This window comes from Aulostomus chinensis, chromosome 1 (genome assembly GCF_037954235.1).
Source record: "Aulostomus chinensis isolate RoL2024-O1b breed Wild chromosome 1, RoL_Achi_v1.0, whole genome shotgun sequence".
In the NCBI taxonomy this organism is placed as follows: domain Eukaryota; kingdom Metazoa; phylum Chordata; class Actinopteri; order Syngnathiformes; family Aulostomidae; genus Aulostomus; species Aulostomus chinensis.
This window is the reverse complement of record NC_141320.1, coordinates 33,626,377-33,698,465: the sequence shown is the minus strand read 5'-3', so window position 1 is coordinate 33,698,465 and position 72,089 is coordinate 33,626,377.

Genomic DNA, 72,089 nt, shown 5'->3' with positions numbered 1-72,089 from the left:
CAAAATGATGCAACAGTGATGTAATGAGGGTTGCTATTTACCTAAGAAATGATGCTACAGTGATGTGGTGAGAGTTGCTACGAACCTCAAAATGATGCTACAGTGATGTAATGAGGGTTGCTATTTACCTAAGAAATGATGCCACAGTGATGTGGTGAGAGTTGCTCCGAACCTCAAAATGATGCTACAGTGATGTTATGAGAGTTGCTACGAATCTCAAAACGATGCTAAAGTAATGTCGTGAGAGTTGCTACTATCCTCAAAATGATGCTAAAGTGATGTAATGAGAGTTGCTACAAACCTAAGAAGTGATGCTACAGTGATGTGGTGAGAGTTGCTACGAACCTCAAAATGATGCGACAGTAATGTCGTGAGAGTTGCTACGAATCTCAAAATGATGCTAAAGTGATGTAATGAGAGTTGCTAAAAACCTAAGAAGTGATGCTACAGTGATGTGGTGAGAGTTGATAGTAATTTCAAAATGATGCTACAGTGATGTGGTGAGAGTTGCTACGAATCTCAAAATGATGCCACAGTGTTGTAGTGAGAGTTGCTACGAACCTCAAAATGATGCGACAGTGATGTTGTGAGAGTTGCTACGAATCTCAAAATGATGCGACAGTGATGTAGTGAGAGTTGCTACGAACCTAAGAAGTGATGCTACAGTGATGTAATGAGAGTTGCTACTAATCTCAAAATCATGCTACAGTAATGTCGTGAGAGTTGCTACGAATCTCAAAATGATGCTAAAGTGATGTAATGAGAGTTGCTACAAACCGAAGAAGTGATGCTACAGTGATGTGGTGAGAGTTGATAGTAATTTCAAAATAATGCTAAAGCAGTGGAATGAGAGTTGCTACTTCCCTAAGAAATGATGCCACAGTGATGTCGTGAGCGTTGCTACGAACCTCAAAATGATGCTACAGTGATGTAATGAGGGTTGCTATTTACCTAAGAAATGATGCTACAGTGATGTGGTGAGAGTTGCTACGAACCTCAAAATGATGCTACAGTGATGTAATGAGAGTTGCTACGAATCTCAAAATGATGCTAAAGTAAGGTCGTGAGAGTTGCTACTATCCTCAAAATGATGCAACAGTGATGTGGTGAGAGTTGCTACGATCTTCAAAATGATGCTACAGTGATGTAGTGAGAGTTGCTACGAACCGCAAAATGATGCTACAGTGATGTGGTGAGAGTTGCTACGAACCTCAAAATGATGCAACAGTGATGTAATGAGGGTTGCTATTTACCTAAGAAATGATGCTACAGTGATGTGGTGAGAGTTGCTACGAATCTCAAAATGATGCGACAGTGATGTCGTGAGAGTTGCTACGATCCTCAAAATGATGCTAAAGTGATGTAATGAGAGTTGCGACAAACCTAAGAAGTGATGCTACAGTGATGTAGTGAGAGTTGATAGTAATTTCAAAATAATGCTAAAGCGGTGTATTGAGAGTTGCTACTTCCCTAAGAAATGATGCGACAGTGATGTGGTGAGAGTTGCTCTAACCTCAAAATAATGGTACAGTGATGTCATGAGGGTTGCTATTTATCTCAGAAATGATGCCACAGTGATGTGGTGAGAGTTGCTACGAACCTCAAAATGATGCTACAGTGATGTGGTGAGAGTTGCTACGAATCTCAAAATGATGCTACAGTGATGTAATGAGGGTTGCTATTTACCTAAGAAATGATGCTACAGTGATGTGGTGAGAGTTGCTACGAACCTCAAAATGATGCTACAGTGATGTAATGAGGGTTGCTATTTACCTAAGAAATGATGCCACAGTGATGTGGTGAGAGTTGCTCCGAACCTCAAAATGATGCTACAGTGATGTTATGAGAGTTGCTACGAATCTCAAAACGATGCTAAAGTAATGTCGTGAGAGTTGCTACTATCCTCAAAATGATGCTAAAGTGATGTAATGAGAGTTGCTACAAACCTAAGAAGTGATGCTACAGTGATGTGGTGAGAGTTGCTACGAACCTCAAAATGATGCGACAGTAATGTCGTGAGAGTTGCTACGAATCTCAAAATGATGCTAAAGTGATGTAATGAGAATTGCTAAAAACCTAAGAAGTGATGCTACAGTGATGTGGTGAGAGTTGATAGTAATTTCAAAATAATGCTAAAGCAGTGTAATGAGAGTTGCTACTAATCTCAAAATCATGGTACAGTAATGTCGTGAGAGTTGCTACTAACCTCGAAATGATTCTAAAGTGATGTAATGAGAGTTGCTACAAACCTAAGAAGTGATGCTACAGTGATGTGGTGAGAGTTGATAGTAATTTCAAAATAATGCTAAAGCGGTGTCATGAGAGTTGCTACTTCCCTAAGAAATGATGCTACAGTGATGTGGTGAGAGTTGCTACGAACCTCAAAATGATGCTACAGTGATGTAATGAGGGTTGCTATTTACCTAAGAAATGATGCTACAGTGATGTGGTGAGAGTTGTTACGAATCTCAAAATGATGCTACAGTGATGTGGTGAGAGTTGCTACGAACCACAAAATGATGCTCCAGTGATGTAATGAGGGTTGCTATTTACCTAAGAAATGATGCCACAGTGATGTGGTGAGAGTTGCTACGAATCTCAAAATGATGCGACAGTGATGTCGTGAGAGTTGCTACGATCCTCAAAATGATGCTAAAGTGATGTAATGAGAGTTGCGACAAACCTAAGAAGTGATGCTACAGTGATGTAGTGAGAGTTGATAGTAATTTCAAAATAATGCTAAAGCGGTGTAATGAGAGTTGCTACTTCCCTAAGAAATGATGCGACAGTGATGTGGTGAGAGTTGCTCGAACCTCAAAATGATGGTACAGTGATGTAATGAGGGTTGCTATTTATCTAAGAAATGATGCCACAGTGATGTGGTGAGAGTTGCTACGAACCTCAAAATGATGCTACAGTGATGTGGTGAGAGTTGCTACGAATCTCAAAATGATGCTACAGTGATGTAATGAGGGTTGCTATTTACCTAAGAAATGATGCTACAGTGATGTGGTGAGAGTTGCTACGAACCTCAAAATGATGCTACAGTGATGTAGTGAGAGTTGCTACTATCCTCAAAATGATGCAACAGTGATGTAGTGAGAGTTGCTACGATCTTCAAAATGATGCTAAAGTGATGTGGTGAGAGTTGCGACAAACCTAAGAAGTGATGCTACAGTGATATAGTGAGAGTTGCTACGAACCGCAAAATGATGCTCCAGTGATATAATGAGGGTTGCTATTTACCTAAGAAATGATGCGACAGTGATGTGGTGAGAGTTGCTTCGAATTTCAAAATGATGCTACAGTGATATAATGAGAGTTGCTACAAACCTAAGAAATGATGCGACAGTGATGTGGTGAGAGTTGCTACGAACCTCAAAATGATGCTACAGTGATCTGGTGAGAGTTGCTACGAATCTCAAAATGATGCCACAGTGTTGTAGTGAGAGTTGCTACGAACCTCAAAATGATGCTACAGTGATGTGGTGAGAGTTGCTACGAACCTCAAAATGATGCTACAGTGATGTAATGAGGGTTGCTATTTACCTAAGAAATGATGCCACAGTGATGTGGTGAGAGTTGCTACGAATCTCAAAATGATGCGACAGTGATGTCGTGAGAGTTGCTACGATCCTCAAAATGATGCTAAAGTGATGTAATGAGAGTTGCGACAAACCTAAGAAGTGATGCTACAGTGATGTAGTGAGAGTTGATAGTAATTTCAAAATAATGCTAAAGCGGTGTAATGAGAGTTGCTACTTCCCTAAGAAATGATGCGACAGTGATGTGGTGAGAGTTGCTCTAACCTCAAAATGATGGTACAGTGATGTAATGAGGGTTGCTATTTATCTAAGAAATGATGCCACAGTGATGTGGTGAGAGTTGCTACGAACCTCAAAATGATGCTACAGTGATGTGGTGAGAGTTGCTACGAATCTCAAAATGATGCTACAGTGATGTAATGAGGGTTGCTATTTACCTAAGAAATGATGCTACAGTGATGTGGTGAGAGTTGCTACGATCTTCAAAATGATGCTAAAGTGATATAATGAGGGTTGCTATTTACCTAAGAAATGATGCTACAGTGATGTGGTGAGAGTTGCTACGAACCTCAAAATGATGCTACAGTGATGTAATGAGAGTTGCTACGAATCTCAAAATGATGCTAAAGTAATGTCGTGAGAGTTGCTACTATCCTCGAAATGATGCAACAGTGATGTAGTGAGAGTTGCTACGATTCTCAAAATGATGCTAAAGTGATGTAATGAGAGTTGCTAAAAAACCTAAAAAGTGATGCTACAGTGATGTGGTGAGAGTTGATAGTAATTTCAAAATAATGCGAAAGCGGTGTAATGAGAGTTGCTACTTCCCTAAGAAATGATGCGACAGTGATGTGGTGACAGTTGCTACGAACCTCAAAATGATTCTACAGTGATGTAATGAGGGTTGCTATTTACCTAAGAAATGATGCCACAGTGATGTGGTGAGAGTTGCTACGAACCTCAAAATGATGCTACAGTGATGTAGTGAGAGTTGCTACGAATCTCAAAATGATGCTACAGTGATGTAATGAGAGTTGCTACGAACCTAAGAAGTGATGCTACATTGATGTGGTGAGAGTTGATAGTAATTTCAAAATAATGCTAAAGCAGTGTAATGAGAGTTGCTACTAATCTCAAAATCATGGTACAGTAATGTCGTGAGAGTTGCTACTAACCTCGAAATGATTCTAAAGTGATGTAATGAGAGTTGCTACAAACCTAAGAAGTGATGCTACAGTGATGTGGTGAGAGTTGATAGTAATTTCAAAATAATGCTAAAGCGGTGTCATGAGAGTTGCTACTTCCCTAAGAAATGATGCTACAGTGATGTGGTGAGAGTTGCTACGAACCTCAAAATGATGCTACAGTGATGTAATGAGGGTTGCTATTTACCTAAGAAATTATGCTACAGTGATGTGGTGAGAGTTGCTACGAACCTCAAAATGATGCTACAGTGATGTGGTGAGAGTTGTTACGAACCGCAAAATGATACTACAGTGATATAATGAGGGTTGCTATTTACCAAAGAAATGATGCTACAGTGATGTGGTGAGAGTTGCTACGAAACTCAAAATGATGCTACAGTGATGTAATGAGGGTTGCTATTTACCTAAGAAATGATGCTACAGTGATGTGGTGAGAGTTGTTACGAATCTCAAAATGATGCTACAGTGATGTGGTGAGAGTTGCTACGAACCACAAAATGATGCTACAGTGATGTAATGAGGGTTGCTATTTACCTAAGAAATGATGCTACAGTGATGTGGTGAGAGTTGCTACGAACCTCAAAATGATGCTACAGTGATGAAATGAGGGTTGCTATTTACCTAAGAAATGATGCCACAGTGATGTGGTGAGAGTTGCTACGAACCTCAAAATGATGCTACAGTGATGTGGTGAGAGTTGCTACGAATCTCAAAATGATGCGACAGTGATGTCGTGAGAGTTGCTACGATCCTCAAAATGATGCTAAAGTGATGTAATGAAAGTTGCGACAAACCTAAGAAGTGATGCTACAGTGATGTAGTGAGAGTTGATAGTAATTTCAAAATAATGCTAAAGCGGTGTAATGAGAGTTGCTACTTCCCTAAGAAATGATGCGACAGTGATGTGGTGAGAGTTGCTCTAACCTCAAAATGATGGTACAGTGATGTAATGAGGGTTGCTATTTATCTAAGAAATGATGCCACAGTGATGTGGTGAGAGTTGCTACGAACCTCAAAATGATGCTACAGTGATGTGGTGAGAGTTGCTACGAATCTCAAAATGATGCTACAGTGATGTAATGAGGGTTGCTATTTACCTAAGAAATGATGCTACAGTGATGTGGTGAGAGTTGCTACGAACCTCAAAATGATGCTACAGTGATGTAGTGAGAGTTGCTACTATCCTCAAAATGATGCAACAGTGATGTAGTGAGAGTTGCTACGATCTTCAAAATGATGCTAAAGTGATGTAATGAGAGTTGCGACAAACCTAAGAAGTGATGCTACAGTGATATAGTGAGAGTTGCTACGAACCGCAAAATGATGCTCCAGTGATATAATGAGGGTTGCTATTTACCTAAGAAATGATGCTGCAGTGATGTGGTGAGAGTTGTTTCGAATTTCAAAATGATGCTCCAGTGATATAATGAGAGTTGCTACAAACCTAAGAAATGATGCGACAGTGATGTGGTGAGAGTTGCTACGAACCTCAAAATGATGCTACAGTGATGTGGTGAGAGTTGCTACGAATCTCAAAATGATGCCACAGTGTTGTAGTGAGAGTTGCTACGAACCTCAAAATGATGCGACAGTGATGTGGTGAGAGTTGCTACGAATCTCAAAATGATGCGACAGTGATGTAGTGAGAGTTGCTACGAACCTAAGAAGTGATGCTACAGTGATGTAATGAGAGTTGCTACTAATCTCAAAATCATGCTACAGTAATGTCCTGAGAGTTGCTACGAATCTCAAAATGATGCTAAAGTGATGTAATGAGAGTTGCTACAAACCGAAGAAGTGATGCTACAGTGATGTGGTGAGAGTTGATAGTAATTTCAATATAATGCTAAAGCAGTGGAATGAGAGTTGCTACTTCCCTAAGAAATGATGCCACAGTGATGTCGTGAGCGTTGCTACGAACCTCAAAATGATGCTACAGTGATGTAATGAGGGTTGCTATTTACCTAAGAAATGATGCTACAGTGATGTGGTGAGAGTTGCTACGAACCTCAAAATGATGCTACAGTGATGTAATGAGAGTTGCTACGAATCTCAAAATGATGCTAAAGTAAGGTCGTGAGAGTTGCTACTATCCTCAAAATGATGCAACAGTGATGTGGTGAGAGTTGCTACGATCTTCAAAATGATGCTACAGTGATGTAGTGAGAGTTGCTACGAACCGCAAAATGATGCTACAGTGATGTGGTGAGAGTTGCTACGAACCTCAAAATGATGCAACAGTGATGTAATGAGGGTTGCTATTTACCTAAGAAATGATGCTACAGTGATGTGGTGAGAGTTGCTACGAATCTCAAAATGATGCGACAGTGATGTCGTGAGAGTTGCTACGATCCTCAAAATGATGCTAAAGTGATGTAATGAGAGTTGCGACAAACCTAAGAAGTGATGCTACAGTGATGTAGTGAGAGTTGATAGTAATTTCAAAATAATGCTAAAGCGGTGTATTGAGAGTTGCTACTTCCCTAAGAAATGATGCGACAGTGATGTGGTGAGAGTTGCTCTAACCTCAAAATAATGGTACAGTGATGTAATGAGGGTTGCTATTTATCTCAGAAATGATGCCACAGTGATGTGGTGAGAGTTGCTACGAACCTCAAAATGATGCTACAGTGATGTGGTGAGAGTTGCTACGAATCTCAAAATGATGCTACAGTGATGTAATGAGGGTTGCTATTTACCTAAGAAATGATGCTACAGTGATGTGGTGAGAGTTGCTACGAACCTCAAAATGATGCTACAGTGATGTAATGAGGGTTGCTATTTACCTAAGAAATGATGCCACAGTGATGTGGTGAGAGTTGCTCCGAACCTCAAAATGATGCTTCAGTGATGTTATGAGAGTTGCTACGAATCTCAAAACGATGCTAAAGTAATGTCGTGAGAGTTGCTACTATCCTCAAAATGATGCTAAAGTGATGTAATGAGAGTTGCTACAAACCTAAGAAGTGATGCTACAGTGATGTGGTGAGAGTTGCTACGAACCTCAAAATGATGCGACAGTAATGTCGTGAGAGTTGCTACGAATCTCAAAATGATGCTAAAGTGATGTAATGAGAGTTGCTAAAAACCTAAGAAGTGATGCTACAGTGATGTGGTGAGAGTTGATAGTAATTTCAAAATAATGCTAAAGCAGTGTAATGAGAGTTGCTACTAATCTCAAAATCATGGTACAGTAATGTCGTGAGAGTTGCTACTAACCTCGAAATGATTCTAAAGTGATGTAATGAGAGTTGCTACAAACCTAAGAAGTGATGCTACAGTGATGTGGTGAGAGTTGATAGTAATTTCAAAATAATGCTAAAGCGGTGTCATGAGAGTTGCTACTTCCCTAAGAAATGATGCTACAGTGATGTGGTGAGAGTTGCTACGAACCTCAAAATGATGCTACAGTGATGTAATGAGGGTTGCTATTTACCTAAGAAATGATGCCACAGTGATGTGGTGAGAGTTGCTACGAATCTCAAAATGATGCGACAGTGATGTCGTGAGAGTTGCTACGATCCTCAAAATGATGCTAAAGTGATGTAATGAGAGTTGCGACAAACCTAAGAAGTGATGCTACAGTGATGTAGTGAGAGTTGATAGTAATTTCAAAATAATGCTAAAGCGGTGTAATGAGAGTTGCTACTTCCCTAAGAAATGATGCGACAGTGATGTGGTGAGAGTTGCTCTAACCTCAAAATGATGGTACAGTGATGTAATGAGGGTTGCTATTTATCTAAGAAATGATGCCACAGTGATGTGGTGAGAGTTGCTACGAACCTCAAAATGATGCTACAGTGATGTGGTGAGAGTTGCTACGAATCTCAAAATGATGCTACAGTGATGTAATGAGGGTTGCTATTTACCTAAGAAATGATGCTACAGTGATGTGGTGAGAGTTGCTACGAACCTCAAAATGATGCTACAGTGATGTAGTGAGAGTTGCTACTATCCTCAAAATGATGCAACAGTGATGTAGTGAGAGTTGCTACGATCTTCAAAATGATGCTAAAGTGATGTGGTGAGAGTTGCGACAAACCTAAGAAGTGATGCTACAGTGATATAGTGAGAGTTGCTACGAACCGCAAAATGATGCTCCAGTGATATAATGAGGGTTGCTATTTACCTAAGAAATGATGCGACAGTGATGTGGTGAGAGTTGCTTCGAATTTCAAAATGATGCTACAGTGATATAATGAGAGTTGCTACAAACCTAAGAAATGATGCGACAGTGATGTGGTGAGAGTTGCTACGAACCTCAAAATGATGCTACAGTGATGTGGTGAGAGTTGCTACGAATCTCAAAATGATGCCACAGTGTTGTAGTGAGAGTTGCTACGAACCTCAAAATGATGCGACAGTGATGTGGTGAGAGTTGCTACGAATCTCAAAATGATGCGACAGTGATGTAGTGAGAGTTGCTACGAACCTAAGAAGTGATGCTACAGTGATGTAATGAGAGTTGCTACTAATCTCAAAATCATGCTACAGTAATGTCCTGAGAGTTGCTACGAATCTCAAAATGATGCTAAAGTGATGTAATGAGAGTTGCTACAAACCGAAGAAGTGATGCTACAGTGATGTGGTGAGAGTTGATAGTAATTTCAAAATAATGCTAAAGCAGTGGAATGAGAGTTGCTACTTCCCTAAGAAATGATGCGACAGTGATGTCGTGAGCGTTGCTACGAACCTCAAAATGATGCGACAGTGATGTAATGAGGGTTGCTATTTACCTAAGAAATGATGCTACAGTGATGTGGTGAGAGTTGCTACGAACCTCAAAATGATGCTACAGTGATGTAATGAGAGTTGCTACGAATCTCAAAATGATGCTAAAGTAAGGTCGTGAGAGTTGCTACTATCCTCAAAATGATGCAACAGTGATGTGGTGAGAGTTGCTACGATCTTCAAAATGATGCTACAGTGATGTAGTGAGAGTTGCTACGAACCGCAAAATGATACTACAGTGATATAATGAGGGTTGCTATTTACCGAAGAAATGATGCGACAGTGATGTGGTGAGAGTTGCTACGAACCGCAAAATGATGCTACAGTGATATAATGAGGGTTGCTATTTACCTAAGAAATGATGCTACAGTGATGTGGTGAGAGTTGCTACGAACCTCAAAATGATGCTACAGTGATGTAATGAGAGTTGCTACGAATCTCAAAATGATGCTAAAGTAATGTCGTGAGAGTTGCTACTATCCTCGAAATGATGCAACAGTGATGTAGTGAGAGTTGCTACGATTCTCAAAATGATGCTAAAGTGATGTAATGAGAGTTGCTAAAAAACCTAAAAAGTGATGCTACAGTGATGTGGTGAGAGTTGATAGTAATTTCAAAATAATGCGAAAGCGGTGTAATGAGAGTTGCTACTTCCCTAAGAAATGATGCGACAGTGATGTGGTGACAGTTGCTACGAACCTCAAAATGATTCTACAGTGATGTAATGAGGGTTGCTATTTACCTAAGAAATGATGCCACAGTGATGTGGTGAGAGTTGCTACGAACCTCAAAATGATGCTACAGTGATGTAGTGAGAGTTGCTACGAACCTAAGAAGTGATGCTACATTGATGTAATGAGAGTTGCTACTAATCTAAAAAACCATGGTACAGTAATGTCGTGAGAGTTGCTACGAACCTCGAAATGATTCTAAAGTGATGTAATGAGAGTTGCTACAAACCTAAGAAGTGATGCTACAGTGATGTGGTGAGAGTTGATAGTAATTTCAAAATAATGCTAAAGCAGTGTAATGAGAGTTGCTACTAATCTCAAAAACATGGTACAGTAATGTCGTGAGAGTTGCTACTAACCTCGAAATGATTCTAAAGTGATGTAATGAGAGTTGCTACAAACCTAAGAAGTGATGCTACAGTGATGTGGTGAGAGTTGATGGTAATTTCAAAATAATGCTACAGTTGCAACTTCCTTAAGAAATGATGCTACAGTGATGTTATGAGAGTTGCTACTAATCTCAAAATCATGCTACAGTAATGTCGTGAGAGTTGCTACGAATCTCAAAATGATGCTAAAGTGATGTCATGAGAGTTGCTACAAACCTAAGAAGTGATGCTACAGTGATGTGGTGAGAGTTGATAGTAATTTCAAAATAATGCTAAAGCGGTGTAATGAGAGTTGCTACTTCCCTAAGAAATGATGCTACAATGATGTAGTGAGAGTTGCTACGAACCTCAAAATGATGCAACAGTGATGTAATGAGGGTTGCTATTTACCTAAGAAATGATGCTACAGTGATGTGGTGAGAGTTGCTACGAATCTCAAAATGATGCGACAGTGATGTCGTGAGAGTTGCTACGATCCTCAAAATGATGCTAAAGTGATGTAATGAGAGTTGCGACAAACCTAAGAAGTGATGCTACAGTGATGTAGTGAGAGTTGATAGTAATTTCAAAATAATGCTAAAGCGGTGTAATGAGAGTTGCTACTTCCCTAAGAAATGATGCCACAGTGATGTGGTGAGAGTTGCTACGAACCTCAAAATGATGCTACAGTGATGTGGTGAGAGTTGCTACGAATCTCAAAATGATGCTACAGTGATGTAATGAGGGTTGCTATTTACCTAAGAAATGATGCTACAGTGATGTGGTGAGAGTTGCTACGAACCTCAAAATGATGCTACAGTGATGTAATGAGGGTTGCTATTTACCTAAGAAATGATGCCACAGTGATGTGGTGAGAGTTGCTCCGAACCTCAAAATGATGCTACAGTGATGTTATGAGAGTTGCTACGAATCTCAAAACGATGCTAAAGTAATGTCGTGAGAGTTGCTACTATCCTCAAAATGATGCTAAAGTGATGTAATGAGAGTTGCTACAAACCTAAGAAGTGATGCTACAGTGATGTGGTGAGAGTTGCTACGAACCTCAAAATGATGCGACAGTAATGTCGTGAGAGTTGCTACGAATCTCAAAATGATGCTAAAGTGATGTAATGAGAGTTGCTAAAAACCTAAGAAGTGATGCTACAGTGATGTGGTGAGAGTTGATAGTAATTTCAAAATAATGCTAAAGCAGTGTAATGAGAGTTGCTACTAATCTCAAAAACATGGTACAGTAATGTCGTGAGAGTTGCTACTAACCTCGAAATGATTCTAAAGTGATGTAATGAGAGTTGCTACAAACCTAAGAAGTGATGCTACAGTGATGTGGTGAGAGTTGATAGTAATTTCAAAATAATGCTAAAGCGGTGTAATGAGAGTTGCTACTTCCCTAAGAAATGATGCTACAGTGATGTGGTGAGAGTTGCTACGAACCTCAAAATGATGCTACAGTGATGTAATGAGGGTTGCTATTTACCTAAGAAATTATGCTACAGTGATGTGGTGAGAGTTGCTACGAACCTCAAAATGATGCTACAGTGATGTGGTGAGAGTTGCTACGAATCTCAAAATGATGCTACAGTGATGTAATGAGGGTTGCTATTTACCTAAGAAATGATGCTACAGTGATGTGGTGAGAGTTGCTACGAACCTCAAAATGATGCTACAGTGATGTAATGAGGGTTGCTATTTACCTAAGAAATGATGCCACAGTGATGTGGTGAGAGTTGCTCCGAACCTCAAAATGATGCTACAGTGATGTTATGAGAGTTGCTACGAATCTCAAAACGATGCTAAAGTAATGTCGTGAGAGTTGCTACTATCCTCAAAATGATGCTAAAGTGATGTAATGAGAGTTGCTACAAACCTAAGAAGTGATGCTACAGTGATGTGGTGAGAGTTGCTACGAACCTCAAAATGATGCGACAGTAATGTCGTGAGAGTTGCTACGAATCTCAAAATGATGCTAAAGTGATGTAATGAGAGTTGCTAAAAACCTAAGAAGTGATGCTACAGTGATGTGGTGAGAGTTGATAGTAATTTCAAAATAATGCTAAAGCAGTGTAATGAGAGTTGCTACTAATCTCAAAAACATGGTACAGTAATGTCGTGAGAGTTGCTACTAACCTCGAAATGATTCTAAAGTGATGTAATGAGAGTTGCTACAAACCTAAGAAGTGATGCTACAGTGATGTGGTGAGAGTTGATAGTAATTTCAAAATAATGCTAAAGCGGTGTAATGAGAGTTGCTACTTCCCTAAGAAATGATGCTACAGTGATGTGGTGAGAGTTGCTACGAACCTCAAAATGATGCTACAGTGATGTGGTGAGAGTTGTTACGAACCTCAAAATGATGCTACAGTGATGTAATGAGAGTTGCTACGAATCTCAAAATGATGCTACAGTGATGTAATGAGAGTTGCTACGAATCTCAAAATGATGCTAAAGTAAGGTCGTGAGAGTTGCTACTATCCTCAAAATGATGCAACAGTGATGTGGTGAGAGTTGCTACGATCTTCAAAATGATGCTCAAGTGATGTAATGAGAGTTGCGACAAACCTAAGAAGTGATGCTACAGTGATGTAGTGAGAGTTGCTACGAACCGCAAAATGATGCTACAGTGATGTAATGAGGGTTGCTATTTACCTAAGAAATGATGCTACAGTGATGTGGTGAGAGTTGCTACGAACCTCAAAATGATGCTACAGTGATGTAATGAGGGTTGCTATTTACCTAAGAAATGATGCCACAGTGATGTGGTGAGAGTTGCTCCGAACCTCAAAATGATGCTACAGTGATGTAATGAGAGTTGCTACGAATCTCAAAACGATGCTAAAGTAATGTCGTGAGAGTTGCTACTATCCTCAAAATGATGCAAAAGTGATGTAATGAGAGTTGCTACAAACCTAAGAAGTGATGCTACAGTGATGTGGTGAGAGTTGCTACGAACCTCAAAATGATGCGACAGTGATGTGGTGAGAGTTGCTACGAATCTCAAAATGATGCGACAGTGATGTAGTGAGAGTTTCTACGAACCTAAGAAGTGATGCTACAGTGATGTTATGAGAGTTGCTACTAATCTCAAAATCATGCTACAGTAATGTCGTGAGAGTTGCTACGAATCTCAAAATGATGCTAAAGTGATGTAATGAGAGTTGCTACAAACCTAAGAAGTGATGCTACAGTGATGTAGTGAGAGTTGCTACGATCTTCAAAATGATGCTAAAGTGATGTAATGAGAGTTGCGACAAACCTAAGAAGTGATGCTACAGTGATATAGTGAGAGTTGCTACGAACCGCAAAATGATGCTCCAGTGATATAATGAGGGTTGCTATTTACCTAAGAAATGATGCTGCAGTGATGTGGTGAGAGTTGCTACGAATTTCAAAATGATGCTACAGTGATATAATGAGAGTTGCTACAAACCTAAGAAATGATGCGACAATGATGTGGTGAGAGTTGCTACGAACCTCAAAATGATGCTACAGTGATGTGGTGAGAGTTGCTACGAATCTCAAAATGATGCCACAGTGTTGTAGTGAGAGTTGCTACGAACCTCAAAATGATGCGACCGTGATGTGGTGAGAGTTGCTACGAATCTCAAAATGATGCGACAGTGATGTAGTGAGAGTTGCTACGAACCTAAGAAGTGATGCTACAGTGATGTAATGAGAGTTGCTACTAATCTCAAAATCATGCTACAGTAATGTCGTGAGAGTTGCTACGAATCTCAAAATGATGCTAAAATGATGTAATGAGAGTTGCTACAAACCGAAGAAGTGATGCTACAGTGATGTGGTGAGAGTTGATAGTAATTTCAAAATAATGCTAAAGCAGTGGAATGAGAGTTGCTACTTCCCTAAGAAATGATGCGACAGTGATGTCGTGAGCGTTGCTACGAACCTCAAAATGATGCTACAGTGATGTAATGAGGGTTGCTATTTACCTAAGAAATGATGCTACAGTGATGTGGTGAGAGTTGCTACGAACCTCAAAATGATGCTACAGTGATGTAATGAGAGTTGCTACGAATCTCAAAATGATGCTAAAGTAAGGTCGTGAGAGTTGCTACTATTCTCAAAATGATGCAACAGTGATGTGGTGAGAGTTGCTACGATCTTCAAAATGATGCTCAAGTGATGTAATGAGAGTTGCGACAAACCTAAGAAGTGATGCTACAGTGATGTAGTGAGAGTTGCTACGAACCGCAAAATGATACTACAGTGATATAATGAGGGTTGCTATTTACCGAAGAAATGATGGGACAGTGATGTGGTGAGAGTTGCTACGAACCGCAAAATGATGCTACAGTGATATAATGAGGGTTGCTATTTACCTAAGTAATGATGCGACAGTGATGTGGTGAGAGTTGCTACGAACCTCAAAATGATGCTACAGTGATGTAATGAGAGTTGCTACGAATCTCAAAATGATGCTAAAGTAATGTCGTGAGAGTTGCTACTATCCTCGAAATGATGCAACAGTGATGTAGTGAGAGTTGCTACGATTCTCAAAATGATGCTAAAGTGATGTAATGAGAGTTGCTAAAAAACCTAAAAAGTGATGCTACAGTGATGTGGTGAGAGTTGATAGTAATTTCAAAATAATGCGAAAGCGGTGTAATGAGAGTTGCTACTTCCCTAAGAAATGATGCGACAGTGATGTGGTGACAGTTGCTACGAACCTCAAAATGATTCTACAGTGATGTAATGAGGGTTGCTATTTACCTAAGAAATGATGCCACAGTGATGTGGTGAGAGTTGCTACGAACCTCAAAATGATGCTACAGTGATGTGGTGAGAGTTGCTACGAACCTAAGAAGTGATGCTACAGTGATGTAATGAGAGTTGCTACTAATCTCAAAATCATGGTACAGTAATGTCGTGAGAGTTGCTACGAACCTCGAAATGATTCTAAAGTGATGTAATGAGAGTTGCTACAAACCTAAGAAGTGATGCTACAGTGATGTGGTGAGAGTTGATAGTAATTTCAAAATAATGCTACAGTTGCAACTTCCCTAAGAAATGATGCTACAGTGATGTTATGAGAGTTGCTACTAATCTCAAAATCATGCTACAGTAATGTCGTGAGAGTTGCTACGAATCTCAAAATGATGCTACAGTGATGTAATGAGAGTTGCTACAAACCTAAGAAGTGATGCTACAGTGATGTGGTGAGAGTTGATAGTAATTTCAAAATAATGCTAAAGCGGTGTAATGAGAGTTGCTACTTCCCTAAGAAATGATGCTACAATGATGTAGTGAGAGTTGCTACGAACCTCAAAATGATGCAACAGTGATGTAATGAGGGTTGCTATTTACCTAAGAAATGATGCTAAAGTGATGTGGTGAGAGTCGCTACGAATCTCAAAATGATGCGACAGTGATGTCGTGAGAGTTGCTCCGATCCTCAAAATGATGCTAAAGTGATGTAATGAGAGTTGCGACAAACCTAAGAAGTGATGCTACAGTGATGTAATGAGAGTTGATAGTAATTTCAAAATAATGCTAAAGCGGTGTAATGAGAGTTGCTACTTCCCGAAGAAATGATGCGACAGTGATGTGGTGAGAGTTGCTCTAACCTCAAAATAATGGTACAGTGATGTAATGAGGGTTGCTATTTATCTCAGAAATGATGCCACAGTGATGTGGTGAGAGTTGCTACGAACCTCAAAATGATGCTACAGTGATGTGGTGAGAGTTGCTACGAATCTCAAAATGATGCTACAGTGATGTAATGAGGGTTGCTATTTACCTAAGAAATGATGCTACAGTGATGTGGTGAGAGTTGCTACGAACCTCAAAATGATGCTACAGTGATGTAATGAGGGTTGCTATTTACCTAAGAAATGATGCCACAGTGATGTGGTGAGAGTTGCTCCGAACCTCAAAATGATGCTACAGTGATGTTATGAGAGTTGCTACGAATCTCAAAACGATGCTAAAGTAATGTCGTGAGAGTTGCTACTATCCTCAAAATGATGCTAAAGTGATGTAATGAGAGTTGCTACAAACCTAAGAAGTGATGCTACAGTGATGTGGTGAGAGTTGCTACGAACCTCAAAATGATGCGACAGTAATGTCGTGAGAGTTGCTACTATCCTCAAAATGATGCTAAAGTGATGTAATGAGAGTTGCTACAAACCTAAGAAGTGATGCTACAGTGATGTGGTGAGAGTTGCTACGAACCTCAAAATCATGGTACAGTAATGTCGTGAGAGTTGCTACTAACCTCGAAATGATTCTAAAGTGATGTAATGAGAGTTGCTACAAACCTAAGAAGTGATGCTACAGTGATGTGGTGAGAGTTGATAGTAATTTCAAAATAATGCTAAAGCGGTGTCATGAGAGTTGCTACTTCCCTAAGAAATGATGCTACAGTGATGTGGTGAGAGTTGCTACGAACCTCAAAATGATGCTACAGTGATGTAATGAGGGTTGCTATTTACCTAAGAAATGATGCTACAGTGATGTGGTGAGAGTTGTTACGATCTTCAAAATGATGCTACAGTGATGTGGTGAGAGTTGCTACGAATCTCAAAATGATGCGACAGTGATGTAGTGAGAGTTGCTACGAACCTAAGAAGTGATGCTACAGTGATGTAATGAGAGTTGCTACTAATCTCAAAATCATGCTACAGTAATGTCGTGAGAGTTGCTACGAATCTCAAAATGATGCTAAAGTGATGTAATGAGAGTTGCTACAAACCGAAGAAGTGATGCTACAGTGATGTGGTGAGAGTTGATAGTAATTTCAAAATAATGCTAAAGCAGTGGAATGAGAGTTGCTACTTCCCTAAGAAATGATGCGACAGTGATGTCGTGAGCGTTGCTACGAACCTCAAAATGATGCTACAGTGATGTAATGAGGGTTGCTATTTACCTAAGAAATGATGCTACAGTGATGTGGTGAGAGTTGCTACGAACCTCAAAATGATGCTACAGTGATGTAATGAGAGTTGCTACGAATCTCAAAATGATGCTAAAGTAAGGTCGTGAGAGTTGCTACTATCCTCAAAATGATGCAACAGTGATGTGGTGAGAGTTGCAACGATCTTCAAAATGATGCTACAGTGATGTAGTGAGAGTTGCTACGAACCGCAAAATGATGCTACAGTGATGTGGTGAGAGTTGCTACGAACCTCAAAATGATGCAACAGTGATGTAATGAGGGTTGCTATTTACCTAAGAAATGATGCTACAGTGATGTGGTGAGAGTTGCTACGAATCTCAAAATGATGCGACAGTGATGTCGTGAGAGTTGCTACGATCCTCAAAATGATGCTAAAGTGATGTAATGAGAGTTGCGACAAACCTAAGAAGTGATGCTACAGTGATGTAGTGAGAGTTGATAGTAATTTCAAAATAATGCTAATGCGGTGTAATGAGAGTTGCTACTTCCCTAAGAAATGATGCGACAGTGATGTGGTGAGAGTTGCTCTAACCTCAAAATAATGGTACAGTGATGTAATGAGGGTTGCTATTTATCTCAGAAATGATGCCACAGTGATGTGGTGAGAGTTGCTACGAACCTCAAAATGATGCTACAGTGATGTGGTGAGAGTTGCTACGAATCTCAAAATGATGCTACAGTGATGTAATGAGGGTTGCTATTTACCTAAGAAATGATGCCACAGTGATGTGGTGAGAGTTGCTCCGAACCTCAAAATGATGCTACAGTGATGTTATGAGAGTTGCTACGAATCTCAAAACGATGCTAAAGTAATGTCGTGAGAGTTGCTACTATCCTCAAAATGATGCTAAAGTGATGTAATGTGAGTTGCTACAAACCTAAGAAGTGATGCTACAGTGATGTGGTGAGAGTTGCTACGAACCTCAAAATGATGCGACAGTAATGTCGTGAGAGTTGCTACGAACCTCAAAATGATGCTACAGTGATGTAATGAGGGTTGCTATTTACCTAAGAAATGATGCCACAGTGATGTGGTGAGAGTTGCTACGAATCTCAAAATGATGCGACAGTGATGTCGTGAGAGTTGCTACGATCCTCAAAATGATGCTAAAGTGATGTGGTGAGAGTTGCGACAAACCTAAGAAGTGATGCTACAGTGATGTAGTGAGAGTTGATAGTAATTTCAAAATAATGCTAAAGCGGTGTAATGAGAGTTGCTACTTCCCTAAGAAATAATGCGACAGTGATGTGGTGAGAGTTGCTCTAACCTCAAAATGATGGTACCGTGATGTAATGAGGGTTGCTATTTATCTAAGAAATGATGCCACAGTGATGTGGTGAGAGTTGCTACGAACCTCAAAATGATGCTACAGTGATGTGGTGAGAGTTGCTACGAATCTCAAAATGATGCTACAGTGATGTAATGAGGGTTGCTATTTACCTAAGAAATGATGCTACAGTGATGTGGTGAGAGTTGCTACGAACCTCAAAATGATGCTACAGTGATGTAGTGAGAGTTGCTACTATCCTCAAAATGATGCAACAGTGATGTAGTGAGAGTTGCTACGATCTTCAAAATGATGCTAAAGTGATGTAATGAGAGTTGCGAAAAAACCTAAGAAGTGATGCTACAGTGATATAGTGAGAGTTGCTACGAACCGCAAAATGATGCTCCAATGATATAATGAGGGTTGCTATTTACCTCAGAAATGATGCTGCAGTGATGTGGTGAGAGTTGCTTCGAATTTCAAAATGATGCTACAGTGATATAATGAGAGTTGCTACAAACCTAAGAGATGATGCGACAGTGATGTGGTGAGAGTTGCTACGAATCTCAAAATGATGCCACAGTGTTGTAGTGAGAGTTGCTACGAACCTCAAAATGATGCGACAGTGATGTGGTGAGAGTTGCTACGAATCTCAAAATGATGCGACAGTGATGTAGTGAGAGTTGCTACGAACCTAAGAAGTGATGCTACAGTGATGTAATGAGAGTTGCTACTAATCTCAAAATCATGCTACAGTAATGTCGTGAGAGTTGCTACGAATCTCAAAATGATGCTAAAGTGATGTAATGAGAGTTGCTACAAACCGAAGAAGTGATGCTACAGTGATGTGGTGAGAGTTGATAGTAATTTCAAAATAATGCTAAAGCAGTGGAATGAGAGTTGCTACTTCCCTAAGAAATGATGCGACAGTGATGTCGTGAGCGTTGCTACGAACCTCAAAATGATGCGACAGTGATGTAATGAGGGTTGCTATTTACCTAAGAAATGATGCTACAGTGATGTGGTGAGAGTTGCTACGAACCTCAAAATGATGCTACAGTGATGTAATGAGAGTTGCTACGAATCTCAAAATGATGCTAAAGTGATGTAATGAGAGTTGCGACAAACCTAAGAAGTGATGCTACAGTGATGTAGTGAGAGTTGATAGTAATTTCAAAATAATGCTAAAGCGGTGTAATGAGAGTTGCTACTTCCCTAAGAAATGATGCGACAGTGATGTGGTGAGAGTTGCTCTAACCTCAAAATGATGGTACAGTGATGTAATGAGGGTTGCTATTTATCTAAGAAATGATGCCACAGTGATGTGGTGAGAGTTGCTACGAACCTCAAAATGATGCTACAGTGATGTGGTGAGAGTTGCTACGAATCTCAAAATGATGCTACAGTGATGTAATGAGGGTTGCTATTTACCTAAGAAATGATGCTACAGTGATGTGGTGAGAGTTGCTACGAACCTCAAAATGATGCTACAGTGATGTAGTGAGATTTGCTACTATCCTCAAAATGATGCAACAGTGATGTAGTGAGAGTTGCTACGATCTTCAAAATGATGCTAAAGTGATGTAATGAGAGTTGCGACAAACCTAAGAAGTGATGCTACAGTGATATAGTGAGAGTTGCTACGAACCGCAAAATGATGCTCCAGTGATATAATGAGGGTTGCTATTTACCTAAGAAATGATGCTGCAGTGATGTGGTGAGAGTTGCTTCGAATTTCAAAATGATGCTACAGTGATATAATGAGAGTTGCTACAAACCTAAGAAATGATGCGACAGTGTTGTAGTGAGAGTTGCTACGAACCTCAAAATGATGCGACAGTGATGTGGTGAGAGTTGCTACGAATCTCAAAATGATGCGACAGTGATGTAGTGAGAGTTGCTACGAACCTAAGAAGTGATGCTACAGTGATGTAATGAGAGTTGCTACTAATCTCAAAATCATGCTACAGTAATGTCGTGAGAGTTGCTACGAATCTCAAAATGATGCTAAAGTGATGTAATGAGAGTTGCTACAAACCGAAGAAGTGATGCTATAGTGATGTGGTGAGAGTTGATAGTAATTTCAAAATAATGCTAAAGCAGTGGAATGAGAGTTGCTACTTCCCTAAGAAATGATGCGACAGTGATGTCGTGAGCGTTGCTACGAACCTCAAAATGATGCGACAGTGATGTAATGAGGGTTGCTATTTACCTAAGAAATGATGCTACAGTGATGTGGTGAGAGTTGCTACGAACCTCAAAATGATGCTACAGTGATGTAATGAGAGTTGCTACGAATCTCAAAATGATGCTAAAGTAAGGTCGCGAGAGTTGCTACTATCCTCAAAATGATGCAACAGTGATGTGGTGAGAGTTGCTACGATCTTCAAAATGATGCTACAGTGATGTAGTGAGAGTTGCTACGAACCGCAAAATGATACTACAGTGATATAATGAGGGTTGCTATTTACCGAAGAAATGATGCGACAGTGATGTGGTGAGAGTTGCTACGAACCTCAAAATGATGCTACAGTGATGTAATGAGAGTTGCTACGAATCTCAAAATGATGCTAAAGTAATGTCGTGAGAGTTGCTACTATCCTCGAAATGATGCAACAGTGATGTAGTGAGAGTTGCTACGATTCTCAAAATGATGCTAAAGTGATGTAATGAGAGTTGCTAAAAAACCTAAAAAGTGATGCTACAGTGATGTGGTGAGAGTTGATAGTAATTTCAAAATAATGCGAAAGCGGTGTAATGAGAGTTGCTACTTCCCTAAGAAATGATGCGACAGTGATGTGGTGACAGTTGCTACGAACCTCAAAATGATTCTACAGTGATGTAATGAGGGTTGCTATTTACCTAAGAAATGATGCCACAGTGATGTGGTGAGAGTTGCTACGAACCTCAAAATGATGCTACAGTGATGTAGTGAGAGTTGCTACGAACCTAAGAAGTGATGCTACATTGATGTAATGAGAGTTGCTACTAATCTCAAAATCATGGTACAGTAATGTCGTGAGAGTTGCTACGAACCTTGAAATGATTCTAAAGTGATGTAATGAGAGTTGCTACAAACCTAAGAAGTGATGCTACAGTGATGTGGTGAGAGTTGATGGTAATTTCAAAATAATGCTACAGTTGCAACTTCCCTAAGAAATGATGCTACAGTGATGTTATGAGAGTTGCGACTAATCTCAAAATCATGCTACAGTAATGTCGTGAGAGTTGCTACGAATCTCAAAATGATGCTAAAGTGATGTCATGAGAGTTGCTACAAACCTAAGAAGTGATGCTACAGTGATGTGGTGAGAGTTGATAGTAATTTCAAAATAATGCTAAAGCGGTGTAATGAGAGTTGCTACTTCCCTAAGAAATGATGCTACAATGATGTAGTGAGAGTTGCTACGAACCTAAGAAGTGATGCTAAACTGATGTAATGAGAGTTGCTACTAATCTCAAAATCATGGTACAGTAATGTCGTGAGAGTTACTACGAACCTCGAAATGATTCTAAAGTGATGTAATGAGAGTTGCTACAAACCTAAGAAGTGATGCTACAGTGATGTGGTGAGAGTTGATAGTAATTTCAAAATAATGCTACAGTTGCAACTTCCCTAAGAAATGATGCTACAGTGATGTGGTGAGAGTTGCTACGAACCTCAAAATGATTCTACAGTGATGTAATGAGGGTTGCTATTTACCTAAGAAATGATGCTACAGTGATGTGGTGAGAGTTGCTACGAACCTCAAAATGATGCTACAGTGATGTGGTGAGAGTTGCTACGAACCGCAAAATGATACTACAGTGATATAATGAGGGTTGCTATTTACCTAAGAAATGATGCTGCAGTGATGTGGTGAGAGTTGCTACGAAACTCAAAATGATGCCACAGTGATGTAATGAGGGTTGCTATTTACCTAAGAAATGATGCTACAGTGATGTGGTGAGAGTTGCTACGAATCTCAAAATGATGCTACAGTGATGTGGTGAGAGTTGCTACGAACCGCAAAATGATGCTACAGTGATGGAATGAGGGTTGCTATTTACCTAAGAAATGATGCTACAGTGATGTGGTGAGAGTTGCTACGAACCTAAAATGATGCTACAGTGATGTAATGAGGGTTGCTATTTACCTAAGAAATGATGCCACAGTGATGTGGTGAGAGTTGCTCCGAACCTCAAAATGATGCTACAGTGATGTAATGAGAGTTGCTACGAATCTCAAAACGATGCTAAAGTAATGTCGTGAGAGTTGCTACTATCCTCAAAATGATGCTAAAGTGATGTAATGAGAGTTGCTACAAACCTAAGAAGTGATGCTACAGTGATGTGGTGAGAGTTGCTACGAATCTCAAAATGATGCGACAGTGATGTAGTGAGAGTTGCTACGAACCTAAGAAGTGATGCTACAGTGATGTAATGAGAGTTGCTACCAATCTCAAAATCATGCTACAGTAATGTCGTGAGAGTTGCTACGAATCTCAAAATGATGCTAAAGTGATGTAATGAGAGTTGCTACAAACCTAAGAAGTGATGCTACAGTGATGTGGTGAGAGTTGATAGTAATTTCAAAATAATGCTAAAGCGGTGTAATGAGAGTTGCTACTTCCCGAGGAAATGATGCTACAATGATGTAGTGAGAGTTGCTATGAACCTCAAAATGATGCAACAGTGATGTAATGAGGGTTGCTATTTACCTAAGAAATGATGCTACAGTAATGTCGTGAGAGTTGCTACGATCCTCAAAATGATGCTAAAGTGATGTAATGAGAGTTGCGACAAACCTAAGAAGTGATGCTACAGTGATGTAGTGAGAGTTGATAGTAATTTCAAAATAATGCTAAAGCGGTGTAATGAGAGTTGCTACTTCCCTAAGAAATGATGCGACAGTGATGTGGTGAGAGTTGCTCTAACCTCAAAATAATGGTACAGTGATGTAATGAGGGTTGCTATTTATCTCAGAAATGATGCCACAGTGATGTGGTTTAGAGTTGCTACGAACCTCAAAATGATGCTACAGTGATGTGGTGAGAGTTGCTACGAATCTCAAAATGATGCTACAGTGATGTAATGAGGGTTGCTATTTACCTAAGAAATGATGCTACAGTGATGTGGTGAGAGTTGCTACGAACCTCAAAATGATGCTACAGTGATGTAATGAGGGTTGCTATTTACCTAAGAAATGATGCCACAGTGATGTGGTGAGAGTTGCTCCGAACCTCAAAATGATGCTACAGTGATGTTATGAGAGTTGCTACAAATCTCAAAACGATGCTAAAGTAATGTCGTGAGAGTTGCTACTATCCTCAAAATGATGCTAAAGTGATGTAATGAGAGTTGCTACAAACCTAAGAAGTGATGCTACAGTGATGTGGTGAGAGTTGCTACGAACCTCAAAATGATGCGACAGTAATGTCGTGAGAGTTGCTACGAATCTCAAAATGATGCTAAAGTGATGTAATGAGAGTTGCTAAAAACCTAAGAAGTGATGCTACAGTGATGTGGTGAGAGTTGATAGTAATTTCAAAATAATGCTAAAGCAGTGTAATGAGAGTTGCTACTAATCTCAAAAACATGGTACAGTAATGTCGTGAGAGTTGCTACTAACCTCGAAATGATTCTAAAGTGATGTAATGAGAGTTGCTACAAACCTAAGAAGTGATGCGACAGTGATGTGGTGAGAGTTGATAGTAATTTCAAAATAATGCTAAAGCGGTGTAATGAGAGTTGCTACTTCCCTAAGAAATGATGCTACAGTGATGTGGTGAGAGTTGCTACGAACCTCAAAATGATGCTACAGTGATGTAATGAGGGTTGCTATTTACCTAAGAAATTATGCTACAGTGATGTGGTGAGAGTTGCTACGAACCTCAAAATGATGCTACAGTGATGTGGTGAGAGTTGTTACGAACCGCAAAATGATACTACAGTGATATAATGAGGGTTGCTATTTACCAAAGAAATGATGCTACAGTGATGTGGTGAGAGTTGCTACGAAACTCAAAATGATGCTACAGTGATGTAATGAGGGTTGCTATTTACCTAAGAAATGATGCTACAGTGATGTGGTGAGAGTTGTTACGAATCTCAAAATGATGTTACAGCGATGTGGTGAGAGTTGCTACGAACCACAAAATGATGCTACAGTGATGTAATGAGGGTTGCTATTTACCTAAGAAATGATGCTACAGTGATGTGGTGAGAGTTGCTACGAACCTCAAAATGATGCTACAGTGATGTAGTGAGAGTTGCTACGATCTTCAAAATGATGCTAAAGTGATGTCATGAGAGTTGCGACAAACCTAAGAAGTGATGCTCCAGTGATGTAGTGAGAGTTGCTACGAACCGCAAAATGATGCTCCAGTGATATGATGAGGGTTGCTATTTACCTAAGAAATGATGCTACAGTGATGTGGTGAGAGTTGCTACGAATTTCAAAATGATGCTACAGTGATATAATGAGAGTTGCTACAAACCTAAGAAATGATGCGACAGTGATGTGGTGAGAGTTGCTACGAACCTCAAAATGATGCTACAGTGATGTGGTGAGAGTTGCTACGAATCTCAAAATGATACTACAGTGATGTAATGAGGGTTGCTATTTACCTAAGAAATGATGCCACAGTGATGTGGTGAGAGTTGCTCCGAACCTCAAAATGATGCTACAGTGATGTAATGAGAGTTGCTACGAATCTCAAAACGATGCTCAAGTAATGTCGTGAGAGTTGCTACTATCCTCAAAATGATGCTAAAGTGATGTAATGAGAGTTGCTACAAACCTAAGAAGTGATGCTACAGTGATGTGGTGAGAGTTGATAGTAATTTCAAAATAATGCTAAAGCGGTGTAATGAGAGTTGCTACTTCCCTAAGAAATGATGCTACAGTGATGTGGTGAGAGTTGCTACGAATCTCAAAATGATGCGACAGTGATGTCATGAGAGTTGCTACAGTCCTCAAAATGATGCTAAAGTGATGTAATGAGAGTTGCGACAATCCTAAGAAGTGATGCTACAGTGGTGTAGTGAGAGTTGATAGTAATTTCAAAATAATGCTAAAGCGGTGTAATGAGAGTTGCTACTTCCCTAAGAAATGATGCGACAGTGATGTGGTGAGAGTTGCTCTAACCTCAAAATGATGGTACAGTGATGTAATGAGGGTTGCCATTTACCTAAGAAATGATGCCACAGTGATGTGGTGAGAGTTGCTACGAACCTCAAAATGATGCTACAGTGATTTGGTGAGAGTTGCTACGAATCTCAAAACGATGCGACAGTAATGTCGTGAGAGTTGCTAGGAATCTCAAAATGATGCTAAAGTGATGTAATGAGAGTTGCTAAAAACCTAAGAAGTGATGCTACAGTGATGTGGTGAGAGTTGATAGTAATTTCAAAATAATGCTAAAGCAGTGTAATGAGAGTTGCTACTTCCCTAAGAAATGATGCGACAGTGATGTAGTGAGCGTTGCTACGAACCTCAAAATGATGCTACAGTGATGTAATGAGGGTTGCTATTTTCCAAAGAAATGATGCTACAGTGATGTGGTGAGAGTTGCTACGAACCTCAAAATGATGCTACAGTGATGTAATGAGAGTTGCTACGAATCTCAAAATGATGCTAAAGTAATGTCGTGAGAGTTGCTACTATCCTCAAAATGATGCAACAGTGATGTAGTGAGAGTTGCTACGATCTTCAAAATGATGCTAAAGTGATGTCATGAGAGTTGCGACAAACCTAAGAAGTGATGCTACAGTGATGTAGTGAGAGTTGCTACGAACCGCAAAATGATGCTCCAGTGATATGATGAGGGTTGCTATTTACCTAAGAAATGATGCTACAGTGATGTGGTGAGAGTTGCTACGAATTTCAAAATGATGCTACAGTGATATAATGAGAGTTGCTACAAACCTAAGAAATGATGCGACAGTGATGTGGTGAGAGTTGCTACGAACCTCAAAATGATGCTACAGTGATGTGGTGAGAGTTGCTACGAATCTCAAAATGATGATACAGTGATGTAGTGAGAGTTGCTACGAACCTCAAAATGATGCGACAGTGATGTGATGAGAGTTGCTACGAATCTCAAAATGATGCGACAGTGATGTAGTGAGAGTGGCTACGAACCTAAGAAGTGATGCTACAGTGATGTAATGAGAGTTGCTACTAATCTCAAAATCATGCTACAGTAATGTCGTGAGAGTTGCTACGAATTTCAAAATGATGCTAAAGTGATGTAATGAGAGTTGCTACAAACCTAAGAAGTGATGCTACAGTGATGTGGTGACAGTTGATAGTAATTTCAAAATAATGCTAAAGCGGTGTAATGAGAGTTCCTACTTCCCTAAGAAATGATGCTACAGTGATGTGGTGAGAGTTGCTACGAACCTCAAAATGATGCTACAGTGATGTGGTGAGAGTTGCTATGAACCTCAAAATGATGCTACAGTTATGTGGTGAGAGTTGCTACGAATCACAAAATGATGCGACAGTGATGTAGTGAGAGTTGCTACGAACCTAAGAAGTGATGCTACAGTGATGTAATGAGAGTTGCTACAAATCTTAAAATCATGCAACAGTAATGTCGTGAGAGTTGCTACGAATCACAAAATGATGCTAAAGTGATGTAATGAGAGTTGCTACAAACCTAAGAAGTGATGCTACAATGATGTAGTGAGAGTTGCTACGAACCTCAAAATGATGCTACAGTGATGTAATGAGGGTTGCTATTTACCTAAGAAATGATGCTACAGTGATGTGGTGAGAGTTGCTATTTACCTAAGAAATGATGCTACAGTTATGTGGTGAGAGTTGCCACGAACCTCAAAATGATGCAACAGTGATGTCGTGAGAGTTGATAGTAATTTCAAAATCACGCTAAAGTGATGCAATGAGAGTTGTTACTTTCCTAAGAAATGATGCTACAGTGATGTGGTGAGAGTTGCTACGATCCTCAAAATGATTCTAAAGTGATGTAATGAGAGTTGCTACAAACCTAAGAAATGATGCTACAGTGATGTGGTGAGAGTTGCTACGAACCTCAAAATGATGCTCCAGTGATGTGGTGAGAGTTGCTACGAATCTCAAAATGATGCGACAGTGATGTCATGAGAGTTGCTACGATCCTCAAAATGATGCTAAAGTGATGTAATGAGAGTTGCGACAAACCTAAGCAGTGATGCTACAGTGATGTAGTGAGAGTTGATAGTAATTTCAAAATAATGCTAAAGCGGTGTAATGAGAGTTGCTACTTCCCTAAGAAATGATGCGACAGTGATGTGGTGAGAGTTGCTACGAACCTCAAAATGATGGTACAGTGATGTAATGAGGGTTGCTATTTACCTAAGAAATGATGCCACAGTGATGTGGTGAGAGTTGCTATGAACCTCAAAATGATGCTACAGTGATGTGGTGAGAGTTGCTACGAATCTCAAAATGATGCGACAGTAATGTCGTGAGAGTTGCTACGAATCTCAAAATGATGCTAAAGTGATGTAATGAGAGTTGCTTCAAACCTAAGAAGTGATGCTACAGTGATGTGGTGAGAGTTGCTACGAACCTCAAAATGATGCTACAGTGATGTAATGAGGGTTGCTATTTACCGAAGAAATGATGCTACAGTGATGTGGTGAGAGTTGCTACGAACCTCAAAATGATGCTACAGTGATATGGTGAGAGTTGCTAGGAACCGCAAAATGATACTACAGTGATATAATGAGGGTTGCTATTTACCGAAGAAATGATGCGACAGTGATGTGGTGAGAGTTGCTACGAACCGCAAAATGATGCTACAGTGATATTATGAGGGTTGCTATTTACCTAAGAAATGATGCTACAGTGATGTGGTGAGAGTTGCTACGAACCTCAAAATGATGCTACAGTGATGTAATGAGAGTTGCTACGAATCTCAAAATGATGCTAAAGTAATGTCGTGACAGTTGCTACTATCCTCGAAATGATGCAACAGTGATGTAGTGAGAGTTGCTACGATTCTCAAAATGATGCTAAAGTGATGTAATGAGAGTTGCTAAAAAACCTAAAAAGTGATGCTACAGTGATGTGGTGAGAGTTGATAGTAATTTCAAAATAATGCGAAAGCGGTGTAATGAGAGTTGTTACTTTCCTAAGAAATGATGCTACAGTGATGTGGTGAGAGTTGCTACGATCCTCAAAATGATTCTAAAGTGATGTAATGAGAGTTGCTACAAACCTAAGAAATGATGCTACAGTGATGTGGTGAGAGTTGCTACGAACCTCAAAATGATGCTCCAGTGATGTGGTGAGAGTTGCTACGAATCTCAAAATGATGCGACAGTGATGTCGTGAGAGTTGCTACGATCCTCAAAATGATGCTAAAGTGATGTAATGAGAGTTGCGACAAACCTAAGCAGTGATGCTACAGTGATGTAGTGAGAGTTGATAATAATTTCAAAATAATGCTAAAGCGGTGTAATGAGAGTTGCTACTTCCCTAAGAAATGATGCGACAGTGATGTGGTGAGAGTTGCTACGAACCTCAAAATGATGGTACAGTGATGTAATGAGGGTTGCTATTTACCTAAGAAATGATGCCACAGTGATGTGGTGAGAGTTGCTATGAACCTCAAAATGATGCTACAGTGATGTGGTGAGAGTTGCTACGAATCTCAAAATGATGCGACAGTGATGTCATGAGAGTTGCTACAGTCCTCAAAATGATGCTAAAGTGATGTAATGAGAGTTGCGACAATCCTAAGAAGTGATGCTACAGTGGTGTAGTGAGAGTTGATAGTAATTTCAAAATAATGCTAAAGCGGTGTAATGAGAGTTGTTACTTCCCGAAGAAATGATGCGACAGTGATGTGGTGAGAGTTGCTTTAACCTCAAAATGATGCTACAGTGAGGTAATGAGGGTTGCTATTTACCTAAGAAATGATGCCACAGTGATGTGGTGAGAGTTGCTACGAACCTCAAAATGATGCTACAGTGATTTGGTGAGAGTTGCTACGAATCTCAAAATGATGCGACAGTAATGTCGTGAGAGTTGCTAGGAATCTCAAAATGATGCTAAAGTGATGTAATGAGAGTTGCTAAAAACCTAAGAAGTGATGCTACAGTGATGTGGTGAGAGTTGATAGTAATTTCAAAATAATGCTAAAGCAGTGTAATGAGAGTTGCTACTTCCCTAAGAAATGATGCGACAGTGATGTAGTGAGCGTTGCTACGAACCTCAAAATGATGCTACAGTGATGTAATGAGGGTTGCTATTTTCCAAAGAAATGATGCTACAGTGATGTGGTGAGAGTTGCTACGAACCTCAAAATGATGCTACAGTGATGTAATGAGAGTTGCTACGAATCTCAAAATAATGCTAAAGTAATGTCGTGAGAGTTGCTACTATCCTCAAAATGATGCAACAGTGATGTAGTGAGAGTTGCTACGATCTTCAAAATGATGCTAAAGTGATGTAATGAGAGTTGCGACAAACCTAAGAAGTGATGCTACAGTGATGTAGTGAGAGTTGCTACGAACCGCAAAATGATGCTCCAGTGATATGATGAGGGTTGCTATTTACCTAAGAAATGATGCTACAGTGATGTGGTGAGAGTTGCTACGAATTTCAAAATGATGCTACAGTGATATAATGAGAGTTGCTACAAACCTAAGAAATGATGCGACAGTGATGTGGTGAGAGTTGCTACGAACCTCAAAATGATGCTACAGTGATGTGGTGAGAGTTGCTACGAATCTCAAAATGATGCCACAGTGATGTAGTGAGAGTTGCTACGAACCTCAAAATGATGCGACAGTGATGTGATGAGAGTTGCTACGAATCTCAAAATGATGCGACAGTGATGTAGTGAGAGTGGCTACGAACCTAAGAAGTGATGCTACAGTGATGTAATGAGAGTTGCTACTAATCTCAAAATCATGCTACAGTAATGTCGTGAGAGTTGCTACGAATTTCAAAATGATGCTAAAGTGATGTAATGAGAGTTGCTACAAACCTAAGAAGTGATGCTACAGTGATGTGGTGACAGTTGATAGTAATTTCAAAATAATGCTAAAGCGGTGTAATGAGAGTTCCTACTTCCCTAAGAAATGATGCTACAGTGATGTGGTGAGAGTTGCTACGAACCTCAAAATGATGCTACAGTGATGTGGTGAGAGTTGCTATGAACCTCAAAATGATGCTACAGTTATGTGGTGAGAGTTGCTACGAATCACAAAATGATGCGACAGTGATGTAGTGAGAGTTGCTACGAACCTAAGAAGTGATGCTACAGTGATGTAATGAGAGTTGCTACAAATCTTAAAATCATGCAACAGTAATGTCGTGAGAGTTGCTACGAATCACAAAATGATGCTAAAGTGATGTAATGAGAGTTGCTACAAACCTAAGAAGTGATGCTACAATGATGTAGTGAGAGTTGCTACGAACCTCAAAATGATGCTACAGTGATGTAATGAGGGTTGCTATTTACCTAAGAAATGATGCTACAGTGATGTGGTGAGAGTTGCTATTTACCTAAGAAATGATGCTACAGTTATGTGGTGAGAGTTGCCACGAACCTCAAAATGATGCAACAGTGATGTCGTGAGAGTTGATAGTAATTTCAAAATCACGCTAAAGTGATGCAATGAGAGTTGTTACTTTCCTAAGAAATGATGCTACAGTGATGTGGTGAGAGTTGCTACGATCCTCAAAATGATTCTAAAGTGATGTAATGAGAGTTGCTACAAACCTAAGAAATGATGCTACAGTGATGTGGTGAGAGTTGCTACGAACCTCAAAATGATGCTCCAGTGATGTGGTGAGAGTTGCTACGAATCTCAAAATGATGCGACAGTGATGTCGTGAGAGTTGCTACGATCCTCAAAATGATGCTAAAGTGATGTAATGAGAGTTGCGAAAAACCTAAGCAGTGATGCTACAGTGATGTAGTGAGAGTTGATAGTAATTTCAAAATAATGCTAAAGCGGTGTAATGAGAGTTGCTACTTCCCTAAGAAATGATGCGACAGTGATGTGGTGAGAGTTGCTACGAACCTCAAAATGATGGTACAGTGATGTAATGAGGGTTGCTATTTACCTAAGAAATGATGCCACAGTGATGTGGTGAGAGTTGCTATGAACCTCAAAATGATGCTACAGTGATGTGGTGAGAGTTGCTACGAATCTCAAAATGATGCGACAGTAATGTCGTGAGAGTTGCTACGAATCTCAAAATGATGCTAAAGTGATGTAATGAGAGTTGCTACAAACCTAAGAAGTGATGCTACAGTGATGTGGTGAGAGTTGCTACGAACCTCAAAATGATGCTACAGTGATGTAATGAGGGTTGCTATTTACCGAAGAAATGATGCTACAGTGATGTGGTGAGAGTTGCTACGAACCTCAAAATGATGCTACAGTGATATGGTGAGAGTTGCTAGGAACCGCAAAATGATACTACAGTGATATAATGAGGGTTGCTATTTACCGAAGAAATGATGCGACAGTGATGTGGTGAGAGTTGCTACGAACCGCAAAATGATGCTACAGTGATATAATGAGGGTTGCTATTTACCTAAGAAATGATGCTACAGTGATGTGGTGAGAGTTGCTACGAACCTCAAAATGATGCTAAAGTGATGTAATGAGAGTTGCTAAAAAACCTAAAAAGTGATGCTACAGTGATGTGGTGAGAGTTGATAGTAATTTCAAAATAATGCGAAAGCGGTGTAATGAGAGTTGCTACTTCCCTAAGAAATGATGCGACAGTGATGTGGTGACAGTTGCTACGAACCTCAAAATGATTCTACAGTGATGTAATGAGGGTTGCTATTTACCTAAGAAATGATGCCACAGTGATGTGGTGAGAGTTGCTACGAACCTCAAAATGATGCTACAGTGATTTGGTGAGAGTTGCTACGAATCTCAAAATGATGGGACAGTAATGTCGTGAGAGTTGCTAGGAATCTCAAAATGATGCTAAAGTGATGTAATGAGAGTTGCTAAAAACCTAAGAAGTGATGCTACAGTGATGTGGTGAGAGTTGATAGTAATTTCAAAATAATGCTAAAGCAGTGTAATGAGAGTTGCTACTTCCCGAAGAAATGATGCGACAGTGATGTAGTGAGCGTTGCTACGAACCTCAAAATGATGCTACAGTGATGTAATGAGGGTTGCTATTTTCCAAAGAAATGATGCTACAGTGATGTGGTGAGAGTTGCTACGAACCTCAAAATGATGCTACAGTGATGTAATGAGAGTTGCTACGAATCTCAAAATGATGCTAAAGTAATGTCGTGAGAGTTGCTACTATCCTCAAAATGATGCAACAGTGATGTAGTGAGAGTTGCTACGATCTTCAAAATGATGCTAAAGTGATGTAATGAGAGTTGCGACAAACCTAAGAAGTGATGCTACAGTGATGTAGTGAGAGTTGCTACGAACCGCAAAATGATGCTCCAGTGATATGATGAGGGTTGCTATTTACCTAAGAAATGATGCTACAGTGATGTGGTGAGAGTTGCTACGAATTTCAAAATGATGCTACAGTGATATAATGAGAGTTGCTACAAACCTAAGAAATGATGCGACAGTGATGTGGTGAGAGTTGCTACGAACCTCAAAATGATGCTAAAGTGATGTGGTGAGAGTTGCTACGAATCTCAAAATGATGCCACAGTGATGTAGTGAGAGTTGCTACGAACCTCAAAATGATGCGACAGTGATGTGATGAGAGTTGCTACGAATCTCAAAATGATGCGACAGTAATGTCGTGAGAGTTGCTACGAATTTCAAAATGATGCTAAAGTGATGTAATGAGAGTTGCTACAAACCTAAGAAGTGATGCTACAGTGATGTGGTGACAGTTGATAGTAATTTCAAAATAATGCTAAAGCGGTGTAATGAGAGTTCCTACTTCCCTAAGAAATGATGCTACAGTGATGTGGTGAGAGTTGCTACGAACCTCAAAATGATGCTACAGTGATGTGGTGAGAGTTGCTATGAACCTCAAAATGATGCTACAGTTATGTGGTGAGAGTTGCTACGAATCACAAAATGATGCGACAGTGATGTAGTGAGAGTTGCTACGAACCTAAGAAGTGATGCTACAGTGATGTAATGAGAGTTGCTACAAATCTTAAAATCATGCAACAGTAATGTCGTGAGAGTTGCTACGAATCACAAAATGATGCTAAAGTGATGTAATGAGAGTTGCTACAAACCTAAGAAGTGATGCTACAATGATGTAGTGAGAGTTGCTACGAACCTCAAAATGATGCTACAGTGATGTAATGAGGGTTGCTATTTACCTAAGAAATGATGCTACAGTGATGTGGTGAGAGTTGCTACGAATCTCAAAATGATGCGACAGTGATGTCGTGAGAGTTGCTACGATCCTCAAAATGATGCTAAAGTGATGTAATGAGAGTTGCGAAAAACCTAAGCAGTGATGCTACAGTGATGTAGTGAGAGTTGATAGTAATTTCAAAATAATGCTAAAGCGGTGTAATGAGAGTTGCTACTTCCCTAAGAAATGATGCGACAGTGATGTGGTGAGAGTTGCTACGAACCTCAAAATGATGGTACAGTGATGTAATGAGGGTTGCTATTTACCTAAGAAATGATGCCACAGTGATGTGGTGAGAGTTGCTATGAACCTCAAAATGATGCTACAGTGATGTGGTGAGAGTTGCTACGAATCTCAAAATGATGCGACAGTAATGTCGTGAGAGTTGCTACGAATCTCAAAATGATGCTAAAGTGATGTAATGAGAGTTGCTACAAACCTAAGAAGTGATGCTACAGTGATGTGGTGAGAGTTGCTACGAACCTCAAAATGATGCTACAGTGATGTAATGAGGGTTGCTATTTACCGAAGAAATGATGCTACAGTGATGTGGTGAGAGTTGCTACGAACCTCAAAATGATGCTACAGTGATATGGTGAGAGTTGCTAGGAACCGCAAAATGATACTACAGTGATATAATGAGGGTTGCTATTTACCGAAGAAATGATGCGACAGTGATGTGGTGAGAGTTGCTACGAACCGCAAAATGATGCTACAGTGATATAATGAGGGTTGCTATTTACCTAAGAAATGATGCTACAGTGATGTGGTGAGAGTTGCTACGAACCTCAAAATGATGCTACAGTGATGTAATGAGAGTTGCTACGAATCTCAAAATGATGCTAAAGTAATGTCGTGAGAGTTGCTACTATCCTCGAAATGATGCAACAGTGATGTAGTGAGAGTTGCTACGATTCTCAAAATGATGCTAAAGTGATGTAATGAGAGTTGCTAAAAAACCTAAAAAGTGATGCTACAGTGATGTGGTGAGAGTTGATAGTAATTTCAAAATAATGCGAAAGCGGTGTAATGAGAGTTGCTACTTCCCTAAGAAATGATGCGACAGTGATGTGGTGACAGTTGCTACGAACCTCAAAATGATTCTACAGTGATGTAATGAGGGTTGCTATTTACCTAAGAAATGATGCCACAGTGATGTGGTGAGAGTTGCTACGAACCTCAAAATGATGCTACAGTGATTTGGTGAGAGTTGCTACGAATCTCAAAATGATGGGACAGTAATGTCGTGAGAGTTGCTAGGAATCTCAAAATGATGCTAAAGTGATGTAATGAGAGTTGCTAAAAACCTAAGAAGTGATGCTACAGTGATGTGGTGAGAGTTGATAGTAATTTCAAAATAATGCTAAAGCAGTGTAATGAGAGTTGCTACTTCCCTAAGAAATGATGCGACAGTGATGTAGTGAGCGTTGCTACGAACCTCAAAATGATGCTACAGTGATGTAATGAGGGTTGCTATTTTCCAAAGAAATGATGCTACAGTGATGTGGTGAGAGTTGCTACGAACCTCAAAATGATGCTACAGTGATGTAATGAGAGTTGCTACGAATCTCAAAATGATGCTAAAGTAATGTCGTGAGAGTTGCTACTATCCTCGAAATGATGCAACAGTGATGTAGTGAGAGTTGCTACGATTCTCAAAATGATGCTAAAGTGATGTAATGAGAGTTGCTAAAAAACCTAAAAAGTGATGCTACAGTGATGTGGTGAGAGTTGACAGTAATTTCAAAATAATGCGAAAGCGGTGTAATGAGAGTTGCTACTTCCCTAAGAAATGATGCGACAGTGATGTGGTGACAGTTGCTACGAACCTCAAAATGATTCTACAGTGATGTAATGAGGGTTGCTATTTACCTAAGAAATGATGCCACAGTGATGTGGTGAGAGTTGCTACGAACCTCAAAATGATGCTACAGTGATTTGGTGAGAGTTGCTACGAATCTCAAAATGATGGGACAGTAATGTCGTGAGAGTTGCTAGGAATCTCAAAATGATGCTAAAGTGATGTAATGAGAGTTGCTAAAAACCTAAGAAGTGATGCTACAGTGATGTGGTGAGAGTTGATAGTAATTTCAAAATAATGCTAAAGCAGTGTAATGAGAGTTGCTACTTCCCGAAGAAATGATGCGACAGTGATGTAGTGAGCGTTGCTACGAACCTCAAAATGATGCTACAGTGATGTAATGAGGGTTGCTATTTTCCAAAGAAATGATGCTACAGTGATGTGGTGAGAGTTGCTACGAACCTCAAAATGATGCTACAGTGATGTAATGAGAGTTGCTACGAATCTCAAAATGATGCTAAAGTAATGTCGTGAGAGTTGCTACTATCCTCAAAATGATGCAACAGTGATGTAGTGAGAGTTGCTACGATCTTCAAAATGATGCTAAAGTGATGTAATGAGAGTTGCGACAAACCTAAGAAGTGATGCTACAGTGATGTAGTGAGAGTTGCTACGAACCGCAAAATGATGCTCCAGTGATATGATGAGGGTTGCTATTTACCTAAGAAATGATGCTACAGTGATGTGGTGAGAGTTGCTACGAATTTCAAAATGATGCTACAGTGATATAATGAGAGTTGCTACAAACCTAAGAAATGATGCGACAGTGATGTGGTGAGAGTTGCTACGAACCTCAAAATGATGCTAAAGTGATGTGGTGAGAGTTGCTACGAATCTCAAAATGATGCGACAGTGATGTCGTGAGAGTTGCTACGATCCTCAAAATGATGCTAAAGTGATGTAATGAGAGTTGCGAAAAACCTAAGCAGTGATGCTACAGTGATGTAGTGAGAGTTGATAGTAATTTCAAAATAATGCTAAAGCGGTGTAATGAGAGTTGCTACTTCCCTAAGAAATGATGCGACAGTGATGTGGTGAGAGTTGCTACGAACCTCAAAATGATGGTACAGTGATGTAATGAGGGTTGCTATTTACCTAAGAAATGATGCCACAGTGATGTGGTGAGAGTTGCTATGAACCTCAAAATGATGCTACAGTGATGTGGTGAGAGTTGCTACGAATCTCAAAATGATGCGACAGTAATGTCGTGAGAGTTGCTACGAATCTCAAAATGATGCTAAAGTGATGTAATGAGAGTTGCTACAAACCTAAGAAGTGATGCTACAGTGATGTGGTGAGAGTTGCTACGAACCTCAAAATGATGCTACAGTGATGTAATGAGGGTTGCTATTTACCGAAGAAATGATGCTACAGTGATGTGGTGAGAGTTGCTACGAACCTCAAAATGATGCTACAGTGATATGGTGAGAGTTGCGAGGAACCGCAAAATGATACTACAGTGATATAATGAGGGTTGCTATTTACCGAAGAAATGATGCGACAGTGATGTGGTGAGAGTTGCTACGAACCGCAAAATGATGCTACAGTGATATAATGAGGGTTGCTATTTACCTAAGAAATGATGCTACAGTGATGTGGTGAGAGTTGCTACGAACCTCAAAATGATGCTACAGTGATGTAATGAGAGTTGCTACGAATCTCAAAATGATGCTAAAGTAATGTCGTGAGAGTTGCTACTATCCTCGAAATGATGCAACAGTGATGTAGTGAGAGTTGCTACGATTCTCAAAATGATGCTAAAGTGATGTAATGAGAGTTGCTAAAAAACCTAAAAAGTGATGCTACAGTGATGTGGTGAGAGTTGATAGTAATTTCAAAATAATGCGAAAGCGGTGTAATGAGAGTTGCTACTTCCCTAAGAAATGATGCGACAGTGATGTGGTGACAGTTGCTACGAACCTCAAAATGATTCTACAGTGATGTAATGAGGGTTGCTATTTACCTAAGAAATGATGCCACAGTGATGTGGTGAGAGTTGCTACGAACCTCAAAATGATGCTACAGTGATTTGGTGAGAGTTGCTACGAATCTCAAAATGATGGGACAGTAATGTCGTGAGAGTTGCTAGGAATCTCAAAATGATGCTAAAGTGATGTAATGAGAGTTGCTAAAAACCTAAGAAGTGATGCTACAGTGATGTGGTGAGAGTTGATAGTAATTTCAAAATAATGCTAAAGCAGTGTAATGAGAGTTGCTACTTCCCTAAGAAATGATGCGACAGTGATGTAGTGAGCGTTGCTACGAACCTCAAAATGATGCTACAGTGATGTAATGAGGGTTGCTATTTTCCAAAGAAATGATGCTACAGTGATGTGGTGAGAGTTGCTACGAACCTCAAAATGATGCTACAGTGATGTAATGAGAGTTGCTACGAATCTCAAAATGATGCTAAAGTAATGTCGTGAGAGTTGCTACTATCCTCGAAATGATGCAACAGTGATGTAGTGAGAGTTGCTACGATTCTCAAAATGATGCTAAAGTGATGTAATGAGAGTTGCTAAAAAACCTAAAAAGTGATGCTACAGTGATGTGGTGAGAGTTGACAGTAATTTCAAAATAATGCGAAAGCGGTGTAATGAGAGTTGCTACTTCCCTAAGAAATGATGCGACAGTGATGTGGTGACAGTTGCTACGAACCTCAAAATGATTCTACAGTGATGTAATGAGGGTTGCTATTTACCTAAGAAATGATGCCACAGTGATGTGGTGAGAGTTGCTACGAACCTCAAAATGATGCTACAGTGATTTGGTGAGAGTTGCTACGAATCTCAAAATGATGGGACAGTAATGTCGTGAGAGTTGCTAGGAATCTCAAAATGATGCTAAAGTGATGTAATGAGAGTTGCTAAAAACCTAAGAAGTGATGCTACAGTGATGTGGTGAGAGTTGATAGTAATTTCAAAATAATGCTAAAGCAGTGTAATGAGAGTTGCTACTTCCCGAAGAAATGATGCGACAGTGATGTAGTGAGCGTTGCTACGAACCTCAAAATGATGCTACAGTGATGTAATGAGGGTTGCTATTTTCCAAAGAAATGATGCTACAGTGATGTGGTGAGAGTTGCTACGAACCTCAAAATGATGCTACAGTGATGTAATGAGAGTTGCTACGAATCTCAAAATGATGCTAAAGTAATGTCGTGAGAGTTGCTACTATCCTCAAAATGATGCAACAGTGATGTAGTGAGAGTTGCTACGATCTTCAAAATGATGCTAAAGTGATGTAATGAGAGTTGCGACAAACCTAAGAAGTGATGCTACAGTGATGTAGTGAGAGTTGCTACGAACCGCAAAATGATGCTCCAGTGATATGATGAGGGTTGCTATTTACCTAAGAAATGATGCTACAGTGATGTGGTGAGAGTTGCTACGAATTTCAAAATGATGCTACAGTGATATAATGAGAGTTGCTACAAACCTAAGAAATGATGCGACAGTGATGTGGTGAGAGTTGCTACGAACCTCAAAATGATGCTAAAGTGATGTGGTGAGAGTTGCTACGAATCTCAAAATGATGCCACAGTGATGTAGTGAGAGTTGCTACGAACCTCAAAATGATGCGACAGTGATGTGATGAGAGTTGCTACGAATCTCAAAATGATGCGACAGTAATGTCGTGAGAGTTGCTACGAATTTCAAAATGATGCTAAAGTGATGTAATGAGAGTTGCTACAAACCTAAGAAGTGATGCTACAGTGATGTGGTGACAGTTGATAGTAATTTCAAAATAATGCTAAAGCGGTGTAATGAGAGTTCCTACTTCCCTAAGAAATGATGCTACAGTGATGTGGTGAGAGTTGCTACGAACCTCAAAATGATGCTACAGTGATGTGGTGAGAGTTGCTATGAACCTCAAAATGATGCTACAGTTATGTGGTGAGAGTTGCTACGAATCACAAAATGATGCGACAGTGATGTAGTGAGAGTTGCTACGAACCTAAGAAGTGATGCTACAGTGATGTAATGAGAGTTGCTACAAATCTTAAAATCATGCAACAGTAATGTCGTGAGAGTTGCTACGAATCACAAAATGATGCTAAAGTGATGTAATGAGAGTTGCTACAAACCTAAGAAGTGATGCTACAATGATGTAGTGAGAGTTGCTACGAACCTCAAAATGATGCTACAGTGATGTAATGAGGGTTGCTATTTACCTAAGAAATGATGCTACAGTGATGTGGTGAGAGTTGCTATTTACCTAAGAAATGATGCTACAGTGATGTGGTGAGAGTTGCCACGAACCTCAAAATGATGCAACAGTGATGTCGTGAGAGTTGATAGTAATTTCAAAATCACGCTAAAGTGATGCAATGAGAGTTGTTACTTTCCTAAGAAATGATGCTACAGTGATGTGGTGAGAGTTGCTACGATCCTCAAAATGATTCTAAAGTGATGTAATGAGAGTTGCTACAAACCTAAGAAATGATGCTACAGTGATGTGGTGAGAGTTGCTACGAACCTCAAAATGATGCTCCAGTGATGTGGTGAGAGTTGCTACGAATCTCAAAATGATGCGACAGTGATGTCGTGAGAGTTGCTACGATCCTCAAAATGATGCTAAAGTGATGTAATGAGAGTTGCGAAAAACCTAAGCAGTGATGCTACAGTGATGTAGTGAGAGTTGATAGTAATTTCAAAATAATGCTAAAGCGGTGTAATGAGAGTTGCTACTTCCCTAAGAAATGATGCGACAGTGATGTGGTGAGAGTTGCTACGAACCTCAAAATGATGGTACAGTGATGTAATGAGGGTTGCTATTTACCTAAGAAATGATGCCACAGTGATGTGGTGAGAGTTGCTATGAACCTCAAAATGATGCTACAGTGATGTGGTGAGAGTTGCTACGAATCTCAAAATGATGCGACAGTAATGTCGTGAGAGTTGCTACGAATCTCAAAATGATGCTAAAGTGATGTAATGAGAGTTGCTACAAACCTAAGAAGTGATGCTACAGTGATGTGGTGAGAGTTGCTACGAACCTCAAAATGATGCTACAGTGATGTAATGAGGGTTGCTATTTACCGAAGAAATGATGCTACAGTGATGTGGTGAGAGTTGCTACGAACCTCAAAATGATGCTACAGTGATATGGTGAGAGTTGCTAGGAACCGCAAAATGATACTACAGTGATATAATGAGGGTTGCTATTTACCGAAGAAATGATGCGACAGTGATGTGGTGAGAGTTGCTACGAACCGCAAAATGATGCTACAGTGATATAATGAGGGTTGCTATTTACCTAAGAAATGATGCTACAGTGATGTTGTGAGAGTTGCTACGAACCTCAAAATGATGCTACAGTGATGTAATGAGAGTTGCTACGAATCTCAAAATGATGCTAAAGTAATGTCGTGAGAGTTGCTACTATCCTCGAAATGATGCAACAGTGATGTAGTGAGAGTTGCTACGATTCTCAAAATGATGCTAAAGTGATGTAATGAGAGTTGCTAAAAAACCTAAAAAGTGATGCTACAGTGATGTGGTGAGAGTTGATAGTAATTTCAAAATAATGCGAAAGCGGTGTAATGAGAGTTGCTACTTCCCTAAGAAATGATGCGACAGTGATGTGGTGACAGTTGCTACGAACCTCAAAATGATTCTACAGTGATGTAATGAGGGTTGCTATTTACCTAAGAAATGATGCCACAGTGATGTGGTGAGAGTTGCTACGAACCTCAAAATGATGCTACAGTGATTTGGTGAGAGTTGCTACGAATCTCAAAATGATGGGACAGTAATGTCGTGAGAGTTGCTAGGAATCTCAAAATGATGCTAAAGTGATGTAATGAGAGTTGCTAAAAACCTAAGAAGTGATGCTACAGTGATGTGGTGAGAGTTGATAGTAATTTCAAAATAATGCTAAAGCAGTGTAATGAGAGTTGCTACTTCCCTAAGAAATGATGCGACAGTGATGTAGTGAGCGTTGCTACGAACCTCAAAATGATGCTACAGTGATGTAATGAGGGTTGCTATTTTCCAAAGAAATGATGCTACAGTGATGTGGTGAGAGTTGCTACGAACCTCAAAATGATGCTACAGTGATGTAATGAGAGTTGCTACGAATCTCAAAATGATGCTAAAGTAATGTCGTGAGAGTTGCTACTATCCTCGAAATGATGCAACAGTGATGTAGTGAGAGTTGCTACGATTCTCAAAATGATGCTAAAGTGATGTAATGAGAGTTGCTAAAAAACCTAAAAAGTGATGCTACAGTGATGTGGTGAGAGTTGACAGTAATTTCAAAATAATGCGAAAGCGGTGTAATGAGAGTTGCTACTTCCCTAAGAAATGATGCGACAGTGATGTGGTGACAGTTGCTACGAACCTCAAAATGATTCTACAGTGATGTAATGAGGGTTGCTATTTACCTAAGAAATGATGCCACAGTGATGTGGTGAGAGTTGCTACGAACCTCAAAATGATGCTACAGTGATTTGGTGAGAGTTGCTACGAATCTCAAAATGATGGGACAGTAATGTCGTGAGAGTTGCTAGGAATCTCAAAATGATGCTAAAGTGATGTAATGAGAGTTGCTAAAAACCTAAGAAGTGATGCTACAGTGATGTGGTGAGAGTTGATAGTAATTTCAAAATAATGCTAAAGCAGTGTAATGAGAGTTGCTACTTCCCGAAGAAATGATGCGACAGTGATGTAGTGAGCGTTGCTACGAACCTCAAAATGATGCTACAGTGATGTAATGAGGGTTGCTATTTTCCAAAGAAATGATGCTACAGTGATGTGGTGAGAGTTGCTACGAACCTCAAAATGATGCTACAGTGATGTAATGAGAGTTGCTACGAATCTCAAAATGATGCTAAAGTAATGTCGTGAGAGTTGCTACTATCCTCAAAATGATGCAACAGTGATGTAGTGAGAGTTGCTACGATCTTCAAAATGATGCTAAAGTGATGTAATGAGAGTTGCGACAAACCTAAGAAGTGATGCTACAGTGATGTAGTGAGAGTTGCTACGAACCGCAAAATGATGCTCCAGTGATATGATGAGGGTTGCTATTTACCTAAGAAATGATGCTACAGTGATGTGGTGAGAGTTGCTACGAATTTCAAAATGATGCTACAGTGATATAATGAGAGTTGCTACAAACCTAAGAAATGATGCGACAGTGATGTGGTGAGAGTTGCTACGAACCTCAAAATGATGCTAAAGTGATGTGGTGAGAGTTGCTACGAATCTCAAAATGATGCCACAGTGATGTAGTGAGAGTTGCTACGAACCTCAAAATGATGCGACAGTGATGTGATGAGAGTTGCTACGAATCTCAAAATGATGCGACAGTGATGTAGTGAGAGTTGCTACGAACCTAAGAAGTGATGCTACAGTGATGTGGTGAGAGTTGATAGTAATTTTAAAATAATGCTAAAGCGGTGTAATGAGAGTTCCTACTTCCCAAAGAAATGATGCTACAGTGATGTGGTGAGAGTTGCTACGAACCTCAAAATGATGCTACAGTGATGTGGTGAGAGTTGCTATGAACCTCAAAATGATGCTACAGTGATGTGGTGAGAGTTGCTACGAACCTAAAAATGATGCTACAGTGATGTGGTGAGAGTTGTTACGAACCGCAAAATGATACTACAGTGATATAATGAGGGTTGCTATTTACCAAAGAAATGATGCTACAGTGATGTGGTGAGAGTTGCTACGAAACTCAAAATGATGCTACAGTGATGTAATGAGGGTTGCTATTTACCTAAGAAATGATGCTACAGTGATGTGGTGAGAGTTGTTACGAATCTCAAAATGATGCTACAGTGATGTGGTGAGAGTTGCTACGAACCACAAAATGATGCTACAGTGATGTAATGAGGGTTGCTATTTACCTAAGAAATGATGCTACAGTGATGTGGTGAGAGTTGCTACGAACCTCAAAATGATGCTACAGTGATGTAATGAGGGTTGCTATTTACCTAAGAAATAATGCCACAGTGATGTGGTGAGAGTTGCTCCGAACCTCAAAATGATGCTACAGTGATGTAATGAGAGTTGCTACGAATCTCAAAACGATGCTAAAGTAATGTCGTGAGAGTTGCTACTATTCTCAAAATGATGCAACAGTGATGTGGTGAGAGTTGCTACGATCTTCAAAATGATGCTCAAGTGATGTAATGAGAGTTGCGACAAACCTAAGAAGTGATGCTACAGTGATGTAGTGAGAGTTGCTACGAACCGCAAAATGATACTACAGTGATATAATGAGGGTTGCTATTTACCGAAGAAATGATGGGACAGTGATGTGGTGAGAGTTGCTACGAACCGCAAAATGATGCTACAGTGATATAATGAGGGTTGCTATTTACCTAAGTAATGATGCTACAGTGATGTGGTGAGAGTTGCTACGAACCTCAAAATGATGCTACAGTGATGTAATGAGAGTTGCTACGAATCTCAAAATGATGCTAAAGTGATGTAATGAGAGTTGCTAAAAACCTAAGAAGTGATGCTACAGTGATGTGGTGAGAGTTGATAGTAATTTCAAAATAATGCTAAAGCGGTGTAATGAGAGTTGCTACTTCCCTAAGAAATGATGCTACAGTGATGTGGTGAGAGTTGCTACGAACCTCAAAATGATGCTACAGTGATGTAATGAGGGTTGCTATTTACCTAAGAAATTATGCTACAGTGATGTGGTGAGAGTTGCTACGAACCTCAAAATGATGCTACAGTGATGTGGTGAGAGTTGCGACGAACCGCAAAATGATACTACAGTGATATAATGAGGGTTGCTATTTACCTAAGAAATGATGCTACAGTGATGTGGTGAGAGTTGCTACAAACCGCAAAATGATACTACAGTGATATAATGAGGGTTGCTATTTACCTAAGAAATGATGCTACAGTGATGTGGTGAGAGTTGCTACGAATCTCAAAATGATGCTACAGTGATGTAATGAGGGTTGCTATTTACCTAAGGAATGATGCTACAGTGATGTAATGAGAGTTGCTACGAATCTCAAAACGATGCTAAAGTAATGTCGTGAGAGTTGCTACTATCCTCAAAATGATGCTAAAGTGATGTCATGAGAGTTGCTACAAACCTAAGAAGTGATGCTACAGTGATGTGGTGAGAGTTGCTACGAACCTCAAAATGATGCGACAGTGATGTGGTGAGAGTTGCTACGAATCTCAAAATGATGCGACAGTGATGTAGTGAGAGTTGCTACGAACCTAAGAAGTGATGCTACAGTGATGTAATGAGAGTTGCTACGAATCTCCAAATGATGCTAAAGTGATGTAATGAGAGTTGCTACAAACCTAAGAAGTGATGCTACAGTGATGTGGTGAGAGTTGATAGTAATTTCAAAATAATGCTAAAGCGGTGTAATGAGAGTTGCTACTTCCCTAAGAAATGATGCTACAATGATGTAGTGAGAGTTGCTACGAACCTCAAAGTGATGCAACAGTGATGTAATGAGGGTTGCTATTTACCTAAGAAATGATGCTACGAATCTCAAAATGATGCGACAGTGATGTCGTGAGAGTTGCTACGATCCTAAAAATGATGCTAAAGTGATGTAATGAGAGTTGCGACAAACCTAAGAAGTGATGCTACAGTGATGTAGTGAGAGTTGATAGTAATTTCAAAATAATGCTAAAGCGGTGTAATGAGAGTTGCTACTTCCCTAAGAAATGATGCGACAGTGATGTGGTGAGAGTTGCTCTAACCTAAAAATGATGGTACAGTGATGTAATGAGGGTTGCTATTTACCTAAGAAATGATGCCACAGTGATGTGGTGAGAGTTGCTACGAACCTCAAAATGATGCTACAGTGATGTGGTGAGAGTTGCTACGAATCTCAAAATGATGCTACAGTGATGTAATGAGGGTTGCTATTTACCTAAGAAATGATGCTACAGTGATGTGTTGAGAGTTGCTACGAACCTCAAAATGATGCTACAGTGAAGTAATGAGGGTTGCTATTTACCTAAGAAATGATGCCACAGTGATGTGGTGAGAGTTGCTACGAACCTCAAAATGATGCTACAGTGATGTAATGAGGGTTGCTATTTACCTAAGAAATGATGCCACAGTGATGTGGTGAGAGTTGCTCCGAACCTCAAAATGATTCTAAAGTGATGTAATGAGAGTTGCTACAAACCTAAGAAATGATGCTACAGTGATGTGGTGAGAGTTGCTACGAACCTCAAAATGATGCTCCAGTGATGTGGTGAGAGTTGCTACGAATCTCAAAATGATGCGACAGTGATGTCGTGAGAGTTGCTACGATCCTCAAAATGATGCTAAAGTGATGTAATGAGAGTTGCGACAAACCTAAGCAGTGATGCTACAGTGATGTAGTGAGAGTTGATAATAATTTCAAAATAATGCTAAAGCGGTGTAATGAGAGTTGCTACTTCCCTAAGAAATGATGCGACAGTGATGTGGTGAGAGTTGCTACGAACCTCAAAATGATGGTACAGTGATGTAATGAGGGTTGCTATTTACCTAAGAAATGATGCCACAGTGATGTGGTGAGAGTTGCTATGAACCTCAAAATGATGCTACAGTGATGTGGTGAGAGTTGCTACGAATCTCAAAATGATGCGACAGTGATGTCATGAGAGTTGCTACAGTCCTCAAAATGATGCTAAAGTGATGTAATGAGAGTTGCGACAATCCTAAGAAGTGATGCTACAGTGGTGTAGTGAGAGTTGATAGTAATTTCAAAATAATGCTAAAGCGGTGTAATGAGAGTTGTTACTTCCCGAAGAAATGATGCGACAGTGATGTGGTGAGAGTTGCTTTAACCTCAAAATGATGCTACAGTGAGGTAATGAGGGTTGCTATTTACCTAAGAAATGATGCCACAGTGATGTGGTGAGAGTTGCTACGAACCTCAAAATGATGCTACAGTGATTTGGTGAGAGTTGCTACGAATCTCAAAATGATGCGACAGTAATGTCGTGAGAGTTGCTAGGAATCTCAAAATGATGCTAAAGTGATGTAATGAGAGTTGCTAAAAACCTAAGAAGTGATGCTACAGTGATGTGGTGAGAGTTGATAGTAATTTCAAAATAATGCTAAAGCAGTGTAATGAGAGTTGCTACTTCCCTAAGAAATGATGCGACAGTGATGTAGTGAGCGTTGCTACGAACCTCAAAATGATGCTACAGTGATGTAATGAGGGTTGCTATTTTCCAAAGAAATGATGCTACAGTGATGTGGTGAGAGTTGCTACGAACCTCAAAATGATGCTACAGTGATGTAATGAGAGTTGCTACGAATCTCAAAATAATGCTAAAGTAATGTCGTGAGAGTTGCTACTATCCTCAAAATGATGCAACAGTGATGTAGTGAGAGTTGCTACGATCTTCAAAATGATGCTAAAGTGATGTAATGAGAGTTGCGACAAACCTAAGAAGTGATGCTACAGTGATGTAGTGAGAGTTGCTACGAACCGCAAAATGATGCTCCAGTGATATGATGAGGGTTGCTATTTACCTAAGAAATGATGCTACAGTGATGTGGTGAGAGTTGCTACGAATTTCAAAATGATGCTACAGTGATATAATGAGAGTTGCTACAAACCTAAGAAATGATGCGACAGTGATGTGGTGAGAGTTGCTACGAACCTCAAAATGATGCTACAGTGATGTGGTGAGAGTTGCTACGAATCTCAAAATGATGCCACAGTGATGTAGTGAGAGTTGCTACGAACCTCAAAATGATGCGACAGTGATGTGATGAGAGTTGCTACGAATCTCAAAATGATGCGACAGTGATGTAGTGAGAGTGGCTACGAACCTAAGAAGTGATGCTACAGTGATGTAATGAGAGTTGCTACTAATCTCAAAATCATGCTACAGTAATGTCGTGAGAGTTGCTACGAATTTCAAAATGATGCTAAAGTGATGTAATGAGAGTTGCTACAAACCTAAGAAGTGATGCTACAGTGATGTGGTGACAGTTGATAGTAATTTCAAAATAATGCTAAAGCGGTGTAATGAGAGTTCCTACTTCCCTAAGAAATGATGCTACAGTGATGTGGTGAGAGTTGCTACGAACCTCAAAATGATGCTACAGTGATGTGGTGAGAGTTGCTATGAACCTCAAAATGATGCTACAGTTATGTGGTGAGAGTTGCTACGAATCACAAAATGATGCGACAGTGATGTAGTGAGAGTTGCTACGAACCTAAGAAGTGATGCTACAGTGATGTAATGAGAGTTGCTACAAATCTTAAAATCATGCAACAGTAATGTCGTGAGAGTTGCTACGAATCACAAAATGATGCTAAAGTGATGTAATGAGAGTTGCTACAAACCTAAGAAGTGATGCTACAATGATGTAGTGAGAGTTGCTACGAACCTCAAAATGATGCTACAGTGATGTAATGAGGGTTGCTATTTACCTAAGAAATGATGCTACAGTGATGTGGTGAGAGTTGCTATTTACCTAAGAAATGATGCTACAGTTATGTGGTGAGAGTTGCCACGAACCTCAAAATGATGCAACAGTGATGTCGTGAGAGTTGATAGTAATTTCAAAATCACGCTAAAGTGATGCAATGAGAGTTGTTACTTTCCTAAGAAATGATGCTACAGTGATGTGGTGAGAGTTGCTACGATCCTCAAAATGATTCTAAAGTGATGTAATGAGAGTTGCTACAAACCTAAGAAATGATGCTACAGTGATGTGGTGAGAGTTGCTACGAACCTCAAAATGATGCTCCAGTGATGTGGTGAGAGTTGCTACGAATCTCAAAATGATGCGACAGTGATGTCGTGAGAGTTGCTACGATCCTCAAAATGATGCTAAAGTGATGTAATGAGAGTTGCGAAAAACCTAAGCAGTGATGCTACAGTGATGTAGTGAGAGTTGATAGTAATTTCAAAATAATGCTAAAGCGGTGTAATGAGAGTTGCTACTTCCCTAAGAAATGATGCGACAGTGATGTGGTGAGAGTTGCTACGAACCTCAAAATGATGGTACAGTGATGTAATGAGGGTTGCTATTTACCTAAGAAATGATGCCACAGTGATGTGGTGAGAGTTGCTATGAACCTCAAAATGATGCTACAGTGATGTGGTGAGAGTTGCTACGAATCTCAAAATGATGCGACAGTAATGTCGTGAGAGTTGCTACGAATCTCAAAATGATGCTAAAGTGATGTAATGAGAGTTGCTACAAACCTAAGAAGTGATGCTACAGTGATGTGGTGAGAGTTGCTACGAACCTCAAAATGATGCTACAGTGATGTAATGAGGGTTGCTATTTACCGAAGAAATGATGCTACAGTGATGTGGTGAGAGTTGCTACGAACCTCAAAATGATGCTACAGTGATATGGTGAGAGTTGCTAGGAACCGCAAAATGATACTACAGTGATATAATGAGGGTTGCTATTTACCGAAGAAATGATGCGACAGTGATGTGGTGAGAGTTGCTACGAACCGCAAAATGATGCTACAGTGATATAATGAGGGTTGCTATTTACCTAAGAAATGATGCTACAGTGATGTGGTGAGAGTTGCTACGAACCTCAAAATGATGCTACAGTGATGTAATGAGAGTTGCTACGAATCTCAAAATGATGCTAAAGTAATGTCGTGAGAGTTGCTACTATCCTCGAAATGATGCAACAGTGATGTAGTGAGAGTTGCTACGATTCTCAAAATGATGCTAAAGTGATGTAATGAGAGTTGCTAAAAAACCTAAAAAGTGATGCTACAGTGATGTGGTGAGAGTTGATAGTAATTTCAAAATAATGCGAAAGCGGTGTAATGAGAGTTGCTACTTCCCTAAGAAATGATGCGACAGTGATGTGGTGACAGTTGCTACGAACCTCAAAATGATTCTACAGTGATGTAATGAGGGTTGCTATTTACCTAAGAAATGATGCCACAGTGATGTGGTGAGAGTTGCTACGAACCTCAAAATGATGCTACAGTGATTTGGTGAGAGTTGCTACGAATCTCAAAATGATGGGACAGTAATGTCGTGAGAGTTGCTAGGAATCTCAAAATGATGCTAAAGTGATGTAATGAGAGTTGCTAAAAACCTAAGAAGTGATGCTACAGTGATGTGGTGAGAGTTGATAGTAATTTCAAAATAATGCTAAAGCAGTGTAATGAGAGTTGCTACTTCCCTAAGAAATGATGCGACAGTGATGTAGTGAGCGTTGCTACGAACCTCAAAATGATGCTACAGTGATGTAATGAGGGTTGCTATTTTCCAAAGAAATGATGCTACAGTGATGTGGTGAGAGTTGCTACGAACCTCAAAATGATGCTACAGTGATGTAATGAGAGTTGCTACGAATCTCAAAATGATGCTAAAGTAATGTCGTGAGAGTTGCTACTATCCTCGAAATGATGCAACAGTGATGTAGTGAGAGTTGCTACGATTCTCAAAATGATGCTAAAGTGATGTAATGAGAGTTGCTAAAAAACCTAAAAAGTGATGCTACAGTGATGTGGTGAGAGTTGACAGTAATTTCAAAATAATGCGAAAGCGGTGTAATGAGAGTTGCTACTTCCCTAAGAAATGATGCGACAGTGATGTGGTGACAGTTGCTACGAACCTCAAAATGATTCTACAGTGATGTAATGAGGGTTGCTATTTACCTAAGAAATGATGCCACAGTGATGTGGTGAGAGTTGCTACGAACCTCAAAATGATGCTACAGTGATTTGGTGAGAGTTGCTACGAATCTCAAAATGATGGGACAGTAATGTCGTGAGAGTTGCTAGGAATCTCAAAATGATGCTAAAGTGATGTAATGAGAGTTGCTAAAAACCTAAGAAGTGATGCTACAGTGATGTGGTGAGAGTTGATAGTAATTTCAAAATAATGCTAAAGCAGTGTAATGAGAGTTGCTACTTCCCGAAGAAATGATGCGACAGTGATGTAGTGAGCGTTGCTACGAACCTCAAAATGATGCTACAGTGATGTAATGAGGGTTGCTATTTTCCAAAGAAATGATGCTACAGTGATGTGGTGAGAGTTGCTACGAACCTCAAAATGATGCTACAGTGATGTAATGAGAGTTGCTACGAATCTCAAAATGATGCTAAAGTAATGTCGTGAGAGTTGCTACTATCCTCAAAATGATGCAACAGTGATGTAGTGAGAGTTGCTACGATCTTCAAAATGATGCTAAAGTGATGTAATGAGAGTTGCGACAAACCTAAGAAGTGATGCTACAGTGATGTAGTGAGAGTTGCTACGAACCGCAAAATGATGCTCCAGTGATATGATGAGGGTTGCTATTTACCTAAGAAATGATGCTACAGTGATGTGGTGAGAGTTGCTACGAATTTCAAAATGATGCTACAGTGATATAATGAGAGTTGCTACAAACCTAAGAAATGATGCGACAGTGATGTGGTGAGAGTTGCTACGAACCTCAAAATGATGCTAAAGTGATGTGGTGAGAGTTGCTACGAATCTCAAAATGATGCCACAGTGATGTAGTGAGAGTTGCTACGAACCTCAAAATGATGCGACAGTGATGTGATGAGAGTTGCTACGAATCTCAAAATGATGCGACAGTGATGTAGTGAGAGTTGCTACGAACCTAAGAAGTGATGCTACAGTGATGTGGTGAGAGTTGATAGTAATTTTAAAATAATGCTAAAGCGGTGTAATGAGAGTTCCTACTTCCCAAAGAAATGATGCTACAGTGATGTGGTGAGAGTTGCTACGAACCTCAAAATGATGCTACAGTGATGTGGTGAGAGTTGCTATGAACCTCAAAATGATGCTACAGTGATGTGGTGAGAGTTGCTACGAACCTAAAAATGATGCTACAGTGATGTGGTGAGAGTTGTTACGAACCGCAAAATGATACTACAGTGATATAATGAGGGTTGCTATTTACCAAAGAAATGATGCTACAGTGATGTGGTGAGAGTTGCTACGAAACTCAAAATGATGCTACAGTGATGTAATGAGGGTTGCTATTTACCTAAGAAATGATGCTACAGTGATGTGGTGAGAGTTGTTACGAATCTCAAAATGATGCTACAGTGATGTGGTGAGAGTTGCTACGAACCACAAAATGATGCTACAGTGATGTAATGAGGGTTGCTATTTACCTAAGAAATGATGCTACAGTGATGTGGTGAGAGTTGCTACGAACCTCAAAATGATGCTACAGTGATGTAATGAGGGTTGCTATTTACCTAAGAAATAATGCCACAGTGATGTGGTGAGAGTTGCTCCGAACCTCAAAATGATGCTACAGTGATGTAATGAGAGTTGCTACGAATCTCAAAACGATGCTAAAGTAATGTCGTGAGAGTTGCTACTATTCTCAAAATGATGCAACAGTGATGTGGTGAGAGTTGCTACGATCTTCAAAATGATGCTCAAGTGATGTAATGAGAGTTGCGACAAACCTAAGAAGTGATGCTACAGTGATGTAGTGAGAGTTGCTACGAACCGCAAAATGATACTACAGTGATATAATGAGGGTTGCTATTTACCGAAGAAATGATGGGACAGTGATGTGGTGAGAGTTGCTACGAACCGCAAAATGATGCTACAGTGATATAATGAGGGTTGCTATTTACCTAAGTAATGATGCTACAGTGATGTGGTGAGAGTTGCTACGAACCTCAAAATGATGCTACAGTGATGTAATGAGAGTTGCTACGAATCTCAAAATGATGCTAAAGTGATGTAATGAGAGTTGCTAAAAACCTAAGAAGTGATGCTACAGTGATGTGGTGAGAGTTGATAGTAATTTCAAAATAATGCTAAAGCGGTGTAATGAGAGTTGCTACTTCCCTAAGAAATGATGCTACAGTGATGTGGTGAGAGTTGCTACGAACCTCAAAATGATGCTACAGTGATGTAATGAGGGTTGCTATTTACCTAAGAAATTATGCTACAGTGATGTGGTGAGAGTTGCTACGAACCTCAAAATGATGCTACAGTGATGTGGTGAGAGTTGCGACGAACCGCAAAATGATACTACAGTGATATAATGAGGGTTGCTATTTACCTAAGAAATGATGCTACAGTGATGTGGTGAGAGTTGCTACAAACCGCAAAATGATACTACAGTGATATAATGAGGGTTGCTATTTACCTAAGAAATGATGCTACAGTGATGTGGTGAGAGTTGCTACGAATCTCAAAATGATGCTACAGTGATGTAATGAGGGTTGCTATTTACCTAAGGAATGATGCTACAGTGATGTAATGAGAGTTGCTACGAATCTCAAAACGATGCTAAAGTAATGTCGTGAGAGTTGCTACTATCCTCAAAATGATGCTAAAGTGATGTCATGAGAGTTGCTACAAACCTAAGAAGTGATGCTACAGTGATGTGGTGAGAGTTGCTACGAACCTCAAAATGATGCGACAGTGATGTGGTGAGAGTTGCTACGAATCTCAAAATGATGCGACAGTGATGTAGTGAGAGTTGCTACGAACCTAAGAAGTGATGCTACAGTGATGTAATGAGAGTTGCTACGAATCTCCAAATGATGCTAAAGTGATGTAATGAGAGTTGCTACAAACCTAAGAAGTGATGCTACAGTGATGTGGTGAGAGTTGATAGTAATTTCAAAATAATGCTAAAGCGGTGTAATGAGAGTTGCTACTTCCCTAAGAAATGATGCTACAATGATGTAGTGAGAGTTGCTACGAACCTCAAAGTGATGCAACAGTGATGTAATGAGGGTTGCTATTTACCTAAGAAATGATGCTACGAATCTCAAAATGATGCGACAGTGATGTCGTGAGAGTTGCTACGATCCTAAAAATGATGCTAAAGTGATGTAATGAGAGTTGCGACAAACCTAAGAAGTGATGCTACAGTGATGTAGTGAGAGTTGATAGTAATTTCAAAATAATGCTAAAGCGGTGTAATGAGAGTTGCTACTTCCCTAAGAAATGATGCGACAGTGATGTGGTGAGAGTTGCTCTAACCTAAAAATGATGGTACAGTGATGTAATGAGGGTTGCTATTTACCTAAGAAATGATGCCACAGTGATGTGGTGAGAGTTGCTACGAACCTCAAAATGATGCTACAGTGATGTGGTGAGAGTTGCTACGAATCTCAAAATGATGCTACAGTGATGTAATGAGGGTTGCTATTTACCTAAGAAATGATGCTACAGTGATGTGTTGAGAGTTGCTACGAACCTCAAAATGATGCTACAGTGAAGTAATGAGGGTTGCTATTTACCTAAGAAATGATGCCACAGTGATGTGGTGAGAGTTGCTACGAACCTCAAAATGATGCTACAGTGATGTAATGAGGGTTGCTATTTACCTAAGAAATGATGCCACAGTGATGTGGTGAGAGTTGCTCCGAACCTCAAAATGATGCTACAGTGATGTAATGAGAGTTGCAACGAATCTCAAAACGATGCTAAAGTAATGTCGTGAGAGTTGCTACTATCCTCAAAATGATGCTGAAGTGATGTAATGAGAGTTGCTACAAAACTCAAAATGATGCGACAGTGATGTGGTGAGAGTTGCTACGAATCTCAAAATGATGCGACAGTGATGTAGTGAGAGTTGCTACGAACCTAAGAAGTGATGCTACAGTGATGTAATGAGAGTTGCTACTAATCTCAAAATCATGCTACAGTAATGTCGTGAGAGTTGCTACGAATCTCAAAATGATGCTAAAGTGATGTAATGAGAGTTGCTACAAACCTAAGAAGTGATGCTACAGTGATGTGGTGAGAGTTGATAGTAATTTCAAAATAATGCTAAAGCGGTGTAATGAGAGTTTCTACTTCCCTAAGAAATGATGCTACAATGATGTAGTGAGAGTTGCTACGAACCTCAAAATGATGCAACAGTGATGTAATGAGGGTTGCTATTTACCTAAGAAATGATGCTACAGTGATGTGGTGAGAGTTGCTACGAACCGCAAAATGATACTACAGTGATATAATGAGGGTTGCTATTTACCTAAGAAATGATGCTACAGTGATGTGGTGAGAGTTGCTACGAATCTCAAAATGATGCTACAGTGATGTAATGAGGGTTGCTATTTACCTAAGAAATGATGCTACAGTGATGTAATGAGAGTTGCTACGAATCTCAAAACGATGCTAAAGTAATGTCGTGAGAGTTGCTACTATCCTCAAAATGATGCTAAAGTGATGTCATGAGAGTTGCTACAAACCTAAGAAGTGATGCTACAGTGATGTGGTGAGAGTTGCTACGAACCTCAAAATGATGCGACAGTGATGTGGTGAGAGTTGCTACGAATCTCAAAATGATGCGACAGTTATGTAGTGAGAGTTGCTACGAACCTAAGAAGTGATGCTACAGTGATGTAATGAGAGTTGCTACGAATCTCCAAATGATGCTAAAGTGATGTAATGAGAGTTGCTACAAACCTAAGGAGTGATGCTACAGTGATGTGGTGAGAGTTGATAGTAATTTCAAAATAATGCTAAAGCGGTGTAATGAGAGTTGCTACTTCCCTAAGAAATGATGCTACAATGATGTAGTGAGAGTTGCTACGAACCTCAAAATGATGCAACAGTGATGTAATGAGGGTTGCTATTTACCTAAGAAATGATGCTACGAATCTCAAAATGATGCGACAGTGATGTCGTGAGAGTTTCTACGATCCTCAAAATGATGCTAAAGTGATGTAATGAGAGTTGCGATAAACCTAAGAAGTGATGCTACAGTGATGTAGTGAGAGTTGATAGTAATTTCAAAATAATGCTAAAGCGGTGCAATGAGAGTTGCTACTTCCCTAAGAAATGATGCGACAGTGATGTGGTTAGAGTTGCTCTAACCTCAAAATGATGGTACAGTGATATAATGAGGGTTGCTATTTACCTAAGAAATGATGCCACAGTGATGTGGTGAGAGTTGCTACGAACCTCAAAATGATGCTACAGTGATGCGGTGAGAGTTGCTACGAATCTCAAAATGATGCGACAGTAATGTCGTGAGAGTTGCTACGAATCTCAAAATGATGCTAAAGTGATGTAATGAGAGTTGCTAAAAACCTAAGAAGTGATGCTACAGTGATGTGGTGAGAGTTGATAGTAATTTCAAAATAATGCTAAAGCAGTGTAATGAGAGTTGCTACTAATCTCAAAATCATGGTACAGTAATGTCGTGAGAGTTGCTACGAACCTCGAAATGATTCTAAAGTGATGTAATGAGAGTTGCTACAAACCTAAGAAGTGATGCTACAGTGATGTGGTGAGAGTTGATAGTAATTTCAAAATAATGCTCCAGTTGCAACTTCCCGAAGAAATGATGCTACAGTGATGTGGTGAGAGTTGCTACGAACCTCAAAATGATGCTACAGTGATGTAATGAGGGTTGCTATTTACCTAAGAAATGATGCTACAGTGATGTGGTGAGAGTTGCTACGAACCTCAAAATGATGCTACAGTGATGTGGTGAGAGTTGCTACGAACCGCAAAATGATACAAGAGTGATATAATGAGGGTTGCTATTTACATAAGAAATGATGCTGCAGTGATGTGGTGAGAGTTGCTACGAAACTCAAAATGATGCTACAGTGATGTAATGAGGGTTGCTATTTACCTAAGAAATGATGCGACAGTGATGTGGTGAGAGTTGCTACGAATCTCAAAATGATGCTACAGTGATGTGGTGAGAGTTGCTACGAACCGCAAAATGATGCTACAGTGATGTAATGAGGGTTGCTATTTACCTAAGAAATGATGCGACAGTGATGTGGTGAGAGTTGCTACGAACCTCAAAATGATGCTACAGTGATGTAATGAGGGTTGCTATTTACCTAAGAAATGATGCCACAGTGATGTGGTGAGAGTTGCTCCGAACCTCAAAATGATGCTACAGTGATGTAATGAGAGTTGCTACGAATCTCAAAACGATGCTAAAGTAATGTCGTGAGAGTTGCTACTATCCTCAAAATGATGCTAAAGTGATGTAATGAGAGTTGCTACAAACCTAAGAAGTGATGCTACAGTGATGTGGTGAGAGTTGCTACGAACCTCAAAATGATGCGACAGTGATGTGGTGAGAGTTGCTACGAATCTCAAAATGATGCGACAGTGATGTAGTGAGAGTTGCTACGAACCTAAGAAGTGATGCTACAGTGATGTTATGAGAGTTGCTACTAATCTCAAAATCATGCTACAGTAATGTCGTGAGAGTTGCTACGAACCTCAAAATGATGCTAAAGTGATGTAATGAGAGTTGCTACAAACCTAAGAAGTGATGCTACAGTGATGTGGTGAGAGTTGATAGTAATTTCAAAATAATGCTAAAGCAGTGTAATGAGAGTTGCTACTTCCCTAAGAAATGATGCTACAATGATGTAGTGAGAGTTGCTACGAACCTCAAAATGATGCAACAGTGATGTAATGAGGGTTGCTATTTACCTAAGAAATGATGCTACAGTGATGTGGTGAGAGTTGCTACGAATCTCAAAATGATGCGACAGTGATGTCGTGAGAGTTGCTACGATCCTCAAAATGATGCTAAAGTGATGTAATGAGAGTTGCGACAAACCTAAGAAGTGATGCTACAGTGATGTAGTGAGAGTTGATAGTAATTTCAAAATAATGCTAAAGCGGTGTAATGAGAGTTGCTACTTCCCTAAGAAATGATGCGACAGTGATGTGGTGAGAGTTGCTCTAACCTCAAAATAATGGTACAGTGATGTAATGAGGGTTGCTATTTATCTAAGAAATGATGCCACAGTGATGTGGTGAGAGTTGCTACGAACCTCAAAATGATGCTACAGTGATGTGGTGAGAGTTGCTACGAATCTCAAAATGATGCTACAGTGATGTAATGAGGGTTGCTATTTACCTAAGAAATGATGCTACAGTGATGTGGTGAGAGTTGCTACGAACCTCAAAATGATGCTACAGTGATGTAATGAGGGTTGCTATTTACCTAAGAAATGATGCCACAGTGATGTGGTGAGAGTTGCTCCGAACCTCAAAATGATGCTACAGTGATGTTATGAGAGTTGCTACGAATCTCAAAACGATGCTAAAGTAATGTCGTGAGAGTTGCTACTATCCTCAAAATGATGCTACAGTGATGTAATGAGAGTTGCTACAAACCTAAGAAGTGATGCTACAGTGATGTGGTGAGAGTTGCTACGAACCTCAAAATGATGCGACAGTAATGTTGTGAGAGTTGCTACGAATCTCAAAATGATGCTAAAGTGATGTAATGAGAGTTGCTAAAAACCTAAGAAGTGATGCTACAGTGATGTCGTGAGAGTTGATAGTAATTTCAAAATAATGCTAAAGCAGTGTAATGAGAGTTGCTACTAATCTCAAAATCATGGTACAGTAATGTCGTGAGAGTTGCTACTAACCTCGAAATGATTCTAAAGTGATGTAATGAGAGTTGCTACAAACCTAAGAAGTGATGCTACAGTGATGTGGTGAGAGTTGATAGTAATTTCAAAATAATGCTAAAGCGGTGTAATGAGAGTTGCTACTTCCCTAAGAAATGATGCTACAGTGATGTGGTGAGAGTTGCTACGAAACTCAAAATGATGCTACAGTGATGTAATGAGGGTTGCTATTTACCTAAGAAATGATGCTACAGTGATGTGGTGAGAGTTGCTACGAAACTCAAAATGATGCTACAGTGATGTAATGAGGGTTGCTATTTACCTAAGAAATGATGCTACAGTGATGTGGTGAGAGTTGCTACGAATCTCAAAATGATGCTACAGTGATGTGGTGAGAGTTGCTACGAACCGCAAAATGATGCTACAGTGATGTAATGAGGGTTGCTATTTACCTAAGAAATGATGCTACAGTGATGTGGTGAGAGTTGCTACGAACCTCAAAATGATGCTACAGTGATGTAATGAGGGTTGCTATTTACCTAAGAAATGATGCCACAGTGATGTGGTAAGGTTGCTCCGAACCTCAAAATGATGCTACAGTGATGTAATGAGAGTTGCTACGAATCTCAAAACGATGCTAAAGTAATGTCGTGAGAGTTGCTACTATCCTCAAAATGATGCTAAAGTGATGTAATGAGAGTTGCTACAAACCTAAGAAGTGATGCTACAGTGATGTGGTGAGAGTTGCTACGAACCTCAAAATGATGCGACAGTGATGTGGTGAGAGTTGCTACGAATCTCAAAATGATGCGACAGTGATGTAGTGAGAGTTGCTACGAACCTGAGAAGTGATGCTACAGTGATGTTATGAGAGTTGCTACTAATCTCAAAATCATGCTACAGTAATGTCGTGAGAGTTGCTACGAATCTCAAAATGATGCTAAAGTGATGTAATGAGAGTTGCTACAAACCTAAGAAGTGATGCTACAGTGATGTGGTGAGAGTTGCTACGAACCTCAAAATGATGCGACAGTGATGTGGTGAGAGTTGCTACGAATCTCAAAATGATGCGACAGTGATGTAGTGAGAGTTGCTACGAACCTAAGAAGTGATGCTCCAGTGATGTTATGAGAGTTGCTACTAATCTCAAAATCATGCTACAGTAATGTCGTGAGAGTTGCTACGAATCTCAAAATGATGCTAAAGTGATGTAATGAGAGTTGCTACAAACCTAAGAAGTGATGCTACAGTGATGTGGTGAGAGTTGATAGTAATTTCAAAATAATGCTAAAGCGGTGTAATGAGAGTTGCTACTTCCCTAAGAAATGATGCTACAATGATGTAGTGAGAGTTGCTACGAACCTCAAAATGACGCAACAGTGATGTAATGAGGGTTGCTATTTACCTAAGAAATGATGCTACAGTGATGTGGTGAGAGTTGCTACGAATCTCAAAATGATGTGACAGTGATGTCGTGAGAGTTGCTACAGTCCTCAAAATGATGCTAAAGTGATGTAATGAGAGTTGCGACAAACCTAAGAAGTGATGCTACAGTGATGTAGTGAGAGTTGATAGTAATTTCAAAATAATGCTAAAGCGGTGTAATGAGAGTTGCTACTTCCCTAAGAAATGATGCGACAGTGATGTGGTGAGAGTTGCTCGAACCTCAAAATAATGGTACAGTGATGTAATGAGGGTTGCTATTTATCTAAGAAATGATGCCACAGTGATGTGGTGAGAGTTGCTACGAACCTCAAAATGATGCTACAGTGATGTGGTGAGAGTTGCTACGAATCTCAAAATGATGCTACAGTGATGTAATGAGGGTTGCTATTTACCTAAGAAATGATGCTACAGTGATGTGGTGAGAGTTGCTACGAACCTCAAAATGATGCTACAGTGATGTAATGAGGGTTGCTATTTACCTAAGAAATGATGCCACAGTGATGTGGTGAGAGTTGCTCCGAACCTCAAAATGATGCTACAGTGATGTTATGAGAGTTGCTACGAATCTCAAAACGATGCTAAAGTAATGTCGTGAGAGTTGCTACTATCCTCAAAATGATGCTAAAGTGATGTAATGAGAGTTGCTACAAACCTAAGAAGTGATGCTACAGTGATGTGGTGAGAGTTGCTACGAACCTCAAAATGATGCGACAGTAATGTTGTGAGAGTTGCTACGAATCTCAAAATGATGCTAAAGTGATGTAATGAGAGTTGCTAAAAACCTAAGAAGTGATGCTACAGTGATGTGGTGAGAGTTGATAGTAATTTCAAAATAATGCTAAAGCAGTGTAATGAGAGTTGCTACTAATCTCAAAATCATGGTACAGTAATGTCGTGAGAGTTGCTACTAACCTCGAAATGATTCTAAAGTGATGTAATGAGAGTTGCTACAAACCTAAGAAGTGATGCTACAGTGATGTGGTGAGAGTTGATAGTAATTTCAAAATAATGCTAAAGCGGTGTAATGAGAGTTGCTACTTCCCTAAGAAATGATGCTACAGTGATGTGGTGAGAGTTGCTACGAATCTCAAAATGATGCTACAGTGATGTAATGAGGGTTGCTATTTACCTAAGAAATGATGCTACAGTGATGTGGTGAGAGTTGCTACGAAACTCAAAATGATGCTACAGTGATGTAATGAGGGTTGCTATTTACCTAAGAAATGATGCTACAATGATGTAGTGAGAGTTGCTACGAACCTCAAAATGATGCAACAGTGATGGAATGAGGGTTGCTATTTACCTAAGAAATGATGCTACAGTGATGTGGTGAGAGTTGCTACGAACCGCAAAATGATACTACAGTGATATAATGAGGGTTGCTATTTACCTAAGAAATGATGCTACAGTGATGTGGTGAGAGTTGCTACGAATCTCAAAATGATGCTACAGTGATGTAATGAGGGTTGCTCTTTACCTAAGAAATGATGCTACAGTGATGTAATGAGAGTTGCTACGAATCTCAAAACGATGCTAAAGTAATGTCGTGAGAGTTGCTACTATCCTCAAAATGATGCTAAAGTGATGTCATGAGAGTTGCTACAAACCTAAGAAGTGATGCTACAGTGATGTGGTGAGAGTTGCTACGAACCTCAAAATGATGCGACAGTGATGTGGTGAGAGTTGCTACGAATCTCAAAATGATGCGACAGTGATGTAGTGAGAGTTGCTACGAACCTAAGAAGTGATGCTACAGTGATGTAATGAGAGTTGCTACGAATCTCCAAATGATGCTAAAGTGATGTAATGAGAGTTGCTACAAACCTAAGAAGTGATGCTACAGTGATGTGGTGAGAGTTGATAGTAATTTCAAAATAATGCTAAAGCGGTGTAATGAGAGTTGCTACTTCCCTAAGAAATGATGCTACAATGATGTAGTGAGAGTTGCTACGAACCTCAAAATGATGCAACAGTGATGTAATGAGGGTTGCTATTTACCTAAGAAATGATGCTACGAATCTCAAAATGATGCGACAGTGATGTCGTGAGAGTTTCTACGATCCTCAAAATGATGCTAAAGTGATGTAATGAGAGTTGCGATAAACCTAAGAAGTGATGCTACAGTGATGTAGTGAGAGTTGATAGTAATTTCAAAATAATGCTAAAGCGGTGCAATGAGAGTTGCTACTTCCCTAAGAAATGATGCGACAGTGATGTGGTTAGAGTTGCTCTAACCTCAAAATGATGCTACAGTGATATAATGAGAGTTGCTATTTACCTAAGAAATGATGCCACAGTGATGTGGTGAGAGTTGCTACGAACCTCAAAATGATGCTACAGTGATGCGGTGAGAGTTGCTACGAATCTCAAAATGATGCGACAGTAATGTCGTGAGAGTTGCTACGAATCTCAAAATGATGCTAAAGTGATGTAATGAGAGTTGCTAAAAACCTAAGAAGTGATGCTACAGTGATGTGGTGAGAGTTGATAGTAATTTCAAAATAATGCTAAAGCAGTGTAATGAGAGTTGCTACTAATCTCAAAATCATGGTACAGTAATGTCGTGAGAGTTGCTACGAACCTCGAAATGATTCTAAAGTGATGTAATGAGAGTTGCTACAAACCTAAGAAGTGATGCTACAGTGATGTGGTGAGAGTTGCTACGAACCTCAAAATGATGCGACAGTGATGTGGTGAGAGTTGCTACGAATCTCAAAATGATGCGACAGTGATGTAGTGAGAGTTGCTACGAACCTAAGAAGTGATGCTACAGTGATGTTATGAGAGTTGCTACTAATCTCAAAATCATGCTACAGTAATGTCGTGAGAGTTGCTACGAATCTCAAAATGATGCTAAAGTGATGTAATGAGAGTTGCTACAAACCTAAGAAGTGATGCTACAGTGATGTGGTGAGAGTTGATAGTAATTTCAAAATAATGCTAAAGCAGTGTAATGAGAGTTGCTACTTCCCTAAGAAATGATGCTACAATGATGTAGTGAGAGTTGCTACGAACCTCAAAATGATGCAACAGTGATGTAATGAGGGTTGCTATTTACCTAAGAAATGATGCTACAGTGATGTGGTGAGAGTTGCTACGAATCTCAAAATGATGCGACAGTGATGTCGTGAGAGTTGCTACGATCCTCAAAATGATGCTAAAGTGATGTAATGAGAGTTGCGACAAACCTAAGAAGTGATGCTACAGTGATGTAGTGAGAGTTGATAGTAATTTCAAAATAATGCTAAAGCGGTGTAATGAGAGTTGCTACTTCCCTAAGAAATGATGCGACAGTGATGTGGTGAGAGTTGCTCGAACCTCAAAATAATGGTACAGTGATGTAATGAGGGTTGCTATTTATCTAAGAAATGATGCCACAGTGATGTGGTGAGAGTTGCTACGAACCTCAAAATGATGCTACAGTGATGTGGTGAGAGTTGCTACGAATCTCAAAATGATGCTACAGTGATGTAATGAGGGTTGCTATTTACCTAAGAAATGATGCTACAGTGATGTGGTGAGAGTTGCTACGAACCTCAAAATGATGCTACAGTGATGTAATGAGGGTTGCTATTTACCTAAGAAATGATGCCACAGTGATGTGGTGAGAGTTGCTCCGAACCTCAAAATGATGCTACAGTGATGTTATGAGAGTTGCTACGAATCTCAAAACGATGCTAAAGTAATGTCGTGAGAGTTGCTACTATCCTCAAAATGATGCTACAGTGATGTAATGAGAGTTGCTACAAACCTAAGAAGTGATGCTACAGTGATGTGGTGAGAGTTGCTACGAACCTCAAAATGATGCGACAGTAATGTTGTGAGAGTTGCTACGAATCTCAAAATGATGCTAAAGTGATGTAATGAGAGTTGCTAAAAACCTAAGAAGTGATGCTACAGTGATGTGGTGAGAGTTGATAGTAATTTCAAAATAATGCTAAAGCAGTGTAATGAGAGTTGCTACTAATCTCAAAATCATGGTACAGTAATGTCGTGAGAGTTGCTACTAACCTCGAAATGATTCTAAAGTGATGTAATGAGAGTTGCTACAAACCTAAGAAGTGATGCTACAGTGATGTGGTGAGAGTTGATAGTAATTTCAAAATAATGCTAAAGCGGTGTAATGAGAGTTGCTACTTCCCTAAGAAATGATGCTACAGTGATGTGGTGAGAGTTGCTACGAAACTCAAAATGATGCTACAGTGATGTAATGAGGGTTGCTATTTACCTAAGAAATGATGCTACAGTGATGTGGTGAGAGTTGCTACGAAACTCAAAATGATGCTACAGTGATGTAATGAGGGTTGCTATTTACCTAAGAAATGATGCTACAGTGATGTGGTGAGAGTTGCTACGAATCTCAAAATGATGCTACAGTGATGTGGTGAGAGTTGCTACGAACCTCAAAATGATGCTACAGTGATGTAATGAGGGTTGCTATTTACCTAAGAAATGATGCCACAGTGATGTGGTAAGGTTGCTCCGAACCTCAAAATGATGCTACAGTGATGTAATGAGAGTTGCTACGAATCTCAAAACGATGCTAAAGTAATGTCGTGAGAGTTGCTACTATCCTCAAAATGATGCTAAAGTGATGTAATGAGAGTTGCTACAAACCTAAGAAGTGATGCTACAGTGATGTGGTGAGAGTTGATAGTAATTTCAAAATAATGCTAAAGCGGTGTAATGAGAGTTGCTACTTCCCTAAGAAATGATGCTACAATGATGTAGTGAGAGTTGCTACGAACCTCAAAATGATGCAACAGTGATGTAATGAGGGTTGCTATTTACCGAAGAAATGATGCTACAGTGATGTGGTGAGAGTTGCTACGAATCTCAAAATGATGCGACAGTGATGTCGTGAGAGTTGCTACAGTCCTCAAAATGATGCTAAAGTGATGTAATGAGAGTTGCGACAATCCTAAGAAGTGATGCTACAGTGGTGTAGTGAGAGTTGATAGTAATTTCAAAATAATGCTAAAGCGGTGTAATGAGAGTTGCTACTTCCCTAAGAAATGATGCGACAGTGATGTGGTGAGAGTTGCTCTAACCTCAAAATGATGGTACAGTGATGTAATGAGGGTTGCTATTTACCTAAGAAATGATGCCACAGTGATGTGGTGAGAGTTGCTACGAACCTCAAAATGATGCTACAGTGATTTGGTGAGAGTTGCTACGAATCTCAAAATGATGCGACAGTAATGTCGTGAGAGTTGCTACGAATCACAAAATGATGCTAAAGTGATGTAATGAGAGTTGCTAAAAACCTAAGAAGTGATGCTACAGTGATGTGGTGAGAGTTGATAGTAATTTCAAAATAATGCTAAAGCAGTGTAATGAGAGTTGCTACTAATCTCAAAATCATGTTACAGTAATGTCGTGAGACTGGCTACGAACCTCGAAATGATTCTAAAGTGATGTAATGAGAGTTGCTACAAACCTAAGAAGTGATGCTACAGTGATGTGGTGAGAGTTGATAGTAATTTCAAAATAATGCTACAGTTGCAACTTCCCTAAGAAATGATGCTACAGTGATGTGGTGAGAGTTGCTACGAACCTCAAAATGATGCTACAGTGATGTAATGAGGGTTGCTATTTACCTAAGAAATGATGCTACAGTGATGTGGTGAGAGTTGCTACGAACCTCAAAATGATGCTACAGTGATGTGGTGAGAGTTGCTACGAACCTAAAAATGATACTACAGTGATATAATGAGGGTTGCTATTTACATAAGAAATGATGCTGCAGTGATGTGGTGAGAGTTGCTACGAAACTCAAAATGATGCTACAGTGATGTAATGAGGGTTGCTATTTACCTAAGAAATGATGCTACAGTGATGTGGTGAGAGTTGCTACGAATCTCAAAATGATGCTACAGTGATGTGGTGAGAGTTGCTACGAACCGCAAAATGATGCTACAGTGATGTAATGAGGGCTGCTATTTACCTAAGAAATGATGCTACAGTGATGTGGTGAGAGTTGCTACGAACCTCAAAATGATGCTACAGTGATGTAAAGAGGGTTGCTATTTACCTAAGAAATGATGCCACAGTGATGTGGTGAGAGTTGCTCCGAACCTCAAAATGATGCTACAGTGATGTAATGAGAGTTGCTACGAATCTCAAAACGATGCTAAAGTAATGTCGTGAGAGTTGCTACTATCCTCAAAATGATGCTGAAGTGATGTAATGAGAGTTGCTACAAACCTAAGAAGTGATGCTACAGTGATGTGGTGAGAGTTGCTACGAACCTCAAAATGATGCGACAGTGATGTGGTGAGAGTTGCTACGAATCTCAAAATGATGCGACAGTGATGTAGTGAGAGTTGCTACGAACCTAAGAAGTGATGCTACAGTGATGTTATGAGAGTTGCTACTAATCTCAAAATCATGCTACAGTAATGTCGTGAGAGTTGCTACGAATCTCAAAATGATGCTAAAGTGATGTAATGAGAGTTGCTACAAACCTAAGAAGTGATGCTACAGTGATGTGGTGAGAGTTGATAGTAATTTCAAAATAATGCTAAAGCGGTGTAATGAGAGTTGCTACTTCCCTAAGAAATGATGCTACAATGATGTAGTGAGAGTTGCTACGAACCTCAAAATGATGCAACAGTGATGTAATGAGGGTTGCTATTTACCTAAGAAATGATGCTACAGTGATGTGGTGAGAGTTGCTACGAATCTCAAAATGATGCGACAGTGATGTCGTGAGAGTTGCTACAGTCCTCAAAATGATGCTAAAGTGATGTAATGAGAGTTGCGACAAACCTAAGAAGTGATGCTACAGTGATGTAGTGAGAGTTGATAGTAATTTCAAAATAATGCTAAAGCGGTGTAATGAGAGTTGCTACTTCCCTAAGAAATGATGCGACAGTGATGTGGTGAGAGTTGCTCGAACCTCAAAATAATGGTACAGTGATGTAATGAGGGTTGCTATTTATCTAAGAAATGATGCCACAGTGATGTGGTGAGAGTTGCTACGAACCTCAAAATGATGCTACAGTGATGTGGTGAGAGTTGCTACGAATCTCAAAATGATGCTACAGTGATGTAATGAGGGTTGCTATTTACCGAAGAAATGATGCTACAGTGATGTGGTGAGAGTTGCTACGAACCTCAAAATGATGCTACAGTGATGTAATGAGGGTTGCTATTTACCTAAGAAATGATGCCACAGTGATGTGGTGAGAGTTGCTCTGAACCTCAAAATGATGCTACAGTGATGTTATGAGAGTTGCTACAAATCTCAAAACGATGCTAAAGTAATGTCGTGAGAGTTGCTACTATCCTCAAAATGATGCTAAAGTGATGTAATGAGAGTTGCTACAAACCTAAGAAGTGATGCTACAGTGATGTGGTGAGAGTTGCTACGAACCTCAAAATGATGCGACAGTAATGTTGTGAGAGTTGCTACGAATCTCAAAATGATGCTACAGTGATGTAATGAGGGTTGCTATTTACCTAAGAAATGATGCTACAGTGATGTGGTGAGAGTTGCTACGAACCTCAAAATGATGCTACAGTGATGTAATGAGGGTTGCTATTTACCTAAGAAATGATGCTACAGTGATGTGGTGAGAGTTGCTACGAAACTCAAAATGATGCTACAGTGATGTAATGAGGGTTGCTATTTACCTAAGAAATGATGCTACAGTGATGTGGTGAGAGTTGCTACGAAACTCAAAATGATGCTACAGTGATGTAATGAGGGTTGCTATTTACCTAAGAAATGATGCTACAGTGATGTGGTGAGAGTTGCTACGAATCTCAAAATGATGCTACAGTGATGTGTTGAGAGTTGCTACGAACCGCAAAATGATGCTACAGTGATGTAATGAGGGTTGCTATTAACCTAAGAAATGATGCTACAGTGATGTGGTGAGAGTTGCTACGAACCTCAAAATGATGCTACAGTGATGTAATGAGGGTTGCTATTTACCTAAGAAATGATGCCACAGTGATGTGGTAAGGTTGCTCCGAACCTCAAAATGATGCTACAGTGATGTAATGAGAGTTGCTACGAATCTCAAAACGATGCTAAAGTAATGTCGTGAGGGTTGCTATTTACCTAAGAAATGATGCTACAGTGATGTGGTGAGAGTTGCTACGAACCTCAAAATGATGCTCTAGTGATGTAATGAGGGTTGCTATTTACCTAAGAAATGATGCCACAGTGATGTGGTGAGAGTTGCTCCGAACCTCAAAATGATGCTACAGTGATGTAATGAGAGTTGCTACGAATCTCAAAACGATGCTAAAGTAATGTCGTGAGAGTTGCTACTATCCTCAAAATGATGCTAAAGTGATGTAATGAGAGTTGCTACAAACCTAAGAAGTGATGCTACAGTGATGTGGTGAGAGTTGCTACGAACCTCAAAATGATGCGACAGTGATGTGGTGAGAGTTGCTACGAATCTCAAAATGATGCGACAGTGATGTAGTGAGAGTTGCTACGAACCTAAGAAGTGATGCTACAGTGATGTTATGAGAGTTGCTACTAATCTCAAAATCATGCTACAGTAATGTCGTGAGAGTTGCTACGAATCTCAAAATGATGCTAAAGTGATGTAATGAGAGTTGCTACAAACCTAAGAAGTGATGCTACAGTGATGTGGTGAGAGTTGATAGTAATTTCAAAATAATGCTAAAGCGGTGTAATGAGAGTTGCTACTTCCCTAAGAAATGATGCTACAATGATGTAGTGAGAGTTGCTACGAACCTCAAAATGATGCAACAGTGATGTAATGAGGGTTGCTATTTACTTAAGAAATGATGCTACAGTGATGTGGTGAGAGTTGCTACGAATCTCAAAATGATGCGACAGTGATGTCGTGAGAGTTGCTACGATCCTCAAAATGATGCTAAAGTGATGTAATGAGAGTTGCGACAAACCTAAGAAGTGATGCTACAGTGATGTAGTGAGAGTTGATAGTAATTTCAAAATAATGCTAAAGCGGTGTAATGAGAGTTGCTACTTCCCTAAGAAATGATGCGACAGTGATGTGGTGAGAGTTGCTCTAACCTCAAAATAATGGTACAGTGATGTAATGAGGGTTGCTATTTATCTAAGAAATGATGCCACAGTGATGTGGTGAGAGTTGCTACGAACCTCAAAATGATGCTACAGTGATGTGGTGAGAGTTGCTACGAATCTCAAAATGATGCTACAGTGATGTAATGAGGGTTGCTATTTACCTAAGAAATGATGCTACAGTGATGTGGTGAGAGTTGCTACGAACCTCAAAATGATGCTACAGTGATGTAATGAGGGTTGCTATTTACCTAAGAAATGATGCCACAGTGATGTGGTGAGAGTTGCTCCGAACCTCAAAATGATGCTACAGTGATGTTATGAGAGTTGCTACGAATCTCAAAACGATGCTAAAGTAATGTCGTGAGAGTTGCTACTATCCTCAAAATGATGCTAAAGTGATGTAATGAGAGTTGCTACAAACCTAAGAAGTGATGCTACAGTGATGTGGTGAGAGTTGCTACGAACCTCAAAATGATGCGACAGTAATGTTGTGAGAGTTGCTACGAATCTCAAAATGATGCTAAAGTGATGTAATGAGAGTTGCTAAAAACCTAAGAAGTGATGCTACAGTGATGTGGTGAGAGTTGATAGTAATTTCAAAATAATGCTAAAGCAGTGTAATGAGAGTTGCTACTAATCTCAAAATCATGGTACAGTAATGTCGTGAGAGTTGCTACTAACCTCGAAATGATTCTAAAGTGATGTAATGAGAGTTGCTACAAACCTAAGAAGTGATGCTACAGTGATGTGGTGAGAGTTGATAGTAATTTCAAAATAATGCTAAAGCGGTGTAATGAGAGTTGCTACTTCCCTAAGAAATGATGCTACAGTGATGTGGTGAGAGTTGCTACGAAACTCAAAATGATGCTACAGTGATGTAATGAGGGTTGCTATTTACCTAAGAAATGATGCTACAGTGATGTGGTGAGAGTTGCTACGAACCTCAAAATGATGCTACAGTGATGTAATGAGGGTTGCTATTTACCTACGAAATGATGCCACAGTGATGTGGTAAGGTTGCTCCGAACCTCAAAATGATGCTACAGTGATGTAATGAGAGTTGCTACGAATCTCAAAACGATGCTAAAGTAATGTCGTGAGAGTTGCTACTATCCTCAAAATGATGCAAAAGTGATGTAATGAGAGTTGCTATAAACCTAAGAAGTGATGCTACAGTGATGTGGTGAGAGTTGATAGTAATTTCAAAATAATGCTAAAGCGGTGTAATGAGAGTTGCTACTTCCCTAAGAAATGATGCTACAATGATGTAGTGAGAGTTGCTACGAACCTCAAAATGATGCAACAGTGATGTAATGAGGGTTGCTATTTACCGAAGAAATGATGCTACAGTGATGTGGTGAGAGTTGCTACGAATCTCAAAATGATGCGACAGTGATGTCGTGAGAGTTGCTACAGTCCTCAAAATGATGCTAAAGTGATGTAATGAGAGTCCGACAATCCTAAGAAGTGATGCTACAGTGGTGTAGTGAGAGTTGATAGTAATTTCAAAATAATGCTAAAGCGGTGTAATGAGAGTTGCTACTTCCCTAAGAAATGATGCGACAGTGATGTGGTGAGAGTTGCTCTAACCTCAAAATGATGGTACAGTGATGTAATGAGGGTTGCTATTTACCTAAGAAATGATGCCACAGTGATGTGGTGAGAGTTGCTACGAACCTCAAAATGATGCTACAGTGATTTGGTGAGAGTTGCTACGAATCTCAAAATGATGCGACAGTAATGTCGTGAGAGTTGCTACGAATCTCAAAATGATGCTAAAGTGATGTAATGAGAGTTGCTACAAACCTAAGAAGTGATGCTACAGTGATGTGGTGAGAGTTGATAGTAATTTCAAAATAATGCTAAAGCGGTGTAATGAGAGTTGCTACTTCCCTAAGAAATGATGCTACAATGATGTGGTGAGAGTTGCTACGAATCTCAAAATGATGCTACAGTGATGTGGTGAGAGTTGCTACGAACCGCAAAATGATGCTACAGTGATGTAATGAGGGTTGCTATTTACCTAAGAAATGATGCTACAGTGATGGGGTGAGAGTTGCTACGAACCTCAAAATGATGCTACAGTGATGTAATGAGGGTTGCTATTTACCTAAGAAATGATGCCACAGTGATGTGGTGAGAGTTGCTCCGAACCTCAAAATGATGCTACAGTGATGTAATGAGAGTTGCAACGAATCTCAAAACGATGCTAAAGTAATGTCGTGAGAGTTGTTACTATCCTCAAAATGATGCTAAAGTGATGTAATGAGAGTTGCTACAAACCTAAGAAGTGATGCTACAGTGATGTGGTGAGAGTTGCTACGAACCTCAAAATGATGCGACAGTGATGTGGTGAGAGTTGCTACGAATCTCAAAATGATGCTACAGTGATTTGGTGAGAGTTGCTACGAATCTCAAAATGATGCGACAGTAATGTCGTGAGAGTTGCTACGAATCTCAAAATGATGCTAAAGTGATGTAATGAGAGTTGCTAAAAACCTAAGAAGTGATGCTACAGTGATGTGGTGAGAGTTGATAGTAATTTCAAAATAATGCTAAAGCAGTGTAATGAGAGTTGCTACTAATCTCAAAATCATGGTACAGTAATGTCGTGAGAGTTGCTACTAACCTCGAAATGATTCTAAAGTGATGTCATGAGAGTTGCTACAAACCTAAGAAGTGATGCTACAGTGATGTGGTGAGAGTTGATAGTAATTTCAAAATAATGCTACAGTTGCAACTTCCCTAAGAAATGATGCTACAGTGATGAGGTGAGAGTTGCTACGAACCTCAAAATGATGCTACAGTGATGTAATGAGGGTTGCTATTTACCTAAGAAATGATGCTACAGTGATGTGGTGAGAGTTGCTACGAACCTCAAAATGATGCTACAGTGATGTGGTGAGAGTTGCTATGAAACTCAAAATGATGCTACAGTGATGTAATGAGGGTTGCTATTTACCTAAGAAATGATGCTACAGTGATGTGGTGAGAGTTGCTACGAATCTCAAAATGATGCTACAGTGATGTGGTGAGAGTTGCTACGAACCGCAAAATGATGCTACAGTGATGTAATGAGGGTTGCTATTTACCTAAGAAATGATGCTACAGTGATGTGGTGAGAGTTGCAACGAACCTCAAAATGATGCTACAGTGATGTAATGAGGGTTGCTATTTACCTAAGAAATGATGCCACAGTGATGTGGTGAGAGTTGCTCCGAACCTCAAAATGATGCTACAGTGATGTAATGAGAGTTGCTACTAATCTCAAAATCATGCTACAGTAATGTCGTGAGAGTTGCTACGAATCTCAAAATGATGCTAAAGTGATGTAATGAGAGTTGCTACAAACCTAAGAA